This window comes from Ruditapes philippinarum, unplaced genomic scaffold (assembly GCF_026571515.1).
Source record: "Ruditapes philippinarum isolate M1 unplaced genomic scaffold, ASM2657151v2 ctg2683_1_1_1_1, whole genome shotgun sequence".
Classification (NCBI taxonomy): Eukaryota; Metazoa; Mollusca; class Bivalvia; order Venerida; family Veneridae; genus Ruditapes; species Ruditapes philippinarum.
Window position 1 is genome coordinate 201 of NW_026856403.1, and position 72089 is coordinate 72289.

General features: G+C 32.2%; 3 protein-coding genes across 4 annotated transcripts; 2 read left to right on the forward strand and 1 right to left on the reverse strand.

Moving 5' to 3' along the window:
* Positions 1–3814: 3814 nt before the first annotated feature.
* Positions 3815–38443, forward strand: LOC132746400 (uncharacterized). The gene is made up of 25 exons (XM_060735522.1): positions 3815–4001; positions 9465–9728; positions 10062–10203; positions 10815–11663; positions 12253–12366; positions 12717–12823; positions 13259–13443; positions 14120–14221; positions 14765–14899; positions 15212–15335; positions 15990–16259; positions 18091–18318; positions 18557–18806; positions 20430–20571; positions 20766–23119; positions 23459–23678; positions 24238–24356; positions 27861–27985; positions 28288–28404; positions 30985–31131; positions 31390–31569; positions 34667–34887; positions 35495–35578; positions 35862–36026; positions 36629–38443. The coding sequence occupies exons 1-25, from the start codon at positions 3930–3932 to the stop codon at positions 36840–36842; spliced, it is 6930 nt and encodes a 2309-aa protein (XP_060591505.1). The 5' UTR covers positions 3815–3929; the 3' UTR covers positions 36843–38443.
* A 5722-nt stretch (positions 38444–44165) lies between these two features.
* Positions 44166–53725, reverse strand: LOC132746401 (ataxin-7-like protein 3). The gene is made up of 12 exons (XM_060735523.1): positions 53570–53725; positions 52536–52651; positions 52118–52134; positions 51267–51459; positions 50017–50111; positions 49427–49510; positions 48336–48425; positions 47815–47840; positions 47509–47552; positions 46926–46994; positions 46124–46266; positions 44166–45755 (listed from the first exon to the last, which is right to left on the reverse strand). The coding sequence occupies exons 1-12, from the start codon at positions 53654–53656 to the stop codon at positions 45613–45615; spliced, it is 1107 nt and encodes a 368-aa protein (XP_060591506.1). The 5' UTR covers positions 53657–53725; the 3' UTR covers positions 44166–45612.
* Positions 53726–54678: 953 nt separating this feature from the next.
* LOC132746402 (hepatic leukemia factor-like) lies at positions 54679–71448 on the forward strand. 2 transcript variants are annotated; one of them, XM_060735524.1, is made up of 4 exons: positions 54679–55196; positions 58405–58659; positions 60688–60909; positions 66127–71448. In XM_060735524.1, exons 1-4 carry the CDS (start codon positions 55097–55099, stop codon positions 66441–66443), a joined length of 894 nt encoding a protein of 297 aa, XP_060591507.1. In that variant the 5' UTR covers positions 54679–55096; the 3' UTR covers positions 66444–71448. The 2 variants fall into 2 exon arrangements, with proteins under 2 accessions (XP_060591507.1, XP_060591508.1); XM_060735525.1 differs by having other exon boundaries at positions 54698–55196; positions 58405–58647.
* The last annotated feature ends 641 nt before the right edge of the window (positions 71449–72089 follow it).

Genomic DNA, 72089 nt, shown 5'->3' on the forward strand with positions numbered 1-72089 from the left:
GATAGCCAATGCATGTTGCACGCTACTGTGTAGCAGGAGACACAAAAATCAACCCAAGGCAAAACATGTTTTGTTATTCAAAGGGCCATAACTCAGCCAAAAATCATTCACCATAAAAACCATAAAAATATGCACACATACTTGACCTACTGATCAATCCCTGTAAAATTTCATTGAAATTACATTAGTTGTATAAAAGGAGTAGTCCAGACACGCTTTAAAACTAAAAATCATTAAAGGGCCATAACTAGTATGCAAAACTAGATTTGGTATTGATTCATTCTGTAAAATTTCGGATGAGTAGTAGTCCAGAAAGCTTCTGTGTAGCTGGCAACATACAAAAAAAAATCACATATTTATTGAAGGGCCATAACTCAGCCTAAAATCATTCCCACACAGGAAAACATGTGTAATATGCGCAAGCACTTGAGCAACAAATCAATCCTGTAAAACTTTAAAGATAAAAATCATTAAAGGGCCATAACTCAAAAATCATTGCAAAAGAAAATCACGAAGATATGCACAACCAGACTGTTTACTGATCATTCCTGTACTACATTAAAATTGCACAGTAGTTTTTGAGTAGTTGGCCTGAAAAGTTTTGTGATGAACGGACAGACAGACAGACAACAGAGAAGTGATCCCTAAATGTCGCAACTTCTCTGTTATCACTACTCTGTAGAGGTGGCACAAAAAATGTGTATATCATGTTAAACACATAAAATTAACCACAGGACCCCGAATTTCTATCCAAAACAAAAACAAATTTTTTTAAAAAATGCCATATATTTATTTATAGCGCATATATATATGGGATTTTTTTTAAATTGTTATTTTTTTTTGTTTTGGATAGAATTTCGGGGTCCAATCAAGAATTACATACTACTGTGAAGATACAAAGTTCTATAATAAGTTACTAATCTTAGTCTTACACTCCTTGCCTCACATGCAGAACAAGCCTCTAAGACCAGAGACATAGTTATCTACGTCTCTGCGAAGACTGACAAAGAATAAAAGCTTTAAATCACAGTAAAAGGCTTTGTATACCTAGAATTCGGCAAGCACATACTTTTTACCGTAACACCACGTCGTCACAAGGCAAATGGCGTTAAAGGGAAACAACTGTGTAATTGACAAGAGCCGTACTTAAAAATGAAAATAAAGGGAAACAACTGTGTAATTGACAAGAGCCGTACTTAAAAATGAAAATAAAGGGAAACAACTGTGTAATTGACAAGAGCCGTGCTTAAAATGAAAAACAAAGACGGTTAAAATCACCCGATGTATACAACATCAGTACATCTTTGTTTCATATGTGACAGTGACGGTGTGGGTTTTTTGGGTTTTTTGTGTGTGTGCTTTTTGTGTTTTTAATTTTGATTTTTGTTCGGGTTTTTTTTTTTTTTTAATATTAAGTGCCTATCAAACAAGCAAGATATACTGACAATTTTTACTCACAAAGTCTTTTCAGTCATTTTTGCAACCAGACCTTAAGCAATAAGACGACCACTTTAGGTTCACTCCCTGAAAAAAGTCATCCAGTCTAAGTTTCTATACAATGTTGCACACATAGACTACAGAACGACAACATTTTTATGACGCACCTGTTGTCTAGCCACTGGGTTAGAGACTCTCTCCCGACAGCTTGACTGTACAACGTAGTACTAGTAGAGTGAAAATATATACTGTATCTATATATATATCTATAATGAGGTTGCATAAGTCATAATTAAGAAATTGAAAACGCTTGATGACATATGCTACTCAAAAAGGTGTTTTTAAAGATAATATTGAAGGGATTGCGTTGAGATAATGTTGAATGAACTGGTTTCTCTAAAACATATTTTTCCTTTATTTCCAAAGTATCTTAAATTGTAAATATGACAGAATCGAACTTACCTTTCGACTTTCAGTTCCCTAAGAGGAAAAATGTTGTTTATTAGCATTAAATAAAGATAATTTGAAATGTCGGCATAAATATCGGAAATTGTGTCAACGTATTGAATATTGATGACATACATTATAAATTTACAAAATGTTAAAACAGCATTGCTAAATCATAAAAAACAGCTACCTTAAAGGCAGTAAAAAGATATAGGGAAATAACTAAGACTTCAATTTTGTCTCAGTCTATGAGAGTGGACACACTTGGGAAATGCCACCCTAATGTCCCAGGCCTGACTATCTAAAATTTCTTTAATATCATTAATTTTAATCATCAATCAATTTGAGTTTTAAGATATTTATTGCATCGATTTGTGTACCTTTTAAGAGAAAAGAAAAGAGAAGACAATTTAGAAGACGAAATTGAACACGAAGAAAAACGACAATGAATGTGTAACTTTATGTAATTTAGAAGAAGACAAATCTTAACAGAATGACTTTGGCAATATTTGTCTTGCAACGTTTTACATTAAATTTTATATTAAGCTTTTCCGTCTTATTTTGCAAACAGTTTAAAATGAAGCTCGCCAGATCTTTGTAAATATTTTACATTATGTTAACGAAATAGTAAGGAGATAAAATACAATTCATGTTGTATAAGTTACGAGGGATAAAAAAGCCATTAAAACATTTTTTCTGGTATATACATTTAATATCTTCTAATTAAGTTTGGATTCTGGTATTCTACCTTGAAACAATCTTTTAAAATAACAGGAGAATTTGTTTTTACGGGTTTATTTAAAACAATTCTTGCGGTTCTATTTTGAAATTTTGTTATTCTATTTAGGTCTGATTTGTTACTTTTTTTGGACCAAATAATACATCCATAATCAATAGTAGGGGCTATGGTAGATCATGACATAATTGATACAGGTAAACTGGTATATATTTGCATGTAATGTTTTAATTAGAAGAGAAACCCTGAAGTTTTGTCTAAATAACATGACTTGATATTTTAGAACAGAAATTACGTTATTATTTTTTATATATTCTATTATTTATATTTTATGCAGTCCATGGACAGGATCAATCAAACCGAGCCTTTCAGTTTTTTTTTGTGTTGGCGTTTCTATTTCCTGTAGTCAAAATGTAAATGAATGTGTCCATATTTTATACCATAATGTGGAACCTCGTGGTATTGAGGACTTTATCTACATAGTATGTTTATTTTGAAAGACAGTATATTTTTATTGTTTCTTCTATTTCTACTGTGTCCGTTAACTGTTTTATTAGAACTGTTTGATATGAAGATAGGATTTTTTTAATGTATGGGAGGACTGAAAGGAACTCTTGATAAACATTGTATATAATAATCTTATTGTTCCTCAGATGTATGTCTATGATGTTTCATACTGTTTTGGTGACACTTTTGCTTGTGTCCCTTGTTGTTTTTTCGTCTACGGTAAGTATCTTCCCCATTACCTCTAGTTTTTATTTATTTGATTAACCCCCCCCCCCCGGTCTCCTGTCCCCTTCCTCTTTGTGGGCCTATTATTCTTTTCTTTGAATTCCTAATCAGTTACAAATTATTTATCATTTAATGATTAACCTGTCCGTGCTCTGTCTTTGCCCTGCCCTATTTACCCTGTTTGGGGTCCGCCTGGGCTCCTTGCCACTGGTTCTTGTTGCTGGGTCATATGGGGGTTGCGTTCATTGAACGCCGCCTTTCCTTGTTTATCATATTCTAAAACAGCATGTGTTATACTATAGAATGAGATTGGCTTTTCATTTGTTTAAATATTTTTATAAATTCAGTTGATTGAGAGAGTAATCGCTTTTCAGACGCTAAAAGTCCTTTCGCGTATTAATTCTCTGTCCCCCTCCGGGAATAAAATTTTCGCACTTTACATCTGCCGAACTGAGGTTCACAACTAGCAAAAAATATGATCACCGTAAAAGAATTTAGAAAGGCGGTTCTTTCAAAAGAAATCTTGTAAATTAGTTACGTTATGAAAGAACAAGTCCTAATTTTTATGTAATTGACGATGGCAACGGCTCGTAAATTACTCAACGAAGCGTCGAAATCATTCGAAGTGGGATTGAGTTCTCAAATAGAGGTAGAATACACAAGCTGTGCTGTCACTGATATGTCAAACAGAAAATTATTTTTCCTGTTTATATTTTTTTATATTTTGAAAGTTTCTATTTGAAAGACCCTGTTGAGTGTTTGAAATTATATCTATTTATAATTGAATGAAATGTCATCAATTTCTATTTTAGCATTTGCCAAGTATCAAACAATTGTGTCAGACCTCTGACGCTGTGCCCAACCCTTGTTAGGCGTTGTGATTACAAACACATATTTATAATATTTATTACAGCTGTTCATTATCTAACATAGACAAATGGGCTGAAGGCGTCCATTAAGCTGTTAGGTTCCAAAATTTGGAAGACAGAGACAGGAAAATGTTTGACATTGGAAGTCACATTATATCAGGTCTAGGATTTCATGATATTCATGGACATTATTATAGACACAGTTCTGAATGTTTTTGACTATATCAAAGGGCTATCAAACAACTGTTCTGCAGCTAAAGCAAGACAACTCTTCCAACTATTAACCTTTATTACTTGAAGAGTTGCAAAACTTGTTTCACAAATTTCAACAGAAATTGGAAAAAAAATTGTATGAAAAAATATATAATCGGCATATGTACATTTGTATTATATAGAACTTTTAATAATTGATAAAAGTTGTCAGTTTCAGAAATTGGAGTCAATAAAAAAATCCAGTTTTGAGTCCCTAAAACCAGTTGAAAATCCAGTTTGGCCCCTTCAGTTGTCACATGTATTTCATGAAAATTAGCAAGAATCTGGAGACATGCTGCACACAAGTCTTGTTTTATGCGTACATAAATATGATGATGTTAATTTAAATTTTTAGTGATGAACAATTCAATCTTATACTTAAACAAAATAAAACAAGAGTCATTTAATAGTAATCACGTGTGTCGCCTCATGATAGCCAATGCATGTTGCAGCTACTGTGTAGCAGGAGACACAAAAATCAACCACAAGGCAAAACATGTTTGTTATTCAAGGGCCATAACTCAGCCAAAAATCATTCAACCATAAAAACCATAAAATATGCACACATACTTGACCTACTGATCAATCCTGTAAAATTTCATTGAAATTACATTAGTTGTATAAAAGGAGTAGTCCAGACACGCTTTAAAACTAAAAATCATTAAAGGGCCATAACTAGTATGCAAAACTAGATTTGGTATTGATCATTCCTGTAAAATTTCGATGAGTAGTAGTCCAGAAAGCTTCTGTGTAGCTGGCAACATACAAAAAAAATCACATATTTATTGAAGGGCCATAACTCAGCCTAAAATCATTCCACAGGAAAACATGTGTAATATGCGCAAGCACTTGAGCAACAAATCAATCCTGTAAAACTTTAAAGATAAAAATCATTAAAGGGCCATAACTCAAAAATCATTGAAAAAGAAAATTCCGAAGATATGCACAACCAGACCTTTTACTGATCCTGTACTACATTGAAATTGCACAGTAGTTTTTGAGTAGTTGGCCTGACAAGGTTTGTGACGTACGGACAGACAGACAGAGGACAGAGAAGTGATCCCTAAATGTCGCCACAACTCTGTTAACACTACTCTGTAGACCTCTGACGCTGTGCCCAACCCTTGTTAGGCGTTGTGATTATAAACACATATTTATAATATTTATTACAGCTGTTCATTATCTAACATAGACAAATGGGCTGAAGGCGTCCATTAAGCTGTTAGGTTCCAAAATTTGGAAGACAGAGACAGGAAAATGTTTGACATTGGAAGTCACATTATATCAGGTCTAGGATTTCATGATATTCATGGACTGTCCATAAATTTATAGATAGTCTAGAAATTTAAAGATTTTTCAATCCACAAATTTACAGATATTTAATGTAAAATTAGCTGTTTTTAGAATTACACTAAAATCCGCAGCTTAAGATAAGTTGTTTTATCGATTGTTTATATTTACAAAGGTAATGGGGTGAGTTTCATCTTTGTATGTCAGAGATCTGCCAAGAATTTGAAAGTACTGGGCCCTGGGCCCACTTGGTCTGAAAATGATGGGCCATTTTTACCAAAGTATGGGCCTTGGGAAAATAAGTAAACATTGACCAAAATAACTGTTAAAAAGTTTGTAGATAATTGAATTGCCCCGGCAATAAAACTAAAATCATATTTTATGACAAGTGGTTCACTTATAATTCAGTACTTTACCAATAATTAAAAATTATGCCTACATGGTAACTTTCTAACTAATATTAATTGCAGGCAAAAATGAAAATATTTTCTAAATGGCTGCTCAAAAATTTGATATGCAAATTTATTCACATAATTGCTGGTTCTTACTTGTAATGTCTTATATTGTGCATTATCCATTTAATTGTTCCTACTTTGCACCAAATGTCCCTTACCACTGTATATTGACGAATTTTATTGCCCCTTGTATGCCTCTGTGTAGACAGCATACATCAAAGACATTTGCCGACAGACCTTTTGATCATGAAAAAAGTCATGCACAATGTTTCTCTGATTGGTTAATCACCCTGTCAAACATTCTGATGACAAAATATACATCTTTTTTTACACTTCATCAGCCAAAACTTGCGTGAACTTGAGTGACCTTAGGGTTGATCAAGTTGAACACCTGTCAGATTATACTGTAACTTACAGCATTTCTTAAAATAGCAACACTTTTTTCAGTTACCGATAATCATTTTAAATATTAAGTAGTTGTATAATTTGTTTGTTTGTTTTATTGGATTAAATTTACGGTAGTAGAAATGAGTATCTGTGTGGGAAAGGGATTATGAGAAGAAATGCGGTAAATAGATAACATGGACAAAAGCTATAGGGGAATGGATAAACTCAAGAATATGCGTAATTACAGGAGCATGGGTAACATGTTGCTGTTGGTACCAGTTTTGACTGGATGACTAAATAACCCAGCAGACAGTTTTGTTTTCTTATAAGTCTGGCACAGATTTTAGATGCGCCCATGGCCCTTTGCTGCCGATTTTCCTGCGCCATTCTCATTTTTTTAGCGCCAATGGCGCAAAATCGCGTCCTCGGCAGATCTCTGTATGTATAATGATGATTTTGAAATTTTTGTTAAAAGTAAATTTGAAAGTCATCAAATTGTTCTAAATTTTTCCATACGGTTACATTTAATCATATAATATGCAACTTCTACTATTTTCTTACTTAATGTCTGTATATTTACAGATATAAAAATCTGTAAAATTATGGATAGTCAAAAAATTTACAGACAGTCCATAAATATTATGAAATCTTAGACCTGCTTATTACAGGTAAAGAAAGTAAAGCATTATACTTTGGAAGTCACAAGCCAAAATCAGGAGTAAATGACTCCCAAACTTAACTTCACTAATTGGAGGCACATTTCAAATTTACTTTGAATGAGATTTAAAAATAAATTAATCAATAATATATGTCATTTAATGCCGGAAGTGAGGTCCCTTTTTGAGAGAAAATGCTTTAATAGCCATAGCAGTTCTTGGAGCAGTTTCCATATGAGCCAAGAGCTTTCCAGCATCCAGTCATTCTTCTGATCTAAGATAGAAAATATAAGAAAAACATAGCCATAAATTTTCTTCATCTTAAAATTATCATCATCCATATTTCATCATCCAAAAATATACACATTCATTAAAAATTTGACTGATTGTAAATACTTTCTTAATTAATTTTATTCTAATAAGTTTCCTGATAAGATTCTTAAATTTAAATAACACTTAACATACAGCTTTAAAAAATATTAACATAGTTCCTTTGTGTAATAATTGATACAGTGCCTTAACCTTTTCCCTTATATAAGCGTGTTTCGACAGCTTTTTGCCCCCCCCCCCCCCTTTTTTGAGGCCTCAAACAGTGAAAAAATGGCCTATTTAGGCCCCAAACACTGTTTTTCGTTTGAGAAATGTTGTTAAAAAAAGTGACCACTTTTTTGGCGCCGTCCCCCATCCAAATATTACATCAGGGGGTTGCCAGAAGGGGGATGTGCACCATTCTGTTTGGGGGGTTTGAAGGGGGGCGGAGACCCCCTCATCGCCAAGAAAAGTTTGGACATGTGACAGGCTAAAAATGGCCTCAGGTTGATCTTAGGGTAACTAGTAACCGACGCTGAAAAGCCTTTTACTCTATCTCAATTCATTGAGAAGTTGCAGCACTTTGAAATCAGTTTTGATGGAAAAAAACGATGCAAAATAGTGATTTTTGGCAATTTTGAGACGTCCCCCCGTTGCCATGGTAACATGAAATTTACCATTGAGCATGCTGTTACAGAGGCTATGGTGTAGTCAACATTTGTGCCAAGTTTCATTAGTATTGAAGCATTTTTCATAGTTTCATAGCAGTTTGAACTTGTTACAGGAGGCTTTTCAATGAAAACGGCCATTTTTCGCAATATGCTCATGGGGTAAAAGGTTAATAAAAAAAAAAAAAATGTCAAAAAACAACAATTTTTCAGCAAATTTCGGCGTTAGGGCATGTGTAAACATGTAAAATCTAGTTTTTGTGTAATTCCAAGGTTTTTTCATCAATTTTTGTTAACCTTTTCCCTTATATAAGCGTGTTTCGACAGCTTCCCCCCCCCCCCCCCCCCACACACACTTTTTTTGAGGCCTCAAACAGTGAAAAAATGGCCTATTTAGGCCTCAAACACTGTTTTTCGTTTGAGAAATGTTGTTAAAAAAGTGACCACTTTTTCGGCGCCGTCCCCCATCCAAATATTACATCAGGGGGTTGCCAGAAGGGGGATGTGCCAAGAAAAATTTGGACATGTGACAGGCTAAAAATGGCCTCAGATTGATCTTAGGGTAACAAGTAACTTACGCTGAAAAGGCTTTCACTCTATGTCAATTCACTGAGAAGTTGCAGCACTTTGAAATCAGTTTTGATGGAAACAAACAATGCAAAATAGTGATTTTTGGCAATTTTGAGACGTCCCCCCGTTGCCATGGTAACAGGAAATTTACCATTGAGCATGCTGTTACAGAGGCTATGGTGTAGTCAACATTTGTGCCAAGTTTCATTAGTATTGAAGCATTTTTCATAGTTTCATAGCAGTTTGAACTTGTTACAGGAGGCTTTTCAATGAAAACGGCCATTTTTCGCAATATGCTCATGGGGTAAAAGGTTAAGATGAAGCAAATTTTATGATTATTTTTACTGAATCATGATTGGTAAACTCCCAAGCACATAAAGAAATATTTGAATAATAACTTGATCCTCCATTCAGCTGTCACCTGTCTTATTCTTAAGCAGCCAAAATGACTGCATCCCTTGGCTGGCTGCTTAAGACAGTATTGACTGTACTTGTTTATATCCTCCTTATAGGGGTTTGACTGACATGAAGATGAAATAGGCAGAATAATGCCTGCATACATGTCTTACCTTTTCCTAGTATGGCATTACAAGATCATTTTCTGTATGTATCTTTTTTATTGACAAATCCATTTTATTGTGTTTTTTTTTGCACAGGCATTTCTAAAAGGAGCCGAGAAGGACAAATTAAAACATGAAGAAGCAAAACTATACAGTGAATTTGTTCAAAACTGTCTTCATAGATGCATGACAAAATCCAAAAATGTACAAGACAAAGTTGAAGTGGAAGAAATTCTGAAGACAGCTGTTGTGTGTGCACAAGCTTACAAGCAGTTACAACCGTTTCTAGATGTAGACAAGACTCATGTTGTACCATCATTATTGTACCATCTCTTACGCACCATACAAGACACAGCATTCGTACGTTTTATTATAACATGTATAGAACAACATTTCTGAAGCAATCTTCGCTCAGTCTTTTTTACCTTCAGAATGATTATAAAGTAACATAGGTTATTCAAATACCAATGTTAACCTCTGTAACCTAACCACAAAACATCTTCTAAAAGTTGATAGTCAATAGTTTGCACCCTGATATTTTAATGTTTGTTTTTTTTTTTTTTTAAAACCTTGTTAATATATGTTTTAAGTATAGCTGTACTGTTAATTAAAAAGAGACCCTGATGTATAACAAAATAATTCTTGTGATAAGTTATAACTGTGATATTACATTTTAGTATTGTTATATTACAGACATACCTGGAGTATGTTGTGAAGATATCAGAGATTGTATACATGATACTAGATGATGCTGGCTGTCCTGATACTTCCCATACAATTCTTGCTGCTTTCCATAGTATTCTGTGGAACTGTACTAGTAAACATCTCAAACAAGGTATTTAATGTCTTTGTTTCTCTAGGAATAATAATGTCTTTCTGTAATGTTCACTAAAGTTAACATGTCAGGAGGGCTTCATAAGATAGTGATAAGAGGCTTAATCTCTGACAAAGGTATATACCGCAGACAAAATGTTTATGTACAAAGCAGGAGATCTTAGAACTTTGTATTTTCTTGAATAGTTATCTGTACATTTGTTGTATGAACAAAACTTGGTGTCAAGGTCAGTAAAAGGTTTTCAATCTACAAAAATGTTTGAAATATTGTTTTGATATTTGTTGTAATATCCAGACTGTGTGGGTAATGTTTGGTAATATACAAACCTTTTAATGTCTGTTGTTTTTCTCACTTAATTAGATAGAGGCCTTAGCCTCTTGATTTGAGAAAAAATTAACACTAAAAATGCTTATTATGGAAGTAAAAAAAATTGGTGTAAGTTCAGGTTTTGAGAAAAGAAGAGAAAATTTCCATTTCATTTGGAAGAGGCCTTTTATAGGCCTCTTTTATACAAGATGAAAACTTACTGAATGGACCTCATAAAGCTTGAAACATAATGTTTGATGATCATAATTACATGTACAATATAATGAATGTATAATAATTTTCAGGAACATCACAAAGTTTGAAAGATGACCTGGCTCTACAGAAGCTGTCTCTCCAATTTTTATGCTGCACACCAATCAATCCTGCCAAGCTTTGCGTGTTGTTACACACTGTCATTGCTTATTATACACAGTTTAACAGAAAGTGGATCGATAAAGGGACTTCAGAGATGTTTTATAGTATTTTCCAATGTATCGTGGATAAATTACAGACGTTATCAAACAGTGGGACAAGTGTTGAGAGTATTTCAGTATACAGGTTTGTCATATACAGAGTACAAGCTTTGTTCATTGAATATCTCGTCAGTATGTCAGATTTTGAGAAAGCAAGAGAAGTTGTTCAAAATATGACATTATCTTGCGGAACCACTCCACTGTATGCTGTTTTGATTGATGTATTGTCATATTCTGTCATTGCCACAGAGTCTGTCAAAACCTCAAAACTGCTAGGTGTCAGCAGTGAAAATATTAGAGCTGTAAACAGTGACCTCACAAAGATGATACAGACTGAATCTGTTGAAAATTTGAAACTTGTGTTTCGAACATTGGAGTGCTTTCTGCAACCGTTCTCCTCCAAGGTATATGATATCTTAGATATTGGTATAGTGAAGGTTTTATTAGACAGTTGTACAGTTGTACATGCTACATACGAAAAACTTGATGCAGCAAATGTCTGGGATGATGATACAAAGGATACTAAAAAGAAATCAAAGGACGTCAAGAAACAGAGTTGTGATACAAAGAAGGACAAGCTGTATGATATGCCCACTAAAAAACTGGATTATGTTCAGGGATGTTGTCAAGTTTACTACAAACAGTTAACATTGCTCCAAAAAATAGTAGATGCTGACTCAGGTATTTTATATCAATATCTATATGAAACATAAACAATTGAGTCCATACAAAATCATCAATTTTTGTATTGAACTTTTTCCTGATGATTTCAAAATTAGATTTTACCTCTTTTAAATTTAGAACCTACATTGTTCATTGTCAAGGTGTGGAAATTTATGTTTAGGTTACATTATTTAGATTATGAAACTTTTTATAAAAGTTTTTTGATTCAGTCATAAAAATGTCAAGGGTTGCAAAAATTATGGTTGTTACATATATACTAGCATCACATAAGGGAGTCATTTAATTCAGTGGCTTCACATAGTGATTAACATCAGGTGTTTTAACATAGGGTTGTAAATGATAGGAAGTTATTATATTTAGTGAGTAGCAAAGACAAGTTTGACTTTGTATATGTCAGACCAAATGTTACATCTGTCCAAACTGATGGAATTTCAGAAGTTATAATCATTGAAAATATTTTTATCATAAAGTTCAACAACTTTTTTCATGATTAATACATGGTTTTGCAATTTTCAGATTTTGGAATAAATTAAGTCAATGTTAAGGATATAGGAATGTACTATATTATTTTTAATATATTTTGAAGGAGTAGAGCTGTTTAAAGAATGTGTTGACACAGCTCAAAAGTTCACAAAATTTTTGGATGACAACAGTACATTGCTCACAGAAAAATCACTTCACTCCAAGAGATATAATATAGGTACTTTTTGTATTTGCCTTAGTTTAATCCAGTATCCTGAACAAATGTATTGTATGCGTGTGTTTAATCACAAAATGTTCTACTTTCCTCCGCTTTCTTAATGCATAGATAATTATACAAGATTTTTTTCTTTACTTAATGCTATAAAACTTAAAATTAAATGTCTAGGATATTGTAAATTATCAGTACATAATGTTTAAGCTTTAAGTTACAGTTAAATCCTTAAAATATCCCTGTTTATTTATTTAATGCTGCAAAACTAGGACTTAATACAATGTTTGTACTAAATAACATGTACATTTGGTTGTAGCAATGACTAGTACTAATGTAAAAGTTTTGACTTGTTTTAGGTTGTGTATGTAATATGATTGGTGCAGCATGTATGCAGGCAAAATACTACAATGAGGCGGCCTGTCTTTATACTACAGTCATTGAGCAGCTACATACCTGTGAACAGGTACACTTATATCATATTTACTTAAAAGCTAATTAATGTATTAATAATTATATAATTGATGAAATATGTAGTTATATAATTTTTAGACACTGCATGATTTCAATGTTTTCAAATTTTCCTATGATCACATCGGAAGAGTTCCTGATATTTGACTTTCATGAATTATAATAGAAAACAAGATAATGTTTACCAACAAAATGTGCAAATACTATACTTAGTAGGTTCTGCAATGTTTCACACATGTGCCACTCACTTTTTGAAACTTTATTCTGACAAAAAAAAACAACAACAACAAAACAGGTCCTGTGGACTTCATGCCTGAAGGATGACAAAGTCATTTATTTTAGCACAACTCAAACACAAGATACTGTTTTATAAACTTGCTTCAATTCAAGTGTAACAAGTACTTGTATGTTTTGTTGTTTTCTTTTGCAGCCAAACTTGATTAAGATGTTTGAGAAGTTGTTGGAGTGTTACATGCTACAGGAGAAATGGATGGAAGCCATTCAAACTATAGTACATGCGTTTACAGCTATTGATGATGGTCTAAAAAATATAGCCATTGTATGGACAAGGTTGAGAAAAGAGGCGAGCTCAAAAGATGCAATATTCCAGTCTATGTAAATACCCATTTATGCCTGTTTAATTATTCTAGATAATCATCCGTGATAAATGACTTAGCAGTTCCATGGTGGTCCAAAAAAACTAAAACATAAAATTTGAAATTCTTTTATAGATCAAACAGGAAAATATGTCAATTATAATTAAAAGATATACTCTGAATTTAATTGAAAGTCAATTTTATACGATTCTAAGACCAATTTGAGTGAAAAGGGTTTAAACGTTTTTCATTTTTGGGTAATATTGTTTTAGATAATAGAAAATAAACAGAGTGAGCAAATAAATCTAATAGTTTGCACATCCTTCATCTGATGGTCCAAAATTCTCAGTTAAGTAAAAATAAATTAGATGACTGCATTGAAAATATTGAAAATTTAATGACATGCTGTCAAGAAGTTACACTGTACTAAGCTTATTCATTGCACAATGTTGAAGTAAATGTGAAATAATTATTTATTGACATTTAACTGCATTGTACATTAAACTGATAAAGAAGTAAATAAATGGTAAAAAAGTGATCATGTATTGTCCTAAATTTCAGGTTTTAATACTCCTCTAAGCTCTTTTCTTTTTATCTATATAAAACTGATGAAATTATTTTTAAACTCAGAACTTTCAGGTTTTTTTTTTAAATCTATAACTTCTACTAATGGAAATTTATTTGTTTACTTTCAGGACATTTAATTCTGTAATAAAAAGTTCTGGTGTTGACACGAAAGGTGTCACCAGTAAACAGTTATTGCTAGCAGAATATCAGGCTTGGAAACAACACTCAAGGTATTTATATCTCTCACTGTAGTTCTTCTATCATAGGTGTAGAAATCAATAAAACTTCTTCATAATTTTACTTAAAAAATGTTTAATGACATTAATCTTTAGTTGTTTTTCTGTCTTGGTGAAATCTTTCAAATAGTAAATGCTCAGCCAATAATAAATGATAATTTTAAAGAGAATTCAGCCAGGTTGGGGATGTTTAAATACCATTTTCAATAATTGATAGTTTTATTATCTTGAGTATATGAAATATCTTTAAAGGAGATAATGATGCTCCCATTGCCTAGTTGTTCAGGCTGATGAATATATTTGCCCCTCACTACTGTAAGTCTTAATTTTAATAACAGACAGTTCCTAGTTCAACTTGAATGCTCCCTCTTGAAATAATCTACAGAGGAGTACCTGATGTCTTCCCTGACAAAGTTTAAAAATCGCCTATGATCTTTATAGTGTTGGTGTGACTTAAAAACTTGACAAAAAGGACCAAAAAAAACTGTTAGTTATAATTTGTGTAACTGTTAAATCATGATAAGATATTGATTACAGGAGACAGTTTGATATGGAGTATCCAGTATTTGTAGAACTGTTAGAAGATAGAGAACAAACACCCAGTGAGAAAGCTGAAGCCATGGTAGCCCTAGCATCTAACATGTGTATAACTGGTTATAAATATAATAACATGTAAGATATTTTACCTTTACATTTAAAGATGTGCAGTTAGATATTTTACACATGATTATGCTATGTCATGCTCATGTTTGATTAAATGTACAAAAATGCATCTATGGTTTTTCTACCAGTTAAACATGAAAGTTAGCATAATGGTATTAAAGCTATTGATTTTCTTAAGATACCTTGGACACTGAAATATGACTGTCTCGACTAAATGTGTATCATCCATAATTTCAAATGTCACACATTAATCTTATGTTTATAGGGTATAATGTTTGTTTAGATAATTTCTAAATGCCTTAATGTTGTTGTTTCTTTCAGGTCAGCGGGTGAACTGTTAAACAAGGCTATAATTGCTTTAGACAAAAATCTAGCTGGAGTTGAGAGTACACTGGCCGTAGCCTGCTATACAAAGTATGCCATCTTACATGAGGAGGCAATTGAGGTAAATTCTCTTACAAATGGCAGAACATAAAGATAATACTATTGGTTATAACCATTAAACATTTGACTTGGTATTACATCTTATATTTCTAGTACATTCATAGAATTATGTCTCCCAAAATTTTTGGGAGACAGTTTGTTTTGCTTTTGCCATCTGTCCGCACTACCAAGTAGGGGGCTATGTAACTGTAAACAGAACAAAAGAGAACAATAGAGTTCATTCTATACAAAAAAGGAAGGGGCCAATGGCCCTCTATTAAACAAAGAAAGTAACAAAAGAAATGGCCCTTTATTTCAGTTTGGCCACACATTTGTTTGTCTATCCATCTGCATTTAGCTTTTCCGGCCTCCACAGGTCATACTGCTGATTTCAATGAAATTAAGAGGAGTGATCAGTACCATCCCTAGTTGTGCATAACGCCGGCAAGGTTCCACTTCACTGCACAAAATGGCCACCAGAGCTATAAATAGAACAATCTTGTCTGGCTTTCAAAGGTCAAACTGCTGGTGGGTTTTTAACCAAAATTCACAGGAGTGATCAGTACCATACCTTATTTTGGGAGACATATGTTTTTGTGACAAAAACCCTTTCTAGTTTTAGCTTATTTTAGATCTGAATGTATTTTAAGATGATGTTTCTTTTGTTGTATTTCAGTATATGAAAAATAAGTCTGGAGATTTAGAATATTTTGGAACTGCTGACTTATCAGCTAACTCGAGGTTCACCCTTCAACAGGAACAGGATAATCTCCCTTTTCTTGTCCGTGCTATTGAAATGTGGGAAAAAAGTTTCTCGCCGAAAGCTCTGAAATCTGTGAAAAAGGTGTGTAAGAAAGAAACAGTGATTGAGGAGAAGTTGTTTGGCTTGGATCATCATATAGATAATCTAATATTGTGTGGAACCAGACTTATAGCAATGAAACAGGTAACATATACTTATAGTGGATGGGACCCATTTTTAGCTCGACTATTCGAAGAATATGAGAGCTATTGTAGTCGCCCCGGCGTCGGCGTCGGCGTCAGCGTCCGCGTCGGCGTCTGCGTTGGTTAAAGTTTTTTGTAAAGTCAAATATCTCAATTATTACTTGAGATATTCAATTGAAACTTACAATACTTATTTATAGTAACAAGGTACATCAGATTGACAAGTTTGATAACTCTGTCTACAATATTGACAGAATTATGCCCCTTTTTAACTTAGAAATTTTGGTTATAGTTTTTTGTAAAGTCAAATATCTCAATTATTGCTTGAGATATTCAATTTAAACTTACAAACTTACAATACTTATTTATAGTAACAAGGTACATCAGATTGACAAGTTGGATAACTCTGCCTACAATATTGACAGAATTATGCCCCTTTTTAACTTAGAAATTTTGGTTAAAGTTTTTTGTAAAGTCAAATATCTCAATTATTGCTTGAGATATTCAATTTAAACTTACAATACTTATTTATAGTAACAAGGTTCATCAGATTGACAAGTTGGATAACTCTGCCTACAATATTGACAGAATTATGCCCCTTTTTAACATAGAAATTTTGGTTAAAGTTTTTTTGTAAAGTCAAATATCTCAATTATTGCTTGAGATATTCAATTGAAATTTAAAATACTTTTTTGTAGTAATATTGTACATCAGTTTGCAAAATTGCATAACTCTGCCTGCAATATTTGCAGAATTATTTGCCCCTTTGAAACTTAGTAATTTTGGTTAAAGGTTAAAGGTCTTCAAAGATATTTACTTGAAACTTTACACATGCACTTAGGGTCATAATTGGAGGGTCATAATTGTATGTCACTGACCAAGTTCCATAACTCTATCTTGCATTAAGGCTGATTCATATCCCCTTTTCTACTTAGTCTCTTGGTTAATGTTTACATGCAAGTTTTACATATCCCAATAACTATTAAAGATATTTATTTAAAACTTCACATATGCATTTAGGGTCATAATTGTAGGTCACTGACAAAGATCCATAATTCTATCTTGCATATAGGCTGATTTTTCTCCCCTTTTTCAACTTAGAAATTCATGGTAAAGTTTTGTTTGTAAGCTGTTATCTCAATAACTACTGAAGGGTTTGTGCCTTTTTTGGGACAATTTTATGCATTCATAATAATAAAGCAGTGATTTACTTGATAAAACATCTTAATAACAAGCCTTTGTACCTTGTCTGTCAAATTTATGTATTTATAGGTAATTAGTATTATTATACTCAATAAAACACCCTTGTGACATTACCTTCCGAATAGTCAAGCCAATACTGTATAATTAGACTCTCTCTAAGGCCTATAACATGAATTTATAAAAAAAATTAGCCCTTTTGTGAACTTAAAAAATTTAACATTATCAAGGCTCTTTTACTATCAAGCACTTAGAATAGTCGAGCGTGCTGTCCTTCCGACAGCTCTTGTTTATTTATGAACAAGATCATGGTGAAAAAAAATTGGATAATGTCTGAAACTAAAAGAAAGTTTATTTTATTTATCTGTGTGATAAAAGCTGAATTATTAAACTATATGGGATTATGAATTTTCAAAAAGAATTAAATATGAGAGCTGAATTACAAAATTTTAATGGGATCATCAGACTTCAAAAAGAAATTAATATGAGAGCTTGTTTCTTTCATTTATATGGCTTAAATAGTGTGATATATCTGCTGGAAATCTTATAGAACATATGACTATAGAAGTTCAATACATTTTAATACATTATAATGTAGATTATGTTTATTTTTCTTACTTCATTATTTCTAGCCTCAACTAGCATTAAGAGCCCTCCAAGTAGCTAAGAACCAGATATCAAACCTTGAGGACGCTAAGACTGCCTCTGAACTCTCCCTTCAAGTAACACGCTCACTCATGCTGTTAGGGCGGTACAAGGAGGCAGAGTCTGTTATGGATGGCACAGGGGACGGCAATAAACAGGGTGAAGCTTCAAATGCAGCCCTGCTCTTGTCCGAGCTTTATATGCTTACAGGAAAGGTTGGTCCCTTTATTATATAAATAAGTGGAAACTATGGCAACAATTTATGATTGTTCCAAAGTAAGATTTCAAAATTACAAATGTTTTCAAATACTCGTGCAAATGTTATTGAGTTGGAAAGACTAAAAGCAAATTTCAAATACAAAAGACTTAAAGCAAATTTCAAATATGTTATGTAATATGATCATGTACAAACAGTATGTATGTAATTATGTTTTATCATGTTTGCATTTCAAGCGTGATACAGGCTTACAGATTTTACAGTCCGTGTTGGACAGCAATGATCTCCTGGGAAAGACACACAAGGTTTACTTCATGCAAGGAACAGCCAAACGTCTGCTATCTATGGCCCATTGTTTACCTGGTGGTGATCACATGATCGGCTTAACCAATCAGTATCTTCTATCTCTAGCATTCGAGTCCGTACATTGTCATGTGACAGTGCTAAACTTCCTTACACAGAATAAATCTTTTGACAGAAATACAAGTAAGTATTTATCTTATCTGTTTTTGTTTTTTTTTATATTAAAGCCCTAAGATGGTTGTATTCACATTAAAATTGTATCGCAGATAAGAACGAAAAGCAGCCCTTGTCCAGCAGCAGGAGTGATAGCCTTTAAATTTATAATCTTCATCTACCATGCAAAAAGAATGGTTTTAAATGTGTCTTCATCAAACAATATTTAACATAAACCAATTCTTATGAAAAATATAAATGAGATCTTTGTGTAATCAAGTTATCATCTGCACTTAGTTATAGGCCTTGATAACAATATTAATGAGCATCCTATTTTGGCTGGGATAAGCATCTAATGAGGAAGTTTGTTCTGATTATAAAAAAAAACTGTGGAAATATATTTGATACATGAAAACAGAGCACAGAGCCTATATTTATAGTGCCTTATGTTCTTAAATTACAGAAAAGACTAAATACTGTAACCCAATTTATATTCGCGAATACAAATTTTCGCGCTTTGCCGAGGTCGGACTAATTCGTGAATATTAATTTCCGCGTTTTCTTGATTTCTGAAAAAAAAATCGCGGATTGGAATGTCCGATTGGGCTGTAAAATCCATTAGCCGACTATTAATCTTCAATAATTGAGGTCATTATTGGTGTCTTAAATGGGATTTACAATGCGCTAGCCTTATATTGTATTGGTAAGTGAATTGTGATCACAATTCAGCAAAACATTTTTTCTATATATATCGTCTTCATTTCTTTAAACATGTCGTTAAAAGGGTGGTTGATACAAAATAAACCTTCAGAATGCAGGGAAGTTTCGGCATCGTTTTTGCCTGATCATGATCTGGAAAGCACACCAGAAAAGAAACTGGACTATGGAACAACATGATAAATTAATTTCAACATCTTATTTTCAAAACATATTTATATTTTGTATCCACAGTTTAGCTAGAAAAGTCTTTAAGAAATTCAATTTAAGATTTTCATAAAAAAAATACCTTCTCAAATCAGGGATCGAACCCACGCCGAGAAAATTATGTTATACGAGTCCGCAATCTAACCAACTGAGCTATACAGGCTGTTAAGTTTGACAGGTAAATATCGATACTAGTTTGAAACCATCTTGTATTTCACTGTTTGTAATTATGTACACCCTATACCCTTTTGTGATGCTCGATAGGTTTATACCACATTTGTCTTAACAATTCACTCAAACAATTATTCTATAGGATCCAAAAAACAATAGCCTATTGTGATGCTCGATAGTTTTCCCACTTTTGTCAAACGATTTATTCAAACATTTATTTTATTGGGTCCAAACAGGTCGAGGTCACTGGACTTGAGGACAAAAGGCAAATTACTGCACTTCTCACCTGTACTAATAGCGGTATTCTACTGCCTCAACAACTTTAGTACCAGAGGAATAAAAAATTTCTCTCCAATTTATTCGCGAAATCGTGCGGACTTATTCGCGCAAACAAATATTTGCGCTTCGTGGCCATCCGCGAATAAAGCGAATATTCGTTGGGTTACAGTATTTAATTTTGGCCAAAAAGTAATTAAAATTTATAGATAAATAGAGGCCTTGATTCTTATTTAGGCCCGAAAGACGATGTGAAACTATGCTATGATGTTTATATTTCAGATAAATGGCTAATACTAAATGAGATACTAGCTTCAATGTTGCATGTATGTCAGTTATGTAGATTTATTGGTCTGCCAAGAGAAGCTCTTTGTTACCTTAAGAGTGGTTTGAATATTTCTCAAGGTCAAGGCCTTCCAAGATGGTAAGTTACTATTTAGTATGACACATTTACAAGTTGCAGTATTCAATGTTTAACTTCAACAAAAACACATGTGTAAGGATAGAGATTAAGATCAGACAGTAAGATAATTAATTATAATTTCAATGCCCTATCAGATTAATAACATTTTAAAAGAAAATATCTTGCTATTCTTTATAATTATTTTGGATGTTTAGGTCATGTGAGTTTCTGATGGAAATGCTTGGTGTCCAGTCTATGGAAGCAGAATGTGATAAAGCTCTTTCAACTGCTGAGTCCCTCAACTGTATTCTTAGCCCTGATAGTCAGCCTAGAGAAATATCAATGAACCAGTCTAAAACAGGATGTAAGAAAAATAACCAGTCTATTGATAATGAGTCCGACAGTCATGATCAAAACGATTCAGTCATACTCATTTCTAGCACATTGGAGAAAACACCAGAAAGAGCATATGTGAAACAAGAATTGGACAGTGCAAAAAAGAATAAAATGAAGGAATTAAGAGCGCCTTGTTGCTGTTGTATGATAGATGGCTATGATCTGTGTACTGATTTAGTTCGTCACAGACTTTGTATGAAAGCTGGAATAGTTCTCTCTGACTTTCTGGCACAGACTGACATGAGGAGCACAGCTGATCAGTTGTTGAAAGATGTACAGACTAAGTTTGAAATTCTTAAAAGCATTGACAACAGTGATTCCTTGAGTAGTATAACTGACCTCACGCTTTCAAATGATATGTCCAATCTGAAAAATGGTCATATACAGGACCCACAATTATTATATTCATGTTTAGAAACTGGATGTATTAAAGCAGAATCATACCTACATAAGAAAGAATTCCATAAAGTTCACAACATTTGGACAATGTTCCAGAAAATGGAAAAATCTGGACGTTTGAAAAATGTTCTCCATAGTAACATTCTGTTAACTAGACTGGCACTCTGTGATGCATCTGGCTACATGCTTTCTCTGCCTGAAAATCAGACAAAATTAAACCAGTCCAGTTTTAATAACAAAATTGATGAAATGACTCATAAAGTTGACAAATTATCAATAACTTCAAGCAGAAAAGTTTCGTTTGAAAGTAAAGATGATGAAAGCTGGAGTATAACTGGTACATGTATTAACTTAGCTAGAAAGATGGCCAAGTTTGCAGACAATGTCATATCCCCAGTCAGACAGTCTGTAATGAATACATTAAACACACCAGTGTCTAACAACATCAACAAGTGGAAGATGCCCCTAACTACACCAACAAGCAATAGAATGATGGTTCAAGAAAACGTTAGTGATGATGACGATGACATCATAGTGTTTCCTGAATGCAAACCAGTTACTCCACGAGTATTAACAAAGTCATCAAGGATTTCTAGAATGAAGAGCAAAACTGAACCAAGAAATCTTATCAATAAAAAGCCAGCTTTTACAATAGCAGAAGATCCTGTTGATACAGGAGCAGGTAATCTTGCATGTAAATTGAATTTCCTACCTCAATCAACCAATGATACCTCCGTGAACAGTGTTGAGGAAGAATCAATTGTTGGAGAGGCTAAAAGTAAACCAAGAAAACAAGGGAAAAATGGGAAATGCAGTTCAGTATCATCTTTAAATGAAAATGTTGATACTGCAGACATTAAAAGAAAGTCTTATATTCCAAAAAGGTCTGTAAAGAAACAAGCATCTGTTAAAACAAAGTCTGATAATACATCAGATGTCTTTAAGAAAGGAATGACTGAAAAAACAGAACATGATATTGAGGCTTTACAAGAAAAGAAAATAGACAAAAATAATGTATTACTGGATAAAGTCCATAATGCTGATGTTTTTGATTTTGAATCAGAAGCTTCTCCAGTTGTTTCCAAGGTTACAAAAACAGGAAAGACAAGGCAAACAAAGGGAGTTCAAAGGGGCAAAAAGGCAAGTGGTTTATCAAGAAAAGCTACTAATGAGAATAATGAAAAGGAAGTTGATAATAATAAGGAAAATGATAGTACAGTCAAAGGTCGAAAGACTACAAGAAGAAGCAGAGCAAAAAGGGAAACAAATACTGTAGAAAGAGTGAGAAAGAATAGTAATGAGCTTGATGAATGTGAATTAGAAATTTCACTAGTAGAGCTTTCTTTGGACAATGGCAGTTTCTCAGATAGCTATCAATTAGATAATACAAATGAAGCAAATGATTTAGATGAAATTGAACTCGAGGATATACAAGATGATGTAGTAAAAAGAAAGTTGAATAATATTGAAGTGCAGATAGATTTTGATCTTGAACCAATTGAAATTATGAGAGGAGAAACTGTAAAGAAAGGTAGTAAAGGTGGTAAGAAAACAGGAAGGCGTGTTAAAGCAGCACCAAAACCTGATGAAGCTGCAGAGGCAAGATCAATGGAGGATATTGAGTGCAATGAGGAGGAAGATGAAATTGAAGATGATGGTAATGATAGAAGAAGATCTGTGGAGAAGATGAGGAGTGGACGTCTGTGTAGTATGAATGAACTAACTCATGCAGATCTGATGGATATGCCACCTTGTATTGAAGACACAGAACCTGGTAATACGATTGTTTCTTATTTCTCTAGTTATTTTAATTTTTTTTTAAAAATCTGATGTTTCTTTTTGTTTTAAGTATTAATACATAATTAATATTTTTCACAGTGTTTTATTTTTGATAGTATGGAACAAAAAAAAGGGCATGGGAGTAAGAGATATGTCATTCTACCAGTGACTTATGAATCAGAAGGGAGATCTCAGGATAATCAAAACAAAATTAGAAATTGTTTATATTTGCTTAAATTTAATCAAAATAGTATTGTCACATTAAGTTGTCTGAACTTTAAAGTGAGACACATTTCTTATTTATGTTATTAACATGTAACTTTTGTTGTTTTAGAATGTAATGAAGAAAGTGGTTCAGATATTATATCAACTATGGAGAGTTTATATGAGAGACTGTGTAAGTTTCCTCCAAACCCCCAGCATTCAGATGTCTGTCATATACTGGCCCTACACCACCTCAATACAGACCCACTGAGGGCAGCTTTCCTCCTGAATGATGCAATGGCTGTCACTTTCAGGCATCAGATTATACTGAACCTTGACAAAAAGGCCAGGTAAGAAAAACTGTGCAGTTTCAAAACCTACAAAACATTTGTACCATTAATGCTTCGTTATTTTCCTCTATAGATTTTGACTTTTAGACAACTCTATTTGAAGCTGACTAGTTTTTTAGCCAATTTTATGTGTCATGATTCGACAAATAATACAGATGGAAAAGTTTATGTTTGAAATCTTGTAATAAGCTTTTACTGTTTAGATTTTTGATGAACCATAATTTGATCCTTGAGACTGATATATGCAGGGTGTCCATTTGACCCTTGAAATGAATTTTTTTACACTTTAATTTTTCAAAAGATCTGATTTGACCCTGAGGATTTTAATTGGAGGATCCAATTTTGTTAAAATCATGGGGATTTGGCCTTGTAGTTTGTAACACTTTGTCAAAATGACCCTCTGGATTTCATGGCTAGTGAACACCCTGTTTATGAAAAACTAAATTTCCAATTTATCATTAACCTGTAGTGATTTAAGAAATATTTTGCATTCTAACTTCAACTTTTAATTTTTAACTTGAATCAATAATGTTTTATGAAATATATGTTTATATTTTAGGAGAGAGGCTAAGGGCAGTGTGGCATCAGCTAGCAAGAGAATCAGTACCCCTGAAGAGAGTTTATTGTTTAGTGGCAAGGATCTTCAACTGAGAGACATGGTCAAGTCAATTCCTGAAGGTAAAGGGTTTGTTTCGTGTTTAATGCAAAGGAGTGTGGCCTAGTGGTTAAGGTAACTGCCTTCAACCTCAGGGGTTATTGATATGAGCCCCTTTTTAGGTCACTGAAACATGTGTCCTTGTATTAAGCTTTCATTGCAATCAAGCTAAAATAAATGTGATAGTTAAGTGTAATTTTGTTTAACAAGTAATTGCTACATAATTTGAAATTTCATGGGATGATTGTTCTTATTACATGTAAGTAGAAGTCTTTTACAGATTTTGGGGTCAAAGGTCAAGGTTACAATGACCTTTTAAGTGCCAAGTACACTGATTTAGAATTTGAAATCTACTACCCAGCTGCACTGAATTAGGTTTTATATGATCCACACCTCTTAATAAAATGTTTTGTTTATAAATTTTTCTCAATCTTTTTTTATGGATTCAAACAAATATTTTGAATTTTCATGATATATATTACCATTCCATGGAAAGTCAACATCACTAGTTTGGCACATCACTTATTTCACCGGTAATGGCATATTTCCATATGGCCAGTGTTAACATTGGTCAAAATTGACATATTTTATGTTATAAACCTGAACAACAAAGTTTTTGTGCAAAATATTTTCAATCTATAGAATTTTTTTTGAAACAGAACAACATTTTATAAATTTCTGCAAAAAAGTCACAATAGTCAGTTAATATGCATGCATACGTCTGAAACAATCCTCATTTTCTAAATGTTCCTGTTTGTTGAAAAAAATAGTTTGAGTTACAAAGTGAAGATAGTTTTGATATTTAAAATTGAGAAATATAACAGTTATTTTAACTGATGCATAAAAAAAATTTGAGAGTGTTATACCATTTACGGTGATTTAAATGATGATGTAGTGATTTCATTAAATCTGATTTTGATCTAATATGTTGTTGTTTCCTTGTGCCACACAGCAAAAAATGTTACAGCTTATAAATATTTTTATGCCTCCGCCATGTAATGGCCGGGGCATATAGTGTTACCCTGTTCCGTCCTTCCGTCATTCCGTCCTTCCGTCATTCCATCCTTCCGTCATTCTGTCATTCCGTCATCATTAGTTTCCATTCATTATCTTAGTAATGGTTGCACACATTCAACTCAAATTTGACATATGGATATGTCATGAGAAAATACAGGTCAAGTTCGAATTTGGTCATGGTTCGATGATTTTTGGCAGAGTTATGCCCCTTTTACTTTAAAATAATATGAAATTTTCAGTTTCCGTTCATTATCTCCCCAAAGGTACAACCCATTCAACTCAAACTTGACATATGGATATGTCATGATAAAATACAGGTCAAGTTCGAATTTGGTCATGGTTCGATGATTTTTGGCAGAGTTATGCCCCTTTTACTTTGAAAATAATATGAAATTTTCAGTTTCCGTTCATTATCTCCCCAACGGTACTACACATTCAACTCAAACTTGACATATGGATATGTCAAAGGAATGCGCAGGTCAAGTTTAAATTTGGTCATGGTTCAATGATTTTTGGCAGAGTTATGCACCTTTCACTTTGAAAATAATATGAAATTTTCAGTTTCTGTTTATTATTTCCCCACCGGTACAACACATTCAACTCAAATTTGACATATGGATATGTTTTTGGAATGCCCAGGCCAAGTTCGAATTTGGTCATGGTTCAATGATTTTTGGCAGAGTAATGCCCCTTTTACTTTGAAAATAATATGAAATCTTCAGTTTCTGTTCATTATCTACCCAACAGTGTTACATATTCAACTCAAATTATGTCTCCCCCACCTCGGGGGGAGACATATTGTTTTTGCCTTGTCCGTCCGTCAGTCCGTCTGTCAGTCCGTCCGTCCATTCTTCGTTTCCGGACGATAACTAGAGTTCCTTTTGACCTACAGCTCTCAAACTTCATAGGATGAATGGTCTTATTGAGCAGATGATCCCTATTGTTTTTGGGGTCAGTAGTTCAAAGGTCAAGGTCACAGTGACCGTTGGTCAATTTCTCGTTTCCGGATGATAACTAGAGTTCCTTTTGACCTACAGCCCTCAAACTTCATAGGATGATTGGTCTTATAGAGCTGATGATCCCTATTGTTTTTGGGGTCAGTAGGTCAAAGGTCAAGGTCACACTGACCGTTGGTCAATTTCTGGTTTCCGGATGATAACTAGAGTTCCTTTAGACCTACAGACCTCAAACTTCATAGGATGATTGGTCTTATTGAGCAGATGATCCCTATTGTTTTTGGGTCAGTAGTTCAAAGGTCAAGGTCACAGTGACCGTTGGTCAATTTCTCGTTTCCGGATGATAACTAGAGTTCCTTTTGACCTACAGCCCTCAAACTTCATAGGATGATTGGTCTTATAGGGCAGATGATCCCTATTGTTTTTGGGGTCAGTAGGTCAAAGGTCAAGGTCACAGTGACCGTTGGTCAATTTCTCATTTCCAGATGATAACTAGAGTTCCTTTTGACCTACAACCCTCAAACTTCATAGGATGATTGGTCTTATTAATCAAATGATCCCTATTGTTTTAATGGTCAGTAGGTCAAAGGTCAAGGTCACAGCGACCGTTGGTTAATTTCTCCTTTCCGGATGATAACTAGAGTTCCTTTAGACCTACAACCCTCAAACTTCATAGGATGATTGGTCTTATTGAGCAGATGATCCCTCTTGTTTATGGGGTCAGTAGGTCAAAGGTTAAGGTCACAGTGACCATTGGTCATTTTCTCATTTCCGGATGATAACTAGAGTTCTTATCAGTGAGGACATTTAACTTTTATTGATATATCAGTGATATATCAGTTGTCTGGTTTTATATACTCTGTTCTTTTTTTATCTTTCCACCCTTATGCGGTCATTTCTTCCCCGCTGCGCGTTCAATGCACAGTTATTCTCAGCAGTGGGGGAGACATGCGCTTTTTTACAAAAGCATCCTCTAGTTTGACATATGGATATGTCAAAGGAATGGGCAGGTCAAGTTGGAATTTGGTCATGGTTCGATGATTTTTTGGCAGAGTTATGTCCCTTTCACTTTGATACATCTTAAGAATAAGCAGTTTAAGTTTGAATTTGGTCGTGGTTCAATGATTTTGGACAAACTTATCTTTCTTGAATGTTGGAAAAATTTTGAACTTTCAGTTTCAGCACTCATACTTTTGTGGAAATGTATGTAGCCATTATTTTGGCTACAAATATGAAATATGCTATTTTCAAAAGGTTAAGACTGAATAATTTCAGTGCCTTGAACATTGTATGGAAATGGTTTGTGTTAACATTGAAAAGTTTTAAGGGCTTTGAACTTAAAATGAAAAAAATAATTTGTGCAAACAAATTTGTAACTAAATATTATAACATCTGAAGTTTTGGCTGCATGCGGGGGCATCCGTGGCATGATGACACATTTCTAGTTATACCATAAGTTGATTGTTTGTTTTCCTACTTGTTTCAAAGCACTAAGAGGAGCACAGTATACCTGTAATTGGAATGAACTATTGTAGTAAATGTATATATTTATAGGTTGGTGTGTTGCACAGTTGTCAGTGGTTAGTGTTGGGTTGCCATGCAAACAGATGATTCTGACTAGATTTGTAAAAGATGAAGATCCAATTATACTCAAGTTACCTGGATTCTCCTCTCCCCAGGTACACACCTTTTGATTTGTCTGTTGATTTGTTTCATACAAATAAACATTTTATTTATATGTTTGATCTTTTATGTTTCTTTATCTATGACAGTTGCATACAATTTTATATATGGCTTAGTATAATGTAATAGATGAAAATAATAAAATAAGTGGAAATTTATTTAACATAATGAAATAATTGTTTCGGAAATCCTGAACGAATATCTTTTCTATACAAAAATCATACCGTATTAAGGTTATTTCTTACATAGCAATAGTAATGTTAAACACTATGTTTAGGATATACATGTATATTTTTAGGGTCGCCATGTGTTGAAGGATTTTAGTATGATATTAGAGAATAATGCTGAAAGTGCTAAGATAGAATCAACGACAGAATGGTGGAACATGCGTCGTAAACTAGACACTGATATGGAGGTAGGTTTACCAGTTTTATAGGAGACAATGATTGGTTTCTGAAGGGGTTCTGAAATTATGGTAAAAATAAAGCAAATGACTTTGGAATTTCTGGTTTTACAATGCTACAACTTAAGTATATTAATCAGGTAAAAATGTAGTGGATAATGTTTCAGAATTTCAGCTTTTTGCTCTGAGCTATTGTTGGTTTTTTAGCTCACCTGAGCTTGCTCAGGGTGAGCTATTAGGATCGGTAAATGTCCGTCGTCCGTCATCCGTCGTCCCTCGTACGTCCACAATTGCTTGTGAACACTCTAGCGGTCACATTTTTGAACCAATCATCATCAAACTTTGTCAGGATGCTTGTTTAGTCAATAGCTTGAAAGATTTCGAACATGGGTCATCTCCAATGAAAATCTAGGTCACAGGAGCTATAAATAGAAAAACCTTGTGAACACTCTAGCGGTCACATTTTTAAACCAATCATCATCAAACTTGGTCAGAATGCTTGTCTAGTCAATTGCTTGGATGAGTTCGAACATGGGTCATCTCTGATGAAAAACTAGGTCACAGGAGCTAAAAATAGAAAAACCTTGTGAACACTCTAGTGGTCACATTTTTGACCCAATCATCATCAAACTTGGTCAGGATGCTTCTCTAGTTGATAGCTCGGATGAGATCGAACATGGGTCATCTCGGAAGAAAAAGTAGGTCACAGGAGCTAAAAATAGAAAAACCTTGTTAACACTCTAGCGGTCACATTTTTGCATCAATCATCATCAAACTTGGTCAAGATGCTTGTCTAGGTGATAGCTCGGATGAGTTCGAACATGGGTCATCTCGGATGAAAAAGTAGGTCACCGGAGCTAAAAATAGAAAAACCTTGTTAACACTCTAGCGGTCACATTTTTGCATCAGTCATCATCAAACTTGGTCAAGATGCTTGTCTAGGTGAATGCTCGGATGAGTTCGAACATGGGTCATCTCAGATGAAAAACTAGGTCACAGGAGCTAAAAATAGAAAAACCATGTTAACACTCTAGAGGTCACAATTTTGTCTCAATCATCATCAAACTTGGTCAGGATGCTTGTCTAGGTGATAGCTTGGATGAGTTCGAACATGGGTCATCTCGGATGAAAAAGTAGGTCACCGGAGCTAAAAATAGAAAAACCTTGTTAACACTCTAGCGGTCACATTTTTGCATCAATCATCATCAAACTTGATCAAGATGCTTGTCTAGGTGATAGCTCGGATGAGTTGGAACATGGGTCATCTCGGATGAAAAACTAGGTCACAGGAGCTAAAAAATAGAAAAACCATGTTAACACTCTAGTGGTCACAATTTTGACTCAATTGTCATCAAACCTGGTCAGGAAACTTGTCTAGGTCATTGCTGGGAATAAATTGAACATGGGTCATCTCGGATGAAAAAGTAGGTCACCGGAGCTAAAAATAGAAAAATCTTGTTAACACTCTAGTGGCTACTGTTGTGATCCAAATATTCTGTTAATTGGTCTGAAAGTTTGTTTTGATGATTTCTAAGTCAAGTTCGAACATGGGTCATCTTGGATGAAAAACTAGGTCACACCGCCCAAATATGGAAAAACCTTGTTAACATTCTAGTGGTCACATTTTCGACTCAATTATCATCAAACTTGGTCAGGATGCTTGTCTAGGTAATTGCTTGGATGAGTTTGAAATCGCATGTGGAACTAGGTCACCGGAGCTAAAAATAGAAAAATCTTGTTAACACTCTAGTTGCTACTATCCTGGAAATTGGTCTGAAAGTTTGTTTTGATGATTTCTAGGTCAAGTTTGAATATGTGTCACCTGGGTAAAAAACTAGGTCGCACTGCTCAAATATGGATAATCCTTGTTAACACTGTAGTGGTCACATTTTTGACTCACCTGTCATGAGACTTGGTCAGAATGCTTGTCTAGGTAATTGTTTGGATGAGTTTAATAAGTCAGGTGAGCAATATAGGGCCATCATGGCCCTCTTGTTTAAGTTTGGCCAGGGTTAATTACAAAATGCAAGGAATCTATTCTACTAAAAACCGAAAAGCCCGATTGTGTTACTTTTGATTGTGCATAGTGTGTTTTTACCTTACAAGTCCCTCTTTTCAAATGTATCATACTGACTATTGGTTGACTTTTCAGACAGAAGTTTACTACATGTAATGTGAATCATAGAGTTATAAGAATATCTGGATCTGTGACATTATGCATTAAAAGCTTTGTTAGAACAAGATGGCTGAAAATACAGAAGCATTATGTGTCTCTTCATACTTTGACAGTAAAGTAACAAAGTCACTGAAAGTAATTCTAAAAAAGTCATACCAAATTTGGTAATAATGTAAAAAATTGAGCCAACACATTCTACTAGTTTTGACTTGAATACATCCTTATCAGAATTTTAAATCAACATCATACAAAAATTCACAAAACATCTGTTCAGGCAGCTGATCTTTGTTGTATTGAAATTTGAATAGTATAATTATTTAGCGGAACAAATACTGGTATGTAAGAAAATTACACAGCTTTAAAGAGCTTTTATAAGTGTATAACTATGTGATAATAAAATAATCTGTTCATTACAGAATGTAGTAGATAGAATGGAGAAACACCTGTTAGGTCACTGGAGATGTGCTGTAACTGCAGGAGAATTTCAGGATAAAATCCTCTATGTTGTGTGTAAAGAAATCAGTAATATAACAGGCAGAGATGTTAGGAAAGCTCACACTGAGGTATGTTTCTGCAATGTTTATCTACTATATGTTTTGAATTGTATGAAATTATATCTTACCCCCTCTTGTAAATGGAAATTGTTCAGTTGAAAGCTTCATTAGACAGAAGGATTTAGTTGTACAACACTAATATGATGTACAATTTTCAAAGCAATACAACACAATTTAGAATTGTGTGAATCATCAGATTTCCCTCCAAAACGCTTCCCTCCAAATGGAAAAATTTTACCTCAAAACTTGTTTTGTCTTTATTTTTAGTTGCTGTTAATGGCACACAAGATTGTTACAGAGAAGGAAATGGGGCAATGTGTCGGTGAACTGCTTGGTGTTAATGTACCTACTGTCATAGAGAACATTGTCTCAGTTCTCAAGAAATACTCGAAGCTCAATATTGGCAACGGAGATAAACACTCCCACACAATTCTCATTCTGGACAAGGTATTTGAGCTGCATCATGACAAAACCAACATAGTGCGTTTGCGACCAGCATGGATCCAGACCAGCCTGCGCAGTCTGATCAGGATCTATGCTGTTCGCTCACCAACCCTAATACAAGTAGAAAAACTGATAGCGAACAGCATGCTGGTCGCAAACGCACTATGTTGGTTTTGTCATGACGCGGCTCATTTCTGTCATTTACAACTTACATTTACAATGGAACTTTTTTGTAATAATTGCTGTTAGTCTTTTAACTTTTCTTTCTAACTTGTTAGTGTAATAACTATGGCTACAGTTTTTAATTCAAAATATTAACTGGTCAGACTCAGTTCACTTATTTGTGTGTTGTTCATGAAATACTTAAGGTATTAGGACCCTAATGGGCACTATCAGGAACTAAAGAATTGACATCATAGGTCAGATGTATACCTTAAAGTACACCTGTATGCAAAATTTAAACAAAGTTTACCGTACGGAAATCAAGTTATGGCCACTTTTCTGAACTCAAGCTAGGATGTTATGAGGGCCCTTTTTAGCTCACCTGTCACAAAGTGACAGGGTGAGCTTTTGTGATCGCTTTACGTCCGGCGTCCGTCCGTCGTCCGTCCGTCGTCCGTCCGTAAACTTTTACTTTAAATGACATCTCTTCATAAACCACTAAGCCAATTTCATCCAAACTTCACAGGAATGTTCCTTTGGTGGTCACCTTTAAAAATTGTTCAAAGAATTTAATTCCATGCAGAACTCTGGTTGCCATGGCAACCGAAAGAAAAAACTTTAAATATCTTCTTTTAAAAAACCATAAGAGCTAGAGCTAAGATATTTAGCATGAAACATGTTCTAATGGGTGTCTACCAAGTTTGTTCAAATAAAAGCCCCGGGGTCAAAATTGGCCCCGCCCCGGGGGATCATTGATTTTCCCAATATGCATATAGTAAAAACTTAAAAAATCTTCTTTTAAAGAACTCAAAGAGCTAGAGCTTAGATATTTGGCATGAAACATCTTCTAGTGAGTGTCTACCAAGTTTGTTCAAATAAAAGCCCTGGGGTCAAAATTGGCCCCGCCCCAGGGGGTCATTGATTTTCCCTATATGCATATAGTAAAAACTTAAAAAATCTTCTTTTAAAGAACCCAAAGAGCTAGAGCTAAGATTTTTAGCATGAAACATGTTCTAATGGGTGTCTACCAAGTTTGTTCAAATAAAAGCCCTGGGGTCAAAATTGGCCCCGCCCCGGGAGGTCATTGATTTTCCCTATATGTATATAGTAAAAACTTAAAAAATCTTCTTTTAAAGAACTCAAAGAGCTAGAGCTTAGATATTTGGCATGAAACATCTTCTAGTGAGTGTCTACCAAGTTTGTTCAAATAAAAGCCCTGGGGTCAAAATTGGCCCCGCCCCAGGGGGGTCATTGATTTTCACCATATGCATATAGTAAAAACTTAAAAAATCTTCTTTTAAAGAACCCAAAGAGCTAGAGCTAAGATATTTAGCATGAAACATGTTCTAATGGGTGTCTACCAAGTTTGTTCAAATAAAAGCCCTGGGGTCAAAATTGGCCCCGCCCCGGGGGGTCATTGATTTTCCCTATATGCATATAGTAAAAACTTAAAAAATCTTCTTTGAAAAAACCCAAATAGCTAGAGTTAAGATATTTAGCATGAAACATCTTTTAGTGAGTGTCTACAAAGTTTGTTCAAATAAAAGACCTGGGATCAAAATTGGCCCCGCCTCGGGGGTCAATGATTTTCTTTATATGTGTTTAGCAAAAACTTTAAATCTTCTTTGAAAAAACCCAAATAGCTAGAGTTTAGATATTAAGCATGAAACATCTTCTAGTAAGTGTCTACAAAGTTTGTTCAAATAAAAGCCCTGGGGTCAAAACTGGCCCGGCCCCAGGGGTGTCTTTGTTTTTAACTATATGTGTATAGTAAAAACTGAAAAAAAATCTTCTTTTAAAAAGCCCAATGAACTAGAGCTTAGATGTTTAGCATGAAACATCTTCTTATGGGTGTCTACCAAGTTTGTGCAAATAAAAGCCCTCGGGTTAAATTGGCCCTGCATGTTGGGGGTGGGGGTTGGGGGGGGGGGGGGGCTATGTACAGGTGAGCGACCTCAGGGCCATCATGGCCCTCTTGTTTAGAAATGAGGAACCTTTAAATAAGCTGCAATAACATTCTAATGAAAAATGTTTTCCCATGAATTTTTGGTAAGAAACAAAAAGTACCATTCAGCTAACAATCCACATAAGCAAAATTATGGTTTCTACTTAAAATTTATGAAATCTGTATAAAATGTTACCCTACCCAACCCATTTTTACCACATGTCTGACTATTTTTCTACTTTGGGAGCCTAATTCAAAAAATTCTTAAAATTTACCCAAAAGAGTGCCTGTTTCCAAAGTTTCCCTAAATTTTTTAAAAAGTATATTGGTTGATCTTGTAAAATATGAAATACTTTTACCGTCTAGTTTTGATTATATAACACTTTGAATATATCAGGTACCATATTTATTACTAAATTTAGCATAATTTAGCCAATAAATACCTATATAAATTAAAAATTCAAAATTAAACACTTTTTTCTTTCCATATGGGACATGAGAGATACATAAATAATGTTAAAAGAAAAAAAGAAAGAAAAAAAAGTTGACCCTTCTGGGGATTGAACCCATGGCCCTCATTTCCAATGTAGTTAACATTAATTCTAGTCTATTTGAATACTCTTCAAAGCGGAGGTAGTGCATTAGGGTGCTAATACCTTAAATTGACTACAAATCAGGTAGAATTGGTTAGAACAAACTAATGTCTGTAACAAATCATACATGTTTTTTTCATTTAAATTTATCTAATTTAATGGGTAATGCAAATTATTTTAATAAATCAAAATTTCATTTCTAACCTGTACTGGAATTCATTGTCAAAGTGACAATTTCCTTTTAAATGCTTATGAAAAGTTAGATAATGATATAATTTAGGTTTTTCAATATATTGACAATATTTTAGGTATAAAGCTCAAAGCAATCTGCATGGCTTTAATCATGTTCAACTTTGAGTCTACATTCCCATTTTGTATGTTAAATATATGATATTTTCAGACTATACAACATCTGCCATGGGAGAGTATTCCAGTGTTATGTGACAAGTCTGTTTCACGCATGCCATGTTTGTCCCACTTAGTCACTCAGCTTAACAACCATTACAAGGGAAAAAACTCTGTATTTGTCAAGGGAGTTAATGCAAGGAATACTTTCTACATTCTAAATCCAGACTCAAATCTACCAAGGACTCAGGATTTCTTTAAGGAATGGTTTGAAAGGTAGTCAAAAATTTATTTAATGTTACGCAGACTGAAGACATAAATATGGGAATCTTGTCAGAAATGTATTTGTAAATAGCTGTTACTGTAATGTTTCTATGGTAACATAAGTAATGCCTGCTAAAATGTAATTGAAAAATATTTTACACTCTTGAATAGCGTACAGTACTCAAACGATTTTCATGACAATTATTGCCACAGCTTTACATAATAATTATGTGACGCACAGAAATATTTGTAATAAACTCATGAAAATCATTTTAAAAATATAATACAAATTCCATAATTATTTGAATGCAAATTGGATATGTTGCGAACATTACTCACAATAAAAAAAATAAAAATTCTAAGAGAACCTAAGGGGGAACCTTGCCTCTCACCGTTTAGGGTTCAAATCCAGACACAGACTTTGGATTCTTTCATGGGCTAGCTTATGGAATATATTGGTGGTTCTACTCAAGTACCTGTCAGTGTATAGAAAGGCACCTGAGGTCTTCCTCCACAGTAAAGCTGGAAATTTTCCATGAGCTATACAGTATTGGTGCGACTAAAAAAATAGTACTTAATACATAGATCTAAGAGTATTTTATACATTGTATAATTTTAGTGAGAAAGGTTGGTCAGGTGTGATTGGATGTCGGCCAAGCAGTGAACAGTTCATAGATGCTCTCACTAATAAAGACTTTCTAATGTAAGTAAAAATGTTGTTTTACCATTTGTATACATGTAGTATAACCTTGTGTATGAAATCATCTCAAAAATGAAATATCTCTGTACTTCTTATTTTCTGCTAATTATTTTTAGTTGCAACACAACTGCAAAATTTTGATTTGCAGAAAATCTATGTCAATAGTCTCTAAATATTTTGATAACCCCACCCTCCAACTATTGAAAGATTCAAGTCCATGACAGATATTTTGAAAGATAAGGTTTAACCAAATACATTTTATCTTTTTATACATTTATATTAACAGATTTTGTGGACATGGAAGTGGAGGTAGAATATTCTCTAGTGATGAGATAGAGAAGTTGACAGCCCGAGCTGTGACGATGTTGATGGGTTGTAGTAGTGGTAGATTACATGTCAAAGGTCAGCTTGAACCCACCGGTATGATGATCAGCTATTTCCTAGCTGGATGGTAAGTTAAAACAAGTTGTACTGTATATAAAACTATCAAGATGAAACATTTATCAAATCCTGAAATGCTTACAGCAGTAATGACTTGTGTGCACCACCAGTATACGGTCAGGCTAGGCCACACAACTTTTGTGTTGTATTATCCCATGGAAAAGATAGATAACTATTGTACTTGCATCAGCCTCTGCGTCACACTTTGGTTAAATTTTTGCCTGCAAGTTGGCATCTCTAAAACTATGACAATTTCACACACTTATGTCAGAGTATAAAACAAGGTTACTCTCCAAGGCCCATAACTCTAACATAGATTTTGACAGAATTATGGCCCTTTTTTAACTTAAGAAAATCTACATTGTCTCAGTATTGAGAATAGTGAAGCAATCTGTTCTACTGACTGTGACAGCTCTTATTATGTTTATGTTGTATGAACTATAAATTAGTAATAAACTTAAAAGCCCAACTATAAACAGTTGATTGCTTTCTGGCTATCATTCTAACAATAAAATGAATATTTTTCTAAGTTTATATCAGTTACATTAAATTAATTAGATATGAAGAAAAAAGTGTTTACCATCATTTAGCTCAAGTTTCTTATTATTGCAGTCCAAGTATGGTAGCCAATTTATGGGATGTTACAGATAAAGATATAGACAAGTTCACTGAAGATTTGATAAAGACGTGGATGTCATCAAGTCACGGAACATACCTCACTACACTCGTGCAGAAATCACGTGCAGTTTGCAAGCTTAAATACCTCAATGGTCTGGCACCAGTTGTGTATGGACTACCCGTTTTTATAAACAAAGGGAAAAAATAAATAGCAATTGTTAGTGAAATTGGACTAGTTAAAAGTTTGAAAGATCGGTTTTAAAATCCAGTCTATATTGAAGGAGTTGAATTCTAGTGCACATATGGAGTACAATAAAAGTGGCATTATGTCTACTCATAATTATATTGGGAATCTATAACAACATAGGGACTTTGAGAAGGTTGATGGATAGTCCCATGAATATGTGTGTGTCCTTGAGTACTTAATCAGATGAAGAAGTTGAATAATATTTTACACAACAAGATATATCCAGTTGTAATCAAGGAGCCAATATAAAATGCATGTTGAAAGGAATAAAAATAATTGTTGACCAAAGATGTTAAATCCAAAACATTGGTTTCTCACTATTTTTAATATTTTTTGTTTGTTTTGTTTGATATTCAGGTAAATGTAGTTAACAATGTGTTGATGGTACTTCTCAAGTGCCAGTTCCTTCCTGAAATAATGCTAAATTTAAGTTCCTAAGGTTATCCTGCTATAGTAAATCTGTTTGAAAAGTTTTGGTATGACTTTGGTGAGAATAAGTTTGTCACTGTATTGTGTAGTAATTTGTATAGTACTGTACATGTTAATTTTTATTCCTTGTATAAATCTGATTAGTGCTGAATGAAATCTTATAATTTATAAATTGTATGAATTTCACGTAAGTAGGGAATCAGAAAAGTAGACTGATATCTTGTTGTGTAATTTGTCACTTAGGATTTTATAATTTTATGACTCAGTTGTCATGTTGTTGCATATATATGTTTGTAAGATCTTCAGGGGTCATCATTCAACATATATAGATATTGATTTACCAAGTCTTGGACAATGTTACAACGCAAGTGTGTGGTTTTGTACATGTGATTAACTGTATATGAACTATTGTGTCATTTTAGTACTGAATTTTTTCAAAATGTTAAATAATCAATAATCCCAGTATATTGAATACTAGTTCTAAATGTCCTATTTTAAAAGTTTAAGAGTAACTAACATGTAGTAAAGGAATGTTCTAACTATATTTGAACAAATGCACTAGAAGCATAATATCAACAGATTTTGAAATCCTTGTTTTGTCTCATGTAATGAATGTCTTAGTATTACTCTTTTGATTTATTATAAATACATGTATATCAAATAGAAAGTCAGTGGGAAAGTTTCTTAAAGTTAATTTCTTAAAATAGTTAATAGATATGAGCCGCGCCATATCAAAACCAACATAATGGGTTTGCGACCAGCATGGATCCAGACCAGCCTGCGCATCCGTGCAGTCTGATCAGGATCCATGCTGTTCGCTATCAGTTTCTCTACTTGTTATAGGGTTTGTAAACGAACAGCATGGATCCTGATCAGACTGCGCGGATGCGCAGGCTGGTCTGGATCCATGCTGGTCGCAAACCCATTATGTTGGTTTTGTCGTGACGCGGCTCAATTATATTCTACTATAGTATTTTCAAAGATCTTTTGCAAATTTGTTTATTTAATTTTATTCATAAAAATGATGATTACAGGCCTATATTCATTTATAATATTGTGTATTCCCAATATCAATTTTTCAGTGAATATTTGTAATATTTTATATCATCTTTATAAATGGAGGCTCCAAATTTATGAAAAAATTATTTTCTTTTATTTATACAACCTGTCGGCGTCTACACATAGACCGAGTTAAAACAAAATGGCTGCCATTTCCCAGTTTCTTGCAGAAATCTATATCATTTTTTTGGCCCTGCTTTATTAGCCAATCAAATTACTCCAAATGCGGGCTTTATATATGTATCACTTTTCGGCCCGGGGCCGAAAAAGTGATATAGATATTGGCCCTGTTTTAAGGCAGATCATCGTGTTATTGAACGTGGCAGGTGCTTTTTATAGGACTTATAACGTGTAGTCATTTAATAACATATATAATACTGCACGTTTGTAATGTCACTTTTCATTGGACAATCTCATCGTTTATATAGTTTTATATACACGGCTGCTGTAGTATCATAAGAAATCTAACCTTTTTTCTCTAAAAATGATGCTTGCTGTATTATAAATTCGTTATAAAGATTGTTGACAATCTAACGGCTTGTTATACCCCCACAAACGAAGTTTAGGGGGGGTATATAGGAGTCAGCTTGTCGGTCGGTCCGTCGGACGGTCCACATCATGGTTTCCAGACGATAACTAGAGTTTGGAGTGAGGTATTGTAATCAAACTTGGTATATAGCAACCTTATGTGGAAACCCCGGTTGGTATTGCATTTGGAGCCCCTGGGACCAAGGTCAAGGTCACCATTACTAAAAATAGAAAAATGGTTTCCGGACAATAACTAAAGTTAGGAATGAGATATTGTAATAAAACTTGGTATATAGCAAGCTTATATAAAGGCCCGGTTGGTATTGCATCTGGACCCCCCTGGGACCAAGGTCAAGGTCACCATTACTAAAAATAGAAAAATGGTTTCCGGACAATAACTAAAGTTAGGAATGAGACATTGTAATCAAACTTGGTGTACAGCAAGCTTATATGAAGACCCCGGTTGGTATTGCATCTGGACCCCCTGGGGCAAAGGTCAAGGTCACCGTTACTAAAAATAGAAAAATGATTTCTGGACATTAGCTAAAGTTAGGAATGAGATATTGTAATCAAACTTGGTGTACAGCAAGCTTATATGAAGACCCCGGTTGGTATTGCATCTGGACCCCCTGGGACCAAGGTCACCGTTACTAAAAATAGAAAAATGGTTTGCGGACAATAACTAAAGTTAGGAATGAGATATTGTAATAAAACTTGGTATATAGCAAGCTTATATGAAGACCCTGGTTGGTATTGCATCTGGACCCCCTGGGGCCAAGGTCAAGGTCACCGTTACTAAAAATAGAAAAATGGTTTCCGGACAATAACTTAAGTTAGGAATGAGATATTGTAATAAAACTTGGTATATAGCAAGCTTATATGAAGACACCGGTTGGTATTGCATCTGGACCCCCTGGGGCCAAGGTCAAAGTCACCATTACTTAAAATAGAAAAATGGTTTCCGGACAATAACTAAAATTAGGAATGAGATATTGTAATCAAACTTGGTGTTTAGCAAGCTTACATGAAGACCGCGCTTGGTATTGCATTTGGACTCCCTGGGTTCAAGGTCACCGTTACTAAAAATAGAAAAATGGTTTCCAGACAATTACTAGGACTAGGAATGAGATATTGTTATCAAACTTGGTGTATAGCAAGCTTGTATCAAGATCGAGATAGTTGGGATTGCAATAAATTGAAATAATTCTTTGTAACAGTGCTGATGGTTTATTTCAAATTTTTCTTCAGACAACTTATTTTTTTAAAAGTCAAAGTTGCTGGTGGGGGTATTAATCACCTTCAGTGATAGGTCTAGTGTTATATCTACAAATAGCCGTTTATATAGGGTCATATAACCTGTCAATGATCTTTATAACTTATAATGTATCAGAGATATGTAAAAAGACTTTCTCCTAGAAATAGTAGAATGGTGTATTATTAATAATATCTTAAATTGTCAAATTTCTATTATTCTTTTTTCTCTAGAATTTATTCTACTAATGACTTGTTTTAAAATCTTGGTTGTCTCAAGTATGACCAGATCCTTAGGATGATTTAATATAAAAAAGACTGTATACCATTATGATATTCATGTAGCAAATATTTATTTTGTCCAAACCATTGATATACATGTACGGATGATTTATATTGATGGCAGCTTTAAATTGAGTTTGTTAATACATAATGCAATGTATACTCTCCCATTTGATTCTTAACTGTGAACAGTTTGTATATTAATATATGTATAGTATATATATAACAGTTGGTAACTGTTGACACTGGTATTATATCTTTGTAGGACATATAACTGCTATTAGACTGCTTGCCCTAGTCTGTGTTGGTAGTATTAACTTTGATATAACAATATTATTGTACTTTCTCCTATACTTATAGGCAGTTTTATGTGTCTATAAAGGTATTTAGTTGAGTTTGCAATCTTTGAGTCTCTTTCCCTTCATATGTTTAATCCCACTAGGAAAGAAGAAATTTTGTGCTGAAGTTATTCAGCAAGCATGTTTTACAAAGATGACTGCATACTTGTGTCTACAGTAAAGTACAGGAGGGGCAAATGAAAGTGTCTCTCATATATAAGTAAAACTTGAGATAGTTGCCAAATGATTTAAAGTCTGGGTGGACTCATCCCAGCCTGAACTTGTTAGCAGTTACTGTAGTTTTGCATTGATTCAACATTTTGTATTGGTTTTCATATTGATATATTTATATTCAGAGATTGTAATATGGCAGGGACTATTGTAGTAATGTTGTACATAATAACTTAATTCTTGGATGAAATTTTCTTGATTTTGTACCTTGGAATGGAATTTGAAATAAAATTATTTGCATGAAATATTGACTTTTATATAAAGATATTGAAGGTCAAAGTGAAGAGGTCAACTGAAAGACCAGTATATGAGTGTTATCTCTTTAAAGACGTTATCAGGAGTATAGACATACAGGCAAATTCAAAACTGTTCAGAAGAATTTTTCAACTTGGCATGAGCAATTCAGATATGAAATGACCTCGACAGTTAAGGCCAAATAATTAAACTTGCTAAAATTGGCATCACTGTGTTATTAAAAGACTGAACTGATTTGATTTAAATTTGGACTACCGCTACTTAGGAAAGGCTGTCAAGGGGAGCAATTCAATTATAAATATGATCTTTAAATTACCTTGACCTTAAAGTCAATGCAATGGGTCAAAATGTTTCATAAATTGGCGTAATCTTAATTATTTATAAATGGAGTTTATTCATATTAGGACATAATACTATAGGCAAATTAACTAAAGTATAACATATATTTTTTTTTTATTAGTAAAACTTAGTAATTTATGCACAAATACGACCAATATATATTTGGACCATATGACATTTTAGACATCATGCTGCCTGAAGTGAAGATGATTTAAAACTGTCAAATGACCTTTAATGCATAATTTAAATTTATGAAATATGCAACAACTGTGTTATTAAATGATGACAAAACAACATTCTAGACCAACCTTTCAAATTTTGTTTTTTCAAAAAGAGAACAACAAAATATGGCGTGACATATTTGTTAATACCTAAAAATATAAAAACAACTTGACATTTGATTTTATTATTATTTAATCTGAAAATTACAGTAACAATAAAGGTATAACAATAACAAACAAGGTAGCAAAATATGTCAGCAGGTCACAATGTCACAAGCTTAATGGTAAACTATATCTACCACATTCAGTCAATGTACTTCTAATTATGTGAGCAAAACTATTACATGTATTCGCCCATTCTCAATAAAATAAAGCATTTGAGGTTGAAAAATATTAAAAATTTGATGTTGTCATTGTGTCATTTTTTATCGCTGAAGTAAAAGTTTATGGTATTTTGCAAGTTTGCCAGAAATATTTTGAACAAGAAACTATGATATAACAGGATGGCATTTATTTCGGTAATAACACTGTATTGCTTCGGTAACGTAGATTTCAGATCTAATAATGTAACATATTGGCTGCATATTAACAACAAATGTCTGTACAATATATCAAAATCTGTAAATTCTCTATCTAGAGGGACTTTCTAACCCAGGAAAATTCAAGGAAGTTGGGTACCTTGCTAATTTTCAGTTAATTTCTTCAAAGTTAAATATTCGTAGAAAGCAAAAATAGTCAATTTTGGAATTGATTATTTTATGTCTTCATTCAAAGGATATATATCATATATGATATATGAGAGGTCGAATGCATACACAAATGTTGTAGTAGCAATTTTTTTTCAAAACATTCAACTTTTCACTTTCTTAATATTTGGAAAATTTATTGCTACGCAGTTCTATAGTTATCCCCATATAGGATGTCACGTATGTTTCATTTTGTTCAAATGCAAGTAAAGGTTGAGAAAACAATTTTATTTTTTGTAAAATAATTTATATTTATGGATATTATTTTAACATTATTATATATAGAATGAAATACGGCCAGTAAGCTCTTTGCAGAAACGAATTAGTTGTTGCTGTGAACATCAATATCTTGTAAAATATTTTTAACATTTCAGCTGGTACATCAACATATTATTAAATAACTTTCATTTGTAAAATTAATTTTGTATCTTCTTACATCTAAAACAAGGTAACCGTTACTAACAGGTATGATAATCCCAACTTTATCTTTAATTTTCAAAAATTGTTGAATTGTAAGTTGGAGTAACGTATGTTTCACACTCGCTTATTTATGAAGTTGATCACGGAATTGAAACTTACATGTAAAATCGACTTTTTTTTATTTAGGAATCAAATGTACATCATTCTATTATCATAAAAATGCGATTTTATGTTTTTATATATGCATGTGTAAACAATATAAAGTCTGTTTGATAAAAGTAACGTTTGTTTCACTGTGGTTACTTAAACAAGTTAAAACTCGACCAAAGTTTTCCAAATTTACTTACTAATGTCAAATAGAAGTTAATGTTGATGTTATACGTGCTTTCTGACTTCAATTTCCCTTTTAATAAACTTACTTTAAAAAGTTGATAACGTATGTTTCTGTAACGTATGTTTCATTTTTACATTGAAAGTGGGTTAATAAATGACGCAAGACCGTTTAACCCGCCATAATTTGTGGTTAATACATCAGAGTTACACACATGTTAATTTTCTTTCTTGTTTGGATTCTTCTTTAAATGGATTGGCTCTTAAATAATGGTAACGTATGTTTCTTTTTAAAATGCTGTTGAAAAAAATTGAATAAAAAATGAAAATCTCCGAAAATATAATGATATTTTAGAGGCTACAAGCTTATTTTTACTTTTAATTATATATATGCTGTATTATTAAGCATGCATCGATTCAATTATGTAATTTCGGTTTCACTTCTTATTGTTTTAAGTTTGTCACTATTTATTTATATGCATTTGGCGACATTTGATCATCCATTATATCAATGAGATTTTAACAGTCAAATATAATTTTTACCAATAATCAAAGTTCATATACACAAAGCAATGACTAATAGCACATGTTTCGTTTATTCTTGAACTTATTTTTCTAAAACACAATTTCAAAGTTGAAAATTCTAGGTGGCGACAGTAACGTATGTTACATTTTAGGGCATTAATGGTACTTGTAAAAGAAAAATAACAGATAGAAATGTAAAACTGAGAGTGTCCCTATTAGACAAAGTGGCAGCCACCTTTCGAACGACATTTTGACCTCAAGAAAAACCTTCGTATAAGAGCTACCCAGTGGAACATCAAATGCTGTGTTTTATTGAGAATGAGCGATTATTAGATTGACTAAAATTAGAAGCAGGATGAATGTTTTAATATGATAACTATTATATGTGCATGCCTATTTCAATTGAGTTTTATGCATTCCCTTGTTTATGAAATACAAGGTGTGCCTCCAAACATGTATTACAGGTGGGAGCAATCACTTCTGGAGAATCACTAACATGTTTTATACTTGAAAAGTTGATAGATTTATAGAAAAATGGAGGGGAAAAAAATCTTATCACCTCTGCATTGCTTTTACAAAAACTGTAGACTCTTGACATTAAACTGACTTATTGCTTCTCAGAAGTACTTCACACTGGTCACTTTGAGACAGTCTTTTATATTTATATATAATAGTGGACTTAAGTCATTGTCATAGTTTGACAATCTGTGTTACACATAATAACTGACCCCTTTGTAAAAAAAAAACCCGACAAAATGATATTTTGAGACAACTACTACACGAACATTTATACAATACTGGTCCCGTATTGAATATATATGAGCCGCGTCATGACAAAACCAACATAATGGGTTCAGTCTGATCAGGATCCATGCTGTCTGCTTACAAACCCTATTACAAGTAGAGAAACTGATAGCGAACAGCATGGATCCTGATCAGACTGCGCGGATGCGCAGGCTGGTCTGGATCCATGCTGGTCGCAAACCCATTATGTTGGTTTTGTCATGGCGCGGCTCATATCTTCTTAGTTTGATATATGGCTACTTTCCAGGTTTATTGGTAGATAATGGCATATCTCTATACATTTTTTCATAAAGTAGCAAGTACTCCAGGATAGAACCACCAATCTTCAGACTTTCACAGCTAAGATAATATAAATGCTGTGTCTACATAACTAGATAAAATACAGCAAAAGTCCAAATTGTTTGCCGTCCAAAACTTCTGAGTTTATATGGGTTTTTTATGTTCCAATAAGGACCAATTTACTTTGTATGGTACAAAATAAAAGCAGTTTACTGATGAACCACAATACATTAAATGGCAAACAACTGGGAAGTCAAAAGTGAACCTTGGCATGCTTTATTTGAAATTACTTCAGATTTATTAAACTATTCAGCAGTGGAATTATAGCCATGATATTACACAATGTATTAGTATTTCTATTTTGGTTACAACAATTTTAATCCCTTCTGACACAGTAGAAGTCAATTGGGGGAAATTAACGTAACTTCCCCATCATTTTATCAACCCATAGGGGAGAAAGGCAAGATATTTTAAGTCCACAATCACTCCACAGTTACATATGAACACAGATTCTACATGCAATTTCTTGAAATATTTTATTTATAATTTCAAGATTTTCACAAAATATATACTAACAATAGCTTTCTTTTATACGTCTATGCCTTGTCTTTGACAACATAAAACATTTATAATTATATATTCACTATATAGTTTAATATTTAATAAATAAACTATTCCTTACTATATGCATACATCAATCAAATTCATACATGCTGGGTAATTGAGTATTTGACACAACAGAGTTATGATAAGAATGAGATTTTGCCAGTTTTCTTTTCTTTGATGACTTGGAACTACTTTTTCCATGACGTTTTCTAGAACTTGAGTGAGAATTACCTGTAAAATAAAGATGCAAAAAAATAAAACCATTACCTGCTTGCTCTTTATCTATACTAAATATAAGCAACAAGTTTTAAAGTTACAATTTGAATCATTTATTCAAAAAATAAATCAGTTGGTAAAATGTGTTGTCACAAAATTTTATCAACCAAATTTGCGAGAAAGTCGCAATTAATCCAACCTTAATCTTTGTACTCAACAAAACCCTGTCTTTCTAAAATTTTACACTTGACTTTTGTCTATTTTTTATATTAGATTGATCAACTAAAATAAAACATTTCAAATATTTTACAACTTTTTATAAATAACTTGATTTAAATGCATGATAAATGCATGATAAACAATACTAAAGTAAGTATACTAACTATTACTGTTGTTTGTAGAAGTAGAGTCAGTGGGTGATGAAGTGTTAGAGGCAGCTTCCCACTGTAGAGATTCTCGTAATGACTGACTATCACCATCTACATATGTGTCTATATCTACGTTATCATCATCATCACCATGTAACCTACATATACATCACAACATTATAAACTTTACTTTTTCATCACAACATAATAAACTTTACTTTTTAGTTTAAACATTTATTTCAAAATTTCATCAATTTTTACTTTCTATATGTATACAATTATCACACATCATTGAAAGGTATCAGAACGTAAGAGAGCTGATACAGTTCCTCTACCTGAATAGCAAATTATATTTATACATACATATATGGCAGAAAATTTTTTAAATGTAAATTATAAAGAAGAACAATATTTAATTTCCTTACTTTTTCTGAAAGGCGTAGCTAAAACTTTGGAAGTTCTAGTAATCAGTCAATGCAAGTTATAATGTTTGATTTTGGTCTCCTCTCTCCCTAATTTTAAAGACTTTCTTTAGAGGTCATACATATGTTAATAGTAAGGTATCTTTTTCTCAAAATTGACTGGACCATATTCATATTTTCTTGCATTCTGATTGGTTCATAAACAGTAATACTCGTTAAATATAGTAATGTTTGGTCAATCTAAAACTTAAATATTTTAAATGGAACATCAAACTCCTACAAATGTAATTTGTATGCACTTCTCCTTGTTCCAAAACATTTGTCCTTTTTTGACAGGATAGAGAAGTCAATTATCTCTTAAATTTTGGGCTAGCCTGATCCCTGAATATACTCACCCTGTTCCTAACAGATAGTGCCTGACCTGACGTCTCTGATCTTCTGAATGTTGTGGACATTTATGAGACCTGAAATATCAACAGACATCAAAATAATAAACACAGTTTAACATCTTAACTTCACAAACAATCTGTGGCCTAGTGGTTAAGGTGTCTGCCTCTTAACCCAGGGGGATCATGGGTTCGTCCTCTAATCAGGTCACAACCATGTTTCCTCATATGACACTAGTACTGATTGGTTCCGGGAAGCAAACTCCAAAATGATTAATTTAAGTTGCAAGAACTTGTTTTGCAATCAAGTTTTAATAAATACACATATGTTTAAACTTAATTAAACTTCACAAAAGCCTGTAACATTAAACAAATAACTCATATTTCTCAAGTTTAATTTTACTGATATTTAAGATTAAATATTAAAGATAATTCATATCAAGATGTTGAAATATCAAAGCAAACTTGTTTTTTATTTGTTCAAATTTTTATACAATAATGTCTCTAATACACTTATTATCAGCATATCAACTTATTTTGTATAAAAATTTCAATTTTCGAGACAAATTTTAGAACAGTTTTAAAGTAATACCTTGTACACATCTTCTTTGTATGACCAGAAATTACACCACATGTCTGCAAAAGTTTAAAAATTGTGAATCAAATAAAGCATTTTTTTAATTAGCATCTTTTTTTTTATTTTACTGACTTTTTTTCTAGCATTGTTTAAAATAATACTGTAAAGATTGAGGTCATAATTTTTTGGCTTTTCTTCAGTACTAAATAATATTTATAAGTTTAATTCATTGAGCAATAAAGATTATATCACATTGATAAAATAAAGTATGTCACTAAAGCATTTGCAAAAATTCTAGATCCTAAAAGTAAACCAACTTACAGACATAAGTAAAGTCTTCTTTTCCTCTGAAAATATATAGTAAAAAATAAATTAAATATAAAACTGATTAACCTAAAACATGCTTACATAAAGTTAAAATGTATGGCAACCTTTTGCGATAACATGACAGATAACACGGCAATGGTTTTAAGTGATCAATTTTAGCTACAGTCACACCTGCATATGGCAACCAATCTTTAAAATTTAATCTGGAGAGGGGACTATTGTGACAGGAAATATGTCAAGCTATGTAACTGATTAAAGGGGAAAATAAAATGTTCACCACCTCACAAGACTTAAATGTTGTATGAAATCACAAGACTTATTGACTATACATATGAATATAAACTTTATGAATATAAACTTTTGTAAAATAAGTTTAAAAATCTCTCATTGCAAATTCTATTTAATATTATTAAGCCTTTTATACCCTCCCCCCCCCCCCCCCCCCGGACAAAAATGAAACAAAAAAACAAAACAAAACAACAACAATGACATCAATAAATACAGGAAAATCTAACCTAATGTCATGTACTCGTACCCTCCTAAAGAGTCTGGTGTGTCTGCCCTCTCTTGTTTATATGTCATGTCTGGTAGTTGTAAACTTCCATCTGTAATACACACATTCATGGGATATATAACTATTCCTGCATTTTGATTGTATGTTTGTAAAATAGGGAAAAACAGAATCCCTAAAGAACTACCAAAACAACAAAATTGAAAATGCAGCAGGCTTGTTTATGGTCAATTGACATTTTTTTTACTGAAGTATACAAGTATATTTGTAATAATATACCAGTTATAGAACTACATCAGATCTGTGCCATAAACAAGGGGGATAAATTATGTATATCTCAAAGTTTGGTCCAGCTCTGACCTACTAGCTGTACAATATTAGTATTCTAATTCAAAGTAATGTAAGTCAGTGGGAAAAGTTTAGAATTTTTATCTGCAATTGGGTTTTTTAAATCACAAAGGCACTATAGAAGTCATATGACAACTTTTCAGCTTTACCGGTACACCTCATGGACCCCTTCACGCATTACTTCAGGCTTTCGCAGGCACATATGTAGTATCAACTCTTGTAGGCAAGCTTAATTGCTTCCTCACAGGAATACATACTTAATAGCAGTATTCAAACCCATAGAGTTAAGAGGTAAGTTATTTGAAATCTACACTCAGGAACTCTTCGAAAAGTTTGAGCAGTAAACTATTGAAATTATGTAATAAATTTGCCCTGCTTTGAATAAATTTGCCCTGCTTTGAATTTGGAACAGTCCGTTTCAAAATCAAAATACATTAACTGAGATACCAACAGTATAGAAACTAGTCAGACTGCATGGATGTGCAGACTGGCATGGTTCTATACTGGTAGCAAAGTCGAAACACTTTCGGTTCCAGTCGGTTAAATTGAATATAATACAACTTCATTACATCTTACTTTTTGACATGCATAACAGGTTATAGATAATTGTAGTTTTCAAAAATTTTAATAGATAATATGACTTAACAAGCAATATTATTAAAACAAGATGACTGGCAATTTTACTGTTTCTGTAATCACCCTTTTTGTTTAAGAGAACAAATTGTAAAATCAGAAGAAAATCTTTACCTGTTAATGATGACCCATTTTTCAAACGTGAGGTTTTATGTCTTCTTGGAGAATTACTTCTTTTCTCTTTCCTTAATCTTTTAACTGTAATAAAATTAAGATTGTTATGCTAGGTAGCTTTTTTTCTCCAAAGTTGGGCTGGTCTGATTCAAAGTTTTCTTTGTGAATAATATCAAGAGCCCACTTACTTCAAGCGACTTGTGTGGTTTCTATCAATCATAGAAGATAGACTTCAACCCCTTTATTTTAAATCACTCAGTTACAGAGATTCAGTTGCCTGAATCTGTCATCCTACCTAATTTACTGATGTACCGGGTAATATCAAATTGCATAATTACATACAAATCAACATAATTGTCTCTTAAGCAAAATTAAAAAGTACCTGCAAAAGAGTTGGGCCAAAATTTTACTAACAATATCTAAGCCAATCCTCTAAAAGATTTGTCTTGTTGGCCTAATAGCAGAGACATAAATAGTATCTATTTATCTACATCTCTGCTTAATAATTAATTAATTAGTCTGAATTTCAATGGAAATTCAGAACTCACTGATAATTTCAAAATTTAAGAATGAATAAAAGAAAAACAAACTTTTTTTATCAGGATACATGGACCAGTCTGCATCATTATAGTCATCTTCACTCTCTCCACTCTCATGTTTTAATGAATCTTGACCCAGTCTATCACTAACAAATAAACAAATTCTTGTGAAAATAAACAATTTATATATCCACAATTCCTGCTGTATATGTTGTTAAATTATTTCACAAGATTTATCAAGCAAATTAAAATAAGGAATATACTCTGTGGTGCTATAACACTAAATGTGTTTAGGAAATAGATATCAATTCTGAGTGCATTGTTGTAGGTTTGAGTTCAAATGCGTAATAATATAATCACGAAGGCCGATAGGCCTGAGTGATTAATTACAAAGCATTTAAACAAAAAAACGTGCATTATTATACAATAATGCACGAAGAATTAATATCTATTTCCATTCTAACACGTCAAGAAAAAATATAATTATTATTATAAAGTTGGACTTTATGTTTGGCGGTTAAATTTGATTTCGCCTCAGAGTTTCCAATAGAAACGTTCTTTAAAGGCTGTTCCAGTGGGTTGAAAAAAAAAACTGTCATTAAATCTACCGTGTGTAGAAACATTTTTAGAATAACGAATTTTGAAAACGTTGCTAAAACGTTGTTTGTTTATTTTATTTCACTCTATAATTTTTCAAGCGAAATATTAATTATTAAAAGTGAAATAAATATAAAACTTGACTCGTTTGCGTCATTAAAATAGCGTACTTGATTTTAATTGTTTTGCACGTGCTGTTTGGCGCTACATTGTGACGTCACGTAAACAACACTTAAAACGTCTGTACAGCGTTAACGACTGAATTAAAGATATTGGTGTTCGGATTCATTTTCTTAGTTAGACCATTTTCTTTCATTCTAGATAGTTTTCACAACAAAATTCGACAAAAAATTGTTTTTTATTTTTCAAACAAAATGGCGCCTCAATGTGAAAATACACAGAGAGATAATAAGAACGGCGAGTGCATTGTTGTAGAATAATGCACGCTTCGGGCCTTCTTCGTTTATATAGAAAAATTTCCGATAGTGTTAGAATTAATATTTTTAATTGTACATTATCGCAGTAACATTACAGTTTACATGATATGGAAAATTATTAATGACCTTTTTTTTCTTTATACAAAGAGATGTTTGCATTAAGCTCACTTTTGTTTGAAAAAACTTGTAAGGTATCAAGAATACTTATACAAAAATTCTTTGAACTAATAATGTAACATACAAATGACGCAATAATAACATGAGTACCTGTCTTTGAGCACCTTCTGTGACCTCCGACTAGCAATTCTAGAACTATTTCTACCCATTCCCATACATTTCTCTAGATGAGGAGCAAATCTTGATGCAGCAAGGTTTCTCTGGCAGTTAGGACACACACATTCCAATTGTTTCTTTGCGGGTGGGTTTCCAAATACATCAACGCCTGGCCGATCAACTAAAGCTGTGCAGATAAATAGACATTTCTAAATTCTAATATCTTAACACTATAAATGATCAATCTTCAAATATTTTCCATGTTTGAAATAATGATAAACTGTTTTATCTTTTATATTAAAGATAAAATCAAGGCACTCTCTCATAAAAGTACATGTATTTAATTCAAAAATCAAACACTTTAAAAAATGATATGTGTTGGCATTCATATAACAAATATGATTATATCTAACATATATTTATCTAAAAAGATTCATATATCTCATATTCATATTGTTTGGAAATATGGAAGTTAATATCAACAAAAAATTTAAAAATTTAAAAAATGTTTTTAATTGGGACAATGAAACAAATGGGCAAGTTATTTTTTCCAGTATTGCTGCACTGTTGAGGTCCTATGGGGACTTCCCAGCATTCCTAATGAAGGAAGACCTATGGTGCCCTTCCCTGAAATATATTAAACCTTCTGTAGCTTCCTCACATGAAAGAATCAAAAGTCCCTTAATTTGGGGATTCAAAACCACAGAGGTGAGAGATCAGTGATTTATAGGCAGCCACCAAAACCACAGAGAGCTAGCAAATTGTTAAACTGATTTGCCTGTGTAAAGTGTCTCTTCCTAACTGCTAATTAAAGTTTAATAAAAAAAAATGAAAAGCTGACTTACCATGCTCAATCTGTGATCTGCAGTCAGAAACAAATTTAAAATAAAAGTATTTAAATTAGTAGATCATTACAACTGTAAAACTTGATTAAATTCAAAATAAATTATGAAATTTAAAAAAAGGCCTAAAGATTAAGTACATACTAATGCATGCCATTAAAAAAACAAAGTTTACAATAATTATAAAGCATTGAACAATTTAGCGGCTCTACAACCAGTGATGTAACACAGCCCAGTAAAAAAAACTTGACAACACACACAATTTTTGAATTTAGAATTTGTTTCAACAATCTGTCAGATATATAGACTATGGCATCTACTTGTAGTAGTAGTGTTAATCTTTCCTCTTCTACTTGACTAATACAACATGTTTTAAATGTTTAATAAGAAAGTTTAAGTGACAAGAATACAATGTACTTACTGGGGGTCGGTATCACCTAGAAATAATGTTCCAAGTTTACTAGATCTGTGCACTTCAAAACACAGCCCCAAGGTAACATCATCAATTATGTCGTTCATAACAGCTACCAGCTCATCCTGTAAAAATAACAGACAAAAATCTAACATATTCTATACCGGTAATTCTATAATAAATATAAAAAAAAAGACACAAACAGGTCTTGGGTCTTCAACATTGCTTGCACTGTGTTAAGGCAGTAAAAAGTCACCCCTTAAATTCAATCAGAACACAAGAACTTGAAATTCTATCAAATAACCAATATTAGTGATAATATCCAAAAATACCCCCTATATAGTATAAATATAGGGGGTGTACTTCGGATATAAACGTTAATATTGATAGAATTTCAAGTTCCTGTGTTATTTTTCCTATCCTTGAAGATGGTCCAGCATGACATTATTTTTGTGTGTGTGTGGTACTTTTAGTTATTTCTTTTTGAATGTATAATAATGTATTTGATATGTTGTCTGCTTTTCAAATTGGTTTTTTGATAGCTTATCTATGCTAAGCAGGCTTCATAATAATTATGATACCCTTTCAAAATTTCATTTTATTTAGTTTTGCACATTGTTTTCTCATTTAGGGCACACACATTCTAATATATGGGTTTGATATGCCCCTTTTTATGGAATGGCACTAACATGTTTCATTGAAGGTTCCATGATAATGACCATATGAACACATGTGCAGATGTTTTAAAAGTGTTAAAATTCAAAATTTCACCATTACATGAATTTGATTGTTTTTTTTTCTTCAAAGCAAAAGTTCGGAGTTTGTTTCATATGATTGTTATTATAGTGTTCTTATTAGCACTTATGTATCGACTTATCGTTATTTGTGTGAGACGAGTCATAAAAGTACGAATAGTGAGTTGGGCGAATCGTTTACATTACCCCACCCGCTACTTTATGCTGGAGAACGTAAGTGTTCGGTTTCCTCGCTAGTACAGCTACATTTCTCCTTACAAAATATACAACAGTTGTTTGAAGAAGTACCTCGGCTTCGGGTGTGTCTGTGTTACCCTCAACTTCATCTGGTGCGTTGATTTCCATGTCAGAAATGAATATTTTTGACAACTGCATAAACAGGAAGTAGCAACATTATCTCCCTTGAATTCATTGTCACTGATTATTGATGCTCGAGAAATCAGCTGTGCACGAAATTCGTTCAATGATATTTGATTGCAACTTCCATGCAGAGACATAGATAACATGTTATCTACATCTCTGATATATGTAAAATAACCTGAATAATACAAAACATTGTGACGGAATTTAAAATATAATCAGTGTAAAACTTATTAGAAAAAAAAAAAAAAAAAAAAAAAAACCGTCTAGATCTAGAAATGTGTGGAAATGTTATCAATTACAAAAAATACATAGCAACCTTAATTAGGATCTTTAAACATGATTTGCCAGTGCTAGCATTTGATATATTCATTGGGCGTTAGGCCTACTTTATGTCTTCATGTGCTGTATTTTAGATCTATATTTTAAAGAAAAGTAGAACTACACATTTTGATATGATATCTATCATATAATAATGCGTACTTTTCTTTAAAATAGAGTTTTTTTTCTTTTATGAAATAATTGATAACATTATTCAAATTATCGTCCCTCACTTCCCTCAAGTTAATATATGAGCCGCGTCACGACAAAACCAACATAGTGTATTTGCGATCAGCATGGATCCAGACCAGCCTGCCCAAATGCGCAGTCTGATCAGGATCCATGCTGTTCGCTTACATACTCTATAACAAGTGGAGAAACTGATAGCGAACAGCATGGATCCTGATCAGACTGCGCGCATGCCCAGGCTGGTCTGGATCCATGCTGGTCGCAAACCCATTATGTTGGTTTTGTCGTGACACGGCTCATATATAGATCTACAATTGTAAATCAAATATGGGACCCCAAAAAATATGTATTCTGGTCCCATATTAAATCTTTGGCTATGGATGCAACAATTTTATTATAATCATTTTATTTGGTCGTTTGTTTTTGTGTGTGTGTGTTTTTTTTAATGTATTTATTCAAATTTTGAACAAATGAGTATTTCAACATACATTGAATTAATTAATAAAAATTACGTCTTTTATTTGTTCTTTAACACATCATAAATCATTGTGTATTTCGTAGGCGGAAGTTTGGATTACCCTTAGGCACCCTCAACAGTGTCCAGTTATGTCACGTGACTGGTCAGTTATCGGAACGGTTAACTTACTCAAATGTACAGGGGTGCTAGGTTGTATATACTTTCACAAATACACCAATATGTTCGTCATATTTTATCACTTTTGTTAAAATAGCATAGATAACGTAATCTCTATCATATATGTCAAACAATTTGTGTAATATTTTAATATTTTGCCCCTGTGAACTGTTATCTATTTAGCTGTGCTTCATATCGTGATAATGGAGTGGCCCTATTGCGCATTCTGAAATCAACAAGCCGTAATGACGTAATGGCTATCTCCTAATCCACACCTTATTTGTTTACTTTTTACTTAAAAACAACAAAAAATGGCTGATGGAACATTTTGTGAATACACGGGACAAATGGATAATGCTTTAATGTCGCAGATGTCTGGATACGGAACCAGAGGAACGTCCGAAAACTTGGGTAAATATTGTTTACGTAGTTCATGTGCTTTCGACCTCTGCCCTCCGAACGTTGCCATTTCACTCGTAACACATAGACCATTATATAATAGTTTATAACACTTTCTCGGCGACTTAATTGTTTTGTAACTATGCAAAATCTTGCGCTAATTACGCTTAAAATCTGCGTAAGATTTTTTGAGTGATATTGGTGTAGTGAGTGACAAGACTTTCAAGAAATACTGCGCGGAAAGTTGCTGTGAAACGGTATTTAGAGGCCATGTTTGTTTGACCATAGGATAGTAGTGGTCAGTGCGTTCTGACCCGTAGCTTGACCTACTTTATTATTATGAATGGGTTTTTTTCCACGCACGTGTTTGCATGATAGAGGTTGTAGTTGCATTAAAAACACCTTTTAAAATATGGAGGTAATTGATTGAAGTATTTAATTGAATAGCAGTCCACCAGAAACAACTTTAAATTCCTGAGGAATTAACCAATTTCATGTATGCACAGGTCTCAGACCAAAATGACAACTACTATAGGAATCAGCTTATGGAAAGCAACATTTTTTTATTTGAGTATGCTCCTGAAAAGCAAAACCGTGTCATATTAGTTGCAGTGAAAGAAACAGACAAATGTAACAAAATAATAGAAAACTTTCTGAAAAAAAAAAGAACTAAATATGTCACTATTTTCATACAAAATAAATTTATACAATAACTGCAAAGAAAAAAAATAATTTGAAAAAAAAACCTTTTAAAAAAACAACTTGTATTTTGTGTTCAAAAAAAAATTCTGTATTGAACATCAATTATATTAATGGAAATGCAGGTTTTTGGTTGAAAATCACACAAAATCTGGTGAAAACCAGCAAAAATTTGACCTGTGAGTGTGACACCCTGTGAAACTAGATAATGCCAAACACCCAACCCCTTTTCGAAATTTTATGAACCCCTTGGATAAAAAAGAAATCCTTGAATGATGAACTGAAATTTTAAAATTATTAGCTTTAATGAAATGTTAAATACATATTGTCAGATAACTTATCATAACTATATTATTATACAGTAACAACTTCATTGTTTATTATATTTGATAACAATAATTTACTAAAACAAGGTACAAAAATGTATTTCATAATTATTAATTCTGTTTTATTCACTTCAAACTTGAAATAGTTGTGATTTCCCAGTTAAATAAAATAGAAATGTAAAATTTCTACAATTATCTGTTTTTATCTTGAACTTTTTGATCCAGTATAATCTCTTGAACTTTTTGTTCCAGTATAATCATTTTCTTCAAACTTGTTAAAGTTAGTTATATTTAATTTCAATACTCATAAATATCATTATTTATTAGCCCAAAAATGAAAGGGATTTTAATACAATATTTGTATTATTTACAAAATCATATTCCTTGTTTGTTTTTTTGTTGTTTTTTTCAGGAATCATTCTCAAATATGGCAAGAGTTTATTTTAATGTGTTTTAATTATATATCTTTTTCATAATATTTTTTCTGTCAATATTTGATAATAATATATATCAAGCTGTAAAGAAAATTGTGCAAAAATGTATGACAATAGAAAGCCTTTTCTTGTTTTAGAAGGGAGGAGAAATTTGTACATCATACCGTATTTTCATATAAAGGATTTTTTTTATGACAAATGACTGATTCAACTTGGTGGAATGTTAAAATGTAGGATTTTAACCCTTAAATAACTTGGATTGTATTCTCTGAGGGGACACTGCAGAATGAAATTATTTTATAATTACTGGGATAGGTTGAAGTACCCTTGCAAAGGTCAAAATTTTGTGGGATTTAAAGGTCATAAGGTCATTTGCTAGTGATAATTTTGTACTGAAGCTGATATAAAACTAACAGGAAACTGTTTGAAAATTGACTTTGATGCATTAAATTGGTATCTCTCTCATCTTTTGATGATAATAATGGTTTTCGATGATCATTTACAGTCGGGAGTCAATCATCCGCTGGGTATGCGATATTTAACTTGCCTGACTGTTGTAACTGAAAAATATCTGAATTTTAAATATTAAAGTTTAAAATCATTATTGTAATTTGTTTTTGAACTACTATCAATTTACAAAATTACAGGAATGCTGTACCTTGTCTTATACTATAGTGCAGGCTGTCAAAAACATACCTTTTTCTCTCATCACTTTGATTAGTCATGATTTATTCACATGATATATTGGAAGAATGAAGAATCACTTATCACAAGTTCATCTCACTAATCACAAGTTCATCAGGCTAAGTTCTACAATTCTTCAAGATCAGCAGGCCAAGACCTAATAACTCTGTATTGCATTTTGACAAAGTTGTGCCCCTTTCTTAGCACTTAAATTCACATTTATTATAATATTTTAAAGAGCCAGAACAGGTAACATTAACTTGAAACTTAAATTGTATATAAAGGGATAACTCAAGAGGCCAAAATGCTCCAGTCATATATATTGTAACTTCACTGCTTTTGTTGTGTGTTTACCTTTTTTTTGGTAGGTTTGAACAGTCAAAGGTGATTGTTACATGTTTCAAAATTGGTCTGATGATTTAAAATCTGTTGATACCAAACCCTGTACAATGTTGTTTAAATGGACTTTTCTGGCTTTCGTTTTTGGAATTTCCATCATGACATGAAGTTGTCAATTTGGGTCAGCAAAGTGATATAGAGCCTAGTCTAGTTCTCCTAGCAGAGTCTAAAGGGTGAAGATTTTGAAGTTTCACAGTATTTGAAGAATACATTTATAGGCCAGTTTGTCCGTATTGACTAAGTTGCTTGACAGTCCAAAAAATAGGGAATGGCTAAATTCTTGGTCTATATTATTACATTTTGTACCTATTCACTCATTCTGCTGGTGGCTAGGTGGGATTTGTGTAAGAGGATTGGCTTGTAATTGGGTATTACTATAATGGCAGAATGACATATTATGACATTTAATCCATATTTACTACTACCTATAAATATTATTTTAGTTTAATGTAGAGGCAGTTAAAGGGGAAAAAAATACATTTCTGATATAAGTTTTTCTAAATAAATAAATGAATGAATAAATTAGTTGAGGCTGAATGAACCACAATGAAATTCAAAGAAAAAAAGTAGTGAAGGAGTGTTATTTGTAAATTTTTGGTAAATTGAATCATTCCAGTAATTTATTTATGAGACAAATCTTTATGAAAATTAAGTAGGAAAATTTTATTTGTCTTGCAGGAGATGGTCAAAGTCAGCAAAGTAAGGCAGGGCCTGGTTTTTACACAGAGCAATTTCCGTCCGGAATGTCCTCGGCTATGATGGAGAGCCTCGTAATGTCAAATATGATGTCTGGTAACCATGGCAACCAAGAGGCACTCATTGCAAGCATGATGAGCCAGGCTGCGGCAGCCTCAAGTGCATACGAAAATGCCGTAAATTTTGCCCTCAAACCAGAGAAAGGTCTTCCGCCAACCCCTCCAGGTGAGGCTTCAGGTGAAAAATGAAAAAGGCTCTGGTTTTTAAAGACTAGCACATGTTTTGTATTTGGTATTTATACATGTAGAATAATAACTCGGCTTTTAAAGTTAATGTCATACCATTGTAATATTGTCTTTCCTTTACTTTGAATGGTATTTTTCAGAAGATAACATGATATAATCATATATTATTAACTCTTAGAATCAAAAGTCTATTATTGAAACTAACAAGAAATAAAATAACTGTATCAAAACAAAATTGTATTTTTTTGAAAGAGCAGTTTTGATAACTGTTCCAACTTGACCGACCTATGTTGCTATCTTCATAATAAGTCAAACATGATAATTTAGATTACCTGATGTGAAGGGTGCAACTGTTTACCACAGTTGTTCATTATTGAGATAACAAAGGTCAAACAAGGGATCTCTGATTGTTGTACATCAAATGAATATAATATATTGGTCACATGAAGGTCAAAAATTAAAGTCGACAGTACACTCGACTGTTATGTGAAGGGAAGGTGTAATGTGTTTGTTGTTGAAAAATACCTTGCTATTAATCATGTTGAAAAGTTGTTAATAAAATGTCTTAATGTTAAATAAATAGTACAATGGTCTTGTTTGGGTTTTTCGTAAAAAGCTTTCAACTTTTAAGTTATTATGGATTTGATGTCATACAAATTTATGAAGAAAATATTAATATCAAAAATAAAATAATTGTGAAAATTGTCCTAGAGTTTAAGTATAGAGAGTACTTAAAAATCAGGGACCTAATGGTCACCAATAGAAGTCAGCTTTTCAATACTTTTATTCTTTCATATAAAAGACAATTATTTTTCAAATATAAATTTTCACCTTCCAATTTCTTTTATTTTATTTTTTTAGTGCCACACCCCTCTTTGCTTTTTTGCCCAATTTCAATCACCATGACATATTTAGAGGAATTATTTTTGCATATGAAATAAGTTTTCTTTGTAGAAATTATCTTTGTTTTTGTTTCCATTTAGACCTATACAATTTACAAAGTGACTGTAATTAATAAATGATCTTTGCTTTAGCAATTATTTTCATCTAATGGAAATGCTTGCAAGTAGCAGTTTGAGTTTGACCACTAAAATTTGCTTGCCGAGTTCTAATTGCATTGATCTCATATGTAATTTTCTATTTAAAACAAAACATACTCTTTGTTTGATATCTTTTGATAAGTTCCTGAGATTAAAATGGCTTTGACCAACAGTTGATATAGAAACGTTTCAGGATAAATTGTAAAATCTGCCTAAAATATAAAAAGACTGCCCCTATCTTTTTATAAACTGAGCGTTATAGGTAAATTCTAATAGATATTTACAAAAAAAATATTTGGATCTGTGCATTATTTATTGATTATGGGAAGTTAATTATTGAATTAAAAGGAATTATGGCAAAATGAAAACTTATTTTGATATTCGCCTGTTCACTATATACTCTTGGGTGGCGGCATAATGTCACTTAAGGAATTTGGCTTGCATTGAAATATCTTTTATGTACATTTAAGTCTATTTTTAAACAAAATCATACTCTTTGTTTGCATATCTTTGATAATTCCCCTGAGTGCATATCTTTGATAATTCCCCTGAGTGCATATCTTTGATAATTCCCCTGAGAATTAAACATGGCCCTTGACCATTGGCTTCCAATAATGAATATAGTTATAAGAAAAATGTCAGACACAAACCAAATGATTCTAAATTTAGAATTTCCTTAAGCGTAAGTAATTCTAAAACATGGTCCAATAAGATTTAAAGTATTTTTTATTAGTTTAATATAGTTCATCAATCAATTTTATGGTATGTTTTCAGTATCAGTACTTCACATGTAATAAAATTTAGCAACAAAATATTAGCTTGGCTGTGAAATCATGTCATCAATGATCATGGCAGCCATATTTGGAGGAGATAAAAGATTCTTTCATTTTTAAATGACAGTTAAATAATATAAATTTCAGATTTTTTTAGTATAAATAATAATCATTAAAAAAAGTGTTTGTAACTTTGTTCTCAAACAGGAAGTCCCGATGATCCTAAAGGTGTACAAGCACATTCTGCGCAACAATCTAGTTACCACAGCAACATGCACCCAGCATCAATGGTGGGCATGCCATCTTCATTCAACCATAACCTATTAGCAAAACCTGTTCCTATGAGACGATTGTCAGACAAAAGGATTACTCAACCTAGAAGTGGTATGGGCGGAGAGCCTCCGGGAATGATGGATCATGAAGCCCCTCGTAAGATAACTGATAATAAATTTCTTAGTTTGTAAACATGATTTATAGATTTTAGTTTTAAAAATAAAAAAATTTTACAATAATATTTTACATATATTAAGTTATTGAAAAATAGCACTTTGAATGTACATGTTCGTAACAATGCAAGTATTCCCACTAACTTATATGTTTATGTGTGTATTCTTGGCGTAATAATGGTCCATCTGCCCTTTTAGGCACTGAGTGTACGAACCCGGACATGTCACCATTTATGTCCTTAAAAGTTATTATCTGCCAAAAGATAAACTATAAATTTTAAATTTAGTTATTCACTAATTAAAATGATACTAAATATGTATTTAAGTCAATTTAATTGTGATGTTTACTATTTTGATGGACGGGAATTCAAAGGAGACCATTATATACATCATGGAGAAAAATAAGCTGCCAAAATTAAAGACTTACTTTTCTGTGAGAATTTTAATCTTACATTTATTCTGCTTGTAAGAGGAGGGAGGAAAAGTACGGGAATAAATTAAATACATCCTTTCTGAGGAAAACAATGAAAAAGAATTGAAAATGAATTTTAAAAAAGGTAAATTACTGTATCAATGCATTTGTCAAACTTTTGTAAAACATGTATGGTTATATAAGGAATTTAGAACATGAAGTTATATGAGTACTATTCCATTGTTAGATAAGAGAAGTAAGACATTAGGTACATGATTGTGACACGATTGAAAATCTTAATGTGGTCACATAGATCACATGTTCACAGTTACAGTAATTTTACATATATGGTAGAAGTGATCCCTAATATGGCATTGAATATGTAACGTCGTGTCATGTTTATAATACAAAGATAAGAAATATGCCAAAATAATGGTATATTCTACATGAAGTCAATATGTGGACAAGAAGAAAACTACTAAAGGCAAACATTTCCAACACCTAATCATAGGCTCCTTTAATGACTATTTTCAAAGCATCTTGGTGATAAAGATTTTATTTTCAAAGCATCCTGGTGATAAAGATTTTTTTTATTGTTCATGGTGATATTAAGGCTTTTTACGCAAGGGGCAAAATATCTTTTAATTTAGCGATACATTAGTTTTATTTTTAGGAAATGTTTTTACCAATATATTTGCTTTTAGATAAACTGCTTCCTAGATTTGCTATATGATAAAATCAAACCAAAGAAACCAGGCTTAAAGTTAAAATTAAAAGACAAAAAAATATCTTAAAAATCTTACAAAATTACATTCTCAAAAATTAAAAAAATATGCATTTTAAAAACAATTATTTTGGACAAATTTCCCCACAAGGTAACAAAAAATCTGAAAAATAATAAAATCATTGTACTTTACCCTCATCTTCAAATTTGCAATTAATTGATAAGATGTTAGTTTTCTTGAATATTAGAGAATGGCCAAAGTGAAATTTAATTGACAAAAAGGTCTTGTTTTTCAGTTGATATGAAATTTAATAACAAAACATAACAAAATAATTAGATTTTTAGTTAATTTGAAATTTCATAACAAAACTTACAAAAAAATCAGTTAACATGAAATTTTTAAAAAATATATAATTTATAAAGAATATATCAAATACAAAAAGAATATGTGTGCCCTACATATTTAAGACTTTAAGTAGGTTTTTTTTTACCTCATGGATTATGTTTTAGAATTTTTTGTTTGTTAATAACATGATAGTAAGCTAGTTACATCAAATTGCTGTTAAGCTTGTCTTAAGTCTTACTAGCTCTACTCTCAAATGAATAAAAAGGTGCACAATGGGTTTTTACAAACCTAATGGAAAAAAAACTGGTGTTTTATTATTTGTATAAAATTTTATTTAGAAAATATCAAATTTGCAACTTTTTTTATCCCAATCATCTAAATTTCATACATGATGTTATAATAATTATACACTAGCTTGTAAAAGCTCATGTTATGTTTAGTTCAGTATAAGATTGGAATATATTTCACCAAGTGGGCACCAGAAGAAATATTTCATGAGTGGCGCAGCCACGAGTGAAATATGAACTTTTGGTGTTCACAAGGTGAAATATATATCGATTTTACACTAAACTAAACAAATTTTCTTTTTATTATATGCAAGGAAACGTTTTAAAAGACATTTTAATCTAATACTAAATGAAAAGGGGCCAAATAATAATACAATGTGACATCGTAAACTGAGTCATTTACAACGTCAAGTTATTAAGTTGGTCTCCAGTACTGTGCACGCTGGTATTTCTCTGAAACAATGTAAGGGACTTAAAACAGTGAAATTATCAAATTGATAATTTCACTGTTTTAAACAGTGAAAATATCAGTTTTGTAGTTCACTGATATATTTCTATAAATCACTGGAAAGCATGTAATAAATTGTTTTAAACTAAAAATTCAAATTTAAGAATAAAAGTTATTGGATATTATAAGAAAGTGTGGTACTGAATACAGAAAGTATAATAACTACTGTTGTTTTGTGGTATAATACAGCATTTACTATATAATATATAGTATTCAATAATCATGAGGTAATCAATTGATCATGTAGTAAATATTGTAGATACTACCTTCTGTGTATTGGTTTTTAAGTTTGTTATTACCCTCAGGGGTTCCCCCACACGTAAGTAGTGATTGGTCATCTAATATTGCATAACTTTGCATAAAATATCGCAGGTATATTCAATTAAATCTGTCTGGGATTTTGCTTACTTTACCGTGACTTCTTAAAGTTACCGTCATTTATGAGTTTAAAACCAGAGTGTACAATCAATTTATTGAGAAGCTAATTTGTTTAATTGCTGATTTTTGAAGAAAAGAAAAAAACAACAACCATAAAAAAAACAGAAAAACATTAATGTTTAATTTGATACCTCTAGGTAACATTTTTTGAGAAAATAAATTAAAATATATAGATATTATAGTGCCTGTAGTGTTATGGAAAGAAAGTTGTTCCGAGTGAAATGTGGTGTTGAGATATTATAAAATTTATTACAAAGTGATTGATATAACAACTTGTTTTAAGGAGTAATATTGTGTTAATTTGTGTAATAAAAACATAGGAAATATTCATATTAAACAAGGTGAAAGTTTAAACTATATAACTAATCTGGAAGTTAACGATGGGTGACATGATGGAAAGATTCCTCGAGTCAACACGGAATTATTATCAGCCACAAGGCATGCTGGGAAATTCAGCTGATTTTACACAGATGAGTTTGAGCAATGTGGCACCAAATTACACGAGTCCATACTCAAATTTATCTTCTATGTGGGGTACAGAATAATTCTTCTTATCCTGTATTTGTTCGTTTACCAGTTGTCAACTATTTAGTGATATTATGTTTTAGAACATGTTAGATGCTTTATACCTAAAAAAGTAATGCCAACTGTGAAATTATTTGTCGTAAAAGTTGCATCATGTAAACCAAGTATTTTGATTTCCATACAAAATAACTTTTTGAAAACTATAAAAGTACACTAAAAATAAAAAAGCTTTTGAAAAATAAAAAAATATAAGCGTTTCTGAAGCATAATGGGTCTTTAAATTTCAAGTGATGTTCAAATATATGCACAATCTGAAAGATTGCTCAAATTATAATTTAAAGTTCTAGTAATTACCAGTTTCAACAGGCATTTCAGGGTTTCAATTTCCATTAATCACATATTATATCTCAAAAGTTGTGCTGAGTTTGTACAAGACAAATTTTCAAAACTAAGTTTAGGTTATAAGGAAATAAAAGTTATTGGTTTCTACAGCAGCTGCTTGAATGTTTACAACAACTCATTTACAAGTAGGCCGGACAATTTTTTGTTCAACAGTTATTAGTTTAATAACCAATTTATATTATCATTATTTCCCCAGATATTGTATTACAGTTTTAATTGAAAGCTTTACTTATTTCCCCAGATATTGTATTACAGTAAGAAATAATTTGATTTAATTGAAAGCTTTCATATTAAATTGTATCATAGTTTGGGGACCTCTCTGTTGGAAATGTGTCAGAGTTAAATCGTATACATATACATGCACAGTGTGTTAACTGGAGTACAGAGTACCGCACTCCAGAGCATGCCCATTTATTGGCTCATTTTTGCTGGGGTTTACTTATTGTGACGGCAGAGAAAGGGAAAGCGATAGAAATAGAATATTCAGATGCTCGTTCATTGGTAACTGCTTTCAGGGGTTTCATATTATGACAACAGGGAACATGTTTTTATGTTTGTCTATTATACAAAAGAGAACAAAAATTGACACTATTTTTAAATAAGTTTTGATAAAAGTAAGGGAAATTGTATAAATAATTGATGTATATTAAAACTTAACATAAAAAAATGATTGATTTTATCTCATGGTTATTTCAAATAAACACTGAAATATTTTTAAGATAAAAACACAGGGTGATTTTTTTTTATCTTTTTTTTTTTTAAATTAACCCTTAAATTTTCACTACTAAATCATACAAAGATAATGATTCAAACTATTAAATTTACATTAGACAAAATCTTATTTATCTTATTGTATTATGTATTATCAAAAAATCATTTCAATTTGTATACAATATTATCAATGTAGATTTTGATAATGAAGCATTATGATTTGTTTTAAAGGTTTGACCATACATTTTTTTAAGAGTGTGCAATTTTCATAGATGTTGACCTACATACTATAAAATGAATTTATTTAAAGGCATAATTTGATGTAATGTTTGTGCGAGATTTGAGAATTGTGTCTGGGGAGCCTTTTGTTACCTGCTCTAATTTAGTCCTTTACCTAGACTGGTTATATAACTATAAATAAACAATCATTGTTACCCAGAAGCTCTCATTGAATTAATCATGGTTACACAGGAGCTATTGGAAAAACATAACACATTGACTGGTTATCACTGATGAGATAATATCTTTCCAAATATTGGCAAATGAGATTGGTCTGGGGTTATTAGGTGCATATAGTAGTGTACATAAGTTACAAAAATTACTTAAACACTAAATTTTTATGATACGTCTCATTTTTTAGAGCACCAATATTTGCTATTTTTGCTATATCCCAGAATTTAAGTAAAGGAGATATTGAAAAAGAAAAGAAAATGATGGAAGGAAGTATTCTGAAAACAAAAAAACATGTTTTAGAGGAAACAAAAATAATATGTGTGCAAGTCTAATTGCTATTTTTGCGTGACATAAGTTTGAAACAAAGTAATTTGTGCAAATTTCTTGTCTTTAGTTCCAGATCCAGTTACAAATCCCACACTTGCACGAGCTCTGGCAGCTGTAAATCAAGGCCAGAAGCGACCGCGTAGTGAGAAAAAAGCAATACCTGATGATGCTAAAGATGATAAATATTTCGAACGTCGCAAGAGAAACAACAATGCAGCAAAAAAGTCACGAGATGCCAGAAAAGCAAGAGAAGATGAGATAGCAATACGTGCAAGTTTCCTGGAGAAAGAAAATGCCATTTTAAGAGCTCAAGTTACGACATTGCGCGAGGAAGCCAACTCATTACGGCAACTCTTGTTACAAAAACGAGCTTCTAGACATTAACTGTCACTTCTGACACAAAACTTCATAGAAACAATTAGATATATATTGTTATATATTTTGCAATTTAGAATCCATGACCTTTAACTTTCACTTGACCTTTCAAGGTCATGTGATGGTATGAAAGGTTCTTTGACTGCCAGTAGCGTTAGATTGCTACAGTGATAATATTATTGATATTTCTTGTTGATGTGTTTATGTTTTTTTTGTGCTATTTCATGTTCTTTGTTGACAATTTTACCTTAATTCATTTTAATCACTCAGGTTTTACTCAGGGATTCATTGTATATCATTTTAAAGTATTATAGTTAGCATGATGTAATTATGATGTTGTAAATAAAACCGTCAAGGGTGACAACTTGCAAAACTGGGTCAGTTAATATGACCTTATTTGTAGCCATTAATTGCTTGTATGGAAGTAATAATTACAAGAATCTTTTATTTTTGAGGTCGGTGCTGAAGATTATTGACCCAGTTTTCAATTTGTTTTACTATTGTTGCAAGCTGCTTAAATTAGAATGTGACAAAACCAATGATCTTCAATATGGAATAGACAAATACTTATTTAGAGCTCAGACGAAATATTCATAGTGGAGGAATTTTATTTTACAGAAAACTTTTAAAGAAGTGTATGATTTCTTAGAGCAAAATACATTGCTCAATTTATTGTTCTTGTAGTGCTACATAGCAAAAGAAAAGTTACTTTGTTGTTTCCAGCAGTTTACCATTAGTTTAAGCCAATCCTATGAATTCATTAACTTAAAATATATTCAGAGGTCATCATGTACAACATATAAAAACAATTTTGATTTTAATATTGTCTGATATGTTACGGGTACCTACATTTTTAAACTCTTTAAGAATTTGCTCAGTATATTGTTTTAAAAAGAAGATAGAGAAATTATATTTTTTCCGTAAGTAGTTCAGGAATACTCGCTCAGTATTTAGGGTACTGATATATATATATATACCGGTCAAATATCGTGTTCAGTTTTAACCAATGTTCAGGGATTTACATATAATTTGTTGTTTTGATACTCAATAGCCATTATAGAATTGTTTATTCCTGTTAGATATGCTTGTTTCATAGTGTGTGTATTTCACCTTTGTTCATTATTACATGAAAGTCTCCATGTTTTTTTCTAACTGTTGCCTTCCTGTCTAATGTTTTTCATATTTGCAAAACATCCGGGTATAAAACCATAGGCATTTCTGCTCATTGAAATTAAAACTGGTGCTTCATTTAAAAAACAGTCATATCATGTGGATATTAGTGGAGAAAATAAGGCTCTTAAATAAAGTGTTCCGTTTATGATTAAAGTATATTTAAGTGCTTTTAAATGGAATATAGCAAATCTTTTAGAGTAGATAAGCATTTTGGCAAGTGTTTGTAACATTTTTTTCCTGTAGAATAATTGAGAATGAGTAATTGATATAGTTTTGAATATTTCCAGTGTTGGTGACTCCAAGATGCCTATAGTATTAGTTTAAACAATTTTTTATTGTTTCATGTAAATGATATCTTTAAATGAATGATTGTACTTATGGTATTGTGGTTTGTTTTCTCTCCTTAAAGCTCAAATCTGTTTTCAAATTATATAGAAAATTCCAATAGCTGCTATAGTATGTATCATTTACACGTAAGTACCAATTCTAATAATTTCTATATCAAATTCAGTAAACATGTATGAAAATTTCAATGAAATTTCAAAGTTGTGAGGAAAGATTGTCCTCATGAATTTTTTGTCATTTTATAATTCAATAATGATTTTGTAAATAGTTGAAAAGGATGTATGGAAATCCGTAAACACAAATGTGCACTGTTTTTTATTTGCAATTTTGTGTTCAGTTTAATCTATTTGTTTGCATAATTGTATGTGTTTATAATGGTAGGTAAGTGTGTATTGAAAGAGAAATATGTATGAATTGTTTGTCATGTAAGAGAAGTTGCAGTGGTAAATTATTATGTCACTAGTAGATATTTTAAAATTTCCTAAACTGAGTTTTATAGGATTGATTTTCACAATATTGACTTGGTATTAGTGAGATTGTCCTGTAACTAGCGATATTGACCTGTAACTAGTTATATTGGCCTATAACAAGTGATATTGACCTGTAACTAGTGATATTGGCCTGTAACTAGTGATATTGACCTGTTACTAGTGATATTGACCTGTTACTAGTGATATTGACCTATAGCAAGTAATATTGACCTGTAACTATTGATATTGACCTGTTGAACTAGTGATACTGACCTCTTACCTGTAACTAGCAATATTAACATGTTACTAGTGATATTGACCGGTTACTAGTGATATTGACCTGTAACTAGTGATATTGATCTATAACTAGTTAAATTGACCTATAACTAGTGATACTAACCTGTGACTAAATTTTTTAACACCTAATAAGTTTTTGACCATGCAGCTTCTCTTACAAAGTTATTATTTGTATCATTGATATCCATGTATAGAATATTATAGTGAAGTATATTATTTTGTTTTATTGCATGTTACATTATATCATCCAAGGACAAGTATTCAGAAGAGTTATGTTAATATTATATAAAAAAATCTGTTTCAATAAGAACATTTATAATACTACTAGAGATGAATTCCCTTTACCAGGCATCTATAAGAAAAAATCCACAAAAAATAATATGTGAATACTATTCAAGTTTTAGTAAAAAAGTAATAATCAAATTTAAACTTTCACTGCTGTCATGAAGTTACTTTGATTCGAGGACTAAGAGAATGAAAATAATGTCTATTAAAAAAAAATTTCAAATTTTTTTAATCTCAAAAGTAAATTATTCAGACAAAGTTAAGATACGAAACTGTAACAAATGATGCTTATTATTTAGCTGTCCAATTTCTGCAATGGAGGTGATAAATAATGTTTGTGTTACAAACAGAACATGATGTCTTTGGTACTTAAAATAAAATAAAATAGATTTTTTATCACAATTAAAATTAAATGTATATGTTTTGTATGATGTTTTTGGAAAGATATGGAAAAAAGTTTTATCAGAGTTACCTCCCTTGTACCTGTAATTCGTTTTCTTTGGGCATTACTCATTGTTCATGTAAACATTTTGATGATTTTGTTTTAGTTCATTTCTTTATTCAAATATGAATTTAGCTTCAAATTTGTGTTTGTGATTACCAAAGTGCCAGTATATGTATCATTGTTTTACAAACCGGTGAAAGTATAAATGTGTTTTTGATGTAATTGTTGGATTATCAGGGAGAATTTATGGCCATTCTTTTATGATTTTCGTATTTGTGTTTTTTATATAGCTAAAAAGTAAATGTTTGTTCACCAGTTTTACTTGGTTTATATTTAAGTTATAAATATAGCATATGTGTGGTCGTGTTGATATAAGAAAACATTTTTATTTAGACTAAACACCACTGCAGATCACCATAAGATGAAATTCACGATAACATGAAAATGAAAATAGTAAACTTGAAATAGTTATGTTGATGTTTTCAGACAGTTAAGCAAACTAGGAAAGTTGTGGAATTGGAAGTAAATATTTGTTTACATACAAACCTTTGATAATTCTGTCAAACATATTTATTGAAAAAGAAAGCTGCTTTTTGTAATACAGTCATGCAAAAATTCAACAAAACCATACTGACTGTATTGTAACATGTATTGTAACACAATTATTCTAGTTGTTTTAGAGACTAAGATAATTTTTGGAAAATAGTATCACTATAAAGTATTGTTTAAACTAAATCTTGTTCCTATAAATTTATTACAAATATCTCAAAGTTGAATTAATAATGCTTTGTCAATCTGTCCACTTGATGAGAAACTAAAAGAAATTTGTATACAAAAAAAAACATTGAAAGCATAGTATATATATAGTTTGATGAGAATTTTATAATTTATATCAAATAAAGCTTGCAAAATTTTTAATGGGTACACTAACAGTTAGTGCATTAGCATGGAGAGATATTTCTTTTTTTAATGTGCTAAAATAGATTTTTATCTGTGACATTGATTCAGACTGAGTCTGCTTTTCATTGAACAGAATGTAAAAGTAAGTTTGGTCATCAATTTTGACTGGGAGGAGTTTGAGTTTATGTTTTCAACAATTCTAAAATTTTAAAGTAAATTCAATTTTATATATAATTGCAACTTTCTTGAAAATAAATTATAATTATAGTTTTAGATATATTTTGGTCATGTAGTATTTTTAATAATTGTGCAGTTGATCTTCTATTCACAACTTTGCGATGATCCAATTTACGACTGAAGGGGAGTGACAATCTAGTGGTAAAGGTGTCTGTCTTAGGGACCTATAAACCATTGGTCAAAATTTTATCAATTTGGCTACAGAAATTTTAATTTAACTACAACATTTCTTGCCCATGTTATGCTATTTTTTTATCGGAATTTTGTACGAAATCAAAATCACATTAATTGGGCTAATTGAAATTTCCAGCTATGCTAAGACCCAGGGATGGTGTGCTTTGTGCCTGACTGGGTTATAGACCATGTTTAATCTTCATGGTTACCAGTAGTTCTATGTAGCCAACTGAACCATTTGAATTATGTAAGGTGAGAATTGTCTTGGAAAAAAAAGGAATGACTACATGTATATTATTAAGTAACATATGAATTTTTTTGCCTGTGATGAGAGGGAAAACCAGTTTTTATGTGTCTTATACTAGCAGTATTACATTTTAACCAAATCTCAGGGACATGATAATTGTTTTACACATATATAAGAGTATTGGTAAGCCTTAAAACCGTAGATTTTATTAGTGAAGTATATGTTACAGTTTATATTTAACATGTATGTATTTTAAGATGTTGTTTATTACTGTATAACAATACAATAATTAGACTTGTACTGATTATTGATGTTCAAGCGAGGAAAAAAAGTACATAGTTCCAACTGTTAGCTGCTGATTTTTGGTTTAAACTTGATGTGTTAACCTAATTTTACTCTGTTTAAAATGTGTATGCTAAATAAAATAACGTAAAATAGAAAGACTTGTTATTTTGTAAAAAATGTTGTATTTTATTAATTGCTTAGTTTATTATGAAGAGATTTTAGCTGTGAAGAGACTTCTATTGATAATGTACAAAGAAGGCCCTCTAGCTGACATAAATGAGCTGATCTGGGAGAAATTGATCTTTTATAACATTGCAAGTTTGTAACATCAATTTTCATAAGAAAATCCTGGCATATTATATCTATTAGACATGGCTGCTACAAATATATGATTTATCTTTTAAAATTAATAAATGAAAGCAATTATGAAATTGTGAAAGACTTGGTGCAGAAACTTTAAATGATGAAGTAAGTAACCATAACCTAACAGTACTAGTGTCACAAATATTGTGTATCAAAGCAAAAGTAACAAAACGATCATGCAGGGAAAGCAATGGTTAATTCTGGCTCTTTATAGTGGCACAACTCTGAAATGTACAAAGCCATTTTTTGTTGGCAACAACAGAGACGTGGTGACATTAAGGGATCTCTTCTCCATTGTCTATCACAGCACTTGTCTAGACTACTCCTCAAAAACTTTGTTGCAAATTTAATCCAAACTTTATGTACAGCAATGGTCAATAAAGTGTTGTGCAGATCATCTGTATTTTCCAGTTTAATGTTTTTTGGCCCTTTAA

What these genes read in the sequence shown, in the direction of transcription:
- LOC132746400 (XM_060735522.1), top strand. Translation starts at nt 3,930, where the DNA reads ATGGCAACGGCTCGTAAATTACTCAACGAAGCGTCGAAATCATTCGAA. An exon ending in TAGTAAACATCTCAAACAAG is followed by an intron (nt 10,204 to 10,814) that starts GTATTTAATGTC and finishes AATAATTTTCAG; the next exon opens with GAACATCACAAAGTTTGAAA. An exon ending in GCTTGGAAACAACACTCAAG is followed by an intron (nt 14,222 to 14,764) that starts GTATTTATATCT and finishes TATTGATTACAG; the next exon opens with GAGACAGTTTGATATGGAGT.
- LOC132746401 (XM_060735523.1), bottom strand. Translation starts at nt 53,656, where the DNA reads ATGCAGTTGTCAAAAATATTCATTTCTGACATGGAAATCAACGCACCA. An exon ending in ACAAAGAAGATGTGTACAAG is followed by an intron (nt 46,995 to 47,508) that starts GTATTACTTTAA and finishes TTGATATTTCAG; the next exon opens with GTCTCATAAATGTCCACAAC. An exon ending in CACTATCTGTTAGGAACAGG is followed by an intron (nt 46,267 to 46,925) that starts GTGAGTATATTC and finishes ATGTATATGTAG; the next exon opens with GTTACATGGTGATGATGATG.
- LOC132746402 (XM_060735524.1), top strand. Translation starts at nt 55,097, where the DNA reads ATGGCTGATGGAACATTTTGTGAATACACGGGACAAATGGATAATGCT. An exon ending in CCCTCCAGGTGAGGCTTCAG is followed by an intron (nt 58,660 to 60,687) that starts GTGAAAAATGAA and finishes GTTCTCAAACAG; the next exon opens with GAAGTCCCGATGATCCTAAA. An exon ending in GATGGATCATGAAGCCCCTC is followed by an intron (nt 60,910 to 66,126) that starts GTAAGATAACTG and finishes TCTTGTCTTTAG; the next exon opens with TTCCAGATCCAGTTACAAAT.